Below are 72089 nucleotides of genomic sequence, written 5' to 3'. Positions count from 1 at the left end.
TATAATCTTAAAACATGAATTTGCAACGTATATAACTTAGAATATAAATTTGTACCACCACGGTTGCCACAGTTGGTAGAATTCTACCCAAATTAGTAATCTTTTGTGTTAAATCTCTATAAAAATAAAATTTTGGAAAAGTTTCTATAAACAAATTTTGTGAGAAATTTTTCTATAGAAATAAAATTTTGAGAAAAAATTCCACAGAAATAAAATTTTGAGAAAATTTTTTATAGAAATTATATTTTGAAAAAAAAACTTCTATAGAAATAAAATGTTGACAAAATTCTCTACAGGAGTAAAGTTTACCACACATTGTTAAAGATCAAGCCTTGTCGGCTTCTAATTTCCTCCTATAGAGCCACCAAAATGTAAAAATTATTACAAATTTTGTTGAGTGAAAATGTCCCTACATTGTGGTCCTAGGTCCCTACAAGACGCTAAATATTAGAAAAACCCTACATATAGGGAATTTCCCGTACTGGCTGTGTTGATATTGCGCCTACGGAGTTAGTATGCCACTAATATTGAGCCCATTATTAAAAAAGAGAAAATCGTTAAATTAGTGTGGGTAATAAATACAAATTTGTAAAAATCGAGCAATATTCTTATGTAAGAACTACAAGTACGATCGGCTAGTACATCAAAATTTGAAATTTGAGCAACATTGGTTAATAAATAAGAGTACTATGGCCAAATTTGGGAAAATCGAGCGATGCATATATATGGAAGCTATATCTAAATCTGAACCAATTTGCATAATATTTTGCGGGTGTGATTAATACCACAAAAGGTTACCTTGTGCTAGATTTGAGTAAGATCAGTTACGAAATGAGGCCTGTATGGTCAAACATAAGATTATAAGGGCGAATTTTTCAAAATCGGGCGATACATATATGGGAGCTATATCTAAATGTGAACCGATTTCGATGAAATTTTGCACATATAGTTAGTACTATAGAGGACTGGATCTAGCCAACTTTTAGTAAGATCGGTTAATAAATAAGGGTTCTATGGCCAAATTTGGGAAAATCGGGCTATACATATAGGTGGGAGCTATATCTAAATCTGAACCGATTTCGACGATTTTTTGCACATATAGTTAGTGCTATAGAAGACTACATTTGGCCAAATTTGGGTAAGATCGGTCTATAAATAAGGGTTTTATTGGCAAATTTAGAAAAATCGGGCGGTACATATATATGGGAGCTATAGCTAAATCTGAACCGATTTCGATGATTTTTCGCACATATAGTTAGTGCTATAGAAGATTATATTTAGCCAACTTTGAGTAAGATCCGTTGAGAAATAAAGGTTTTGTGGCCAAATTTGGGAAAATCGGGCGATACATATATATGGGAGCTATATCTAAATCTGAACCGATTTGGATAAAATTTTGTAGACTTGAAGGGCGATGGAAAAGATTACCTTTTGGCAAATTTGGTGACGATCCGTTTGAAAAAACGCGCAAAGTAACCCCATTTGTCGAAATCGGGCGATACATATATATGGGAGCTATATCTAAATTTGATCCGATTTCTTCCAAATTCAATAGCGTTCGTCCTTGTGCCCAAAAAACTCCCTGTACCAAATTTCATCAAAATCGGTTAATAATTGCGACCGGAATGCTGTGAACAACAAATACATGGACAGACGGACGGACGGACGGACGGACGGACACCAAGCGCTAGATCGACTCAGGAGGTGATTCTGAGTCGATCGGTATATATTTTATGGGGTCTAAAATCAATATTTCTGGTAGGCACATTTTTTGGCCGATCAAACTTATTATACCCTGACCACTATGTGGTTTAGGGTATACATATTTACATTAATTTAGGAGTGAACTATGTTTTACTTGTCTGTCTTCCTGGCTGTATGTTGTACATGATCACGCTACGGCAATCAATAATAAAACTTTCGCACTGAAATTGTGCACAGACACGTTCTTGGTCTGCACACTGAAAAAAATATTGTCGTGAGATCAAAGATTTCATGTCTTTAAAATACGAATGCAAATTTTGATTAGCATAGAAGACGCATTTCTCTAATATAAAGTTTTTTTCCTTGTCCAAAAGTCGATAAACGTTTCAACGAAGTCGTATTGTCCTTATAATTAAGTGATTTGGCTTAAAAATGGGTATCATAACATGAAAGAAAAAATGTTTGGGCTAAGGTCAACTTGACTTTAATAATTCAGAAAAATTCTTTAAATTTAATGAAATTGTCTTTAAATTTGTTGTCTTTTTGCATCTTGACTACAAAGCAAAAAGTCGTTCAGATATAGGACATGTTTTTCAACACTTTATTTTAAAGAAGCTTTTTACTTGAAACATAGCATAGTTTCTACTGGAAGTCGAGTCTTAACTTGGAAAATAAAGTTGTCGTTAACTCGTTTTTAAAGGACTTTGATAGCATATGAAGAAAAAAGCTGTTAAAGCGAAAAATTAAAATTTGCTTCCTAGAAGCAAGTACACAAAACCCAAATTTAAAAAAGAATTGTGTCTTAAAAGTATCCTTACTTGTATTCTCCGCTTCTTTGGCTCGGAATCAATACCAACATTTTTAAAGTAAAGACAAAATCTTTGGATCCGGGCATGCTTTTTTTTCAGTGCAGGCAGGTCAAATTAGTTGATGGGCTATATCGGCCTATATATCCTCCGATGTAAATTATTATTATTTTAATTAATATCTCTTGAAGTGCTAATCAGGCCTGTGGAGTAAGAGTCGGAAGATTTTGCTGGAGTCGGAGTGGGAGTCGTATATATTTAACTCGACTCCGACTCCGGCCAAAACTATGTAAGTTTTAAAAGCACTTCATATTTTTGTAACAAAACAAGTATTTGACAAATTTGATTCCATTGCGTTATCCAATCGCTGCAATGTTGGTGATTAATTCGTGAGTCACACTGATGATAACGGCGTGAGTGTGTGAGCGCGATTAACTAACACAATGTTGTGCGAGAGTCACGAAAATAATCTCATCGTGAGTGTGCGCGAGTAAAAAATTTCGGAAAAATAAGCTCACGAAAATAATGCTACTCATGAGTTTACAATTTAAGTAACACCTAAAATGTTAAGAGTTTAATAACGCTATCGATTTTAATAATGCCCATGTTTTCAGTCAGGTCCACCATATAAATTACTTGTAAAAATATTCGTGACCTTTCACGTGACTCACGACATTTCTGATCGTGAGTGTCAGTTTTTAAAAAATGTTCGTGCGTGGATCTTTTTTTCTTGAGTGCGCGTGAGTCCTACCAAAAATATCGTGCGTGAGCGCTCGTGAGTAAGATCTTTCAATCGTGAGTGTGCGTGAGATTGAGTAAACTATTACACGCGTACATACCTCTACATTACACATATAAACCGATCTTCCGATGTGGTTAATTGAGAGTTTAGAATGGGTTAAGTTAGTGTGGTTGTGCCGTGAATGTCTATCATTTTTTACCATCCTGAAATTTGCAAAGATTTGCCAGAATTTGAGATCCCTAAAAAAACTACATCTGTTAATATTTTAATATAGCCTTACATAAACCCATTCTTGAGCGCATAACAGGTTGGCTGATAAGTCCCCGGTCTAACAAAGAAAAACACATTTCTATGTCAAAATTCGTTTTTATTATTCAACATAGTTCCCTTCAAGAGCGATACAACGATTATAACGACCTTCCAATTTTTTGATACCAGTTTGGTAGTACTCCTTCGGTTTTGCCTCAAAATAGGCCTCAGTTTCGGCGATCACCTTCAAACGCGATTTCGACCTTCAAACGCTCCAATTACGCCATATAATAGTCACTGTTGATGGTTTTTCCCTTCTCAAGATAATCGATAAAAATTATTCCATGCGCATCCCAAAAAACAGAGGCCATTACTTTGCCAGCGGACTTTTGAGTCTTTCCACGCTTCGGAGACGGTTCACCAGTCGCTGTCCACTCAGCCGACTGTCGATTGAACTCAGGAGTGTAGTGATGGAGCCGTGTTTCATCCATTGTCACATATCGACGGAAAAACTCGGGTATATTACGAGTTAACAGCTGCAAACACCGCCCAGAATCATCAACACATTGTTTTTTTGGTCAAATGTGAGCTCGCGCGGCACCCATTGTGCACAGAGCTTCCGCATATCCAAATATTGATGAATGATATGACCAACACGTTCCTTTGATATCTTTAAGGCCTCTGCTATCTCGAGCAACTTCATTTTACGGTCATTCAAAATCATTTTGTGGATTTTTTTTGATGTTTTCGTCGGTAACCACCTCTTTCGGGCGTCCACTGCGTTCGCCGTCCTTCGTGCTCATTTCACCACGCTTGAATTTTGCATACCAATCAATTATTGTTGATTTCCCTGGGGCAGAGTCTGGAAACTCATTATCAAGTCAAGTTTTTGCTTCCACCGTATTTTTTCCCTTCAGAAAACAGTATTTTATCAAAACAGGAAATTCCTTTTTTTCCATTTTTTTTCACAATAACAAATGTTGCTTCACAAAGACGCTCTATCTCACAAACTAATTGACTTACAGACGACAAATTTTGACACGAATCATTTGAAGGTTGGTACTTTATAAAAATAATATGCATTTAATACAAGCGACGCCATCTATGTGTCAGACCGGGGACTTATCAGCCAACCTGTTAGAAGCATCCACATTCAATCGATTTGACAAAAAATTGGATTGTAGATTTATTTTGAGGCTACAAATCAAATTAGTGTGTGTTTTACAGATATCGGCTAATGACACCCTTCGCCATTACTATGAAGGTTATAAGTAGCCTTAGTATTGGATAGTGCCATCAAAGGTGGCAAATATATCTTTCGTTCGATAACACTCATATGACCATAGAGGCCTAAGGTATACACCGATTTATGTGAAATTTAGCACAAAGAGTACGAAAAAAGTGAACTATTGTTTACGAAAAATGAACTAACCCATAGTAAGAATGAGCATGATTTGGCGCCAAAGATTATTATACCCTCCACCATAGGATGGCGGGTTTAATAACTTTGTCATTCCGTTTGTAACACATCGGAATATTGCTCTAAGACCCCATAAAGTATATATATTCTGAATCGGGGTGAAATTCTGAGTCGATCTAAGCATGTCCGTCCGACCGTCTGTTGAAATCACTCTAGCTTCCGAACGAAACAAGCTATCGACTTGAAACTTGGCATAAGTAGTTGTTATTCATGGTATTGCAAATTGACCATATCGGAACACTTTTACGTATAGACCCCATATAACCCGACCCCCAGATTTGGCTTGCGGGGCCTCTTGGAGGATCAAAATTCATCCGATCTGTTTGAAATTTGTTACGTGGAGTAAGTATATAGTCTCTAACAATCAAACAATAATTGGTCCATATCGGTTCATAATTATATATAGCCTCCATATAAACCGATACCCAGATTTGACTTCCAGAGTCTCTTGGAGGAACAAAATTCATCCGAACCGGTTGAAATTTGGAACGTGGAGTAAGTATATGGTCTCTAACAACCAGATTTGACCCAGATTTGACCTCCGGAGCCTCTTGTATTAAAATTTTGTCCAAAAAAAAATTTTATGGAAAATTTCGTAAAAATGTGTTCTATGGAAAATTTTGCCAAAATTTTCTTTATAAAGAAAGTTTCGTCAAGATTTTATTTCTATTGAAAATGTTGCCAAACTTTTATTTAAAAAAAAATTGCCAAAATTTTATTTCCATAGAAAATTTTACCAAAATTTTATTTTTGGTTTTGATCTTAGCTTAAAAACTATTGCGTTGACTAAACTACAAGAGTAGCTTCACCAACAGAAAAAAAGAATGTTTATCAAATTTATTTGGGCAAATCCCTATAGACTGCCAAATGGTTGAATGGACGCACGTTTCGGAATTATCACATTCCTCATCAACATCCTCTACTTGCTGCAAAACTATCAACCAATTATCAGAACAAATTCTGGTAGTTCGGAAGGTCCAAGTGTGGTTCACTTTGAGTTTGGTAAACTACCAGAATTTGTTCTGATAATTGGTTGACAAAAGTACCAACATCACAGAAGGAACATACCAGAAATTCATCCACACTGTCTCTAGAACGAGTCTTGCGCCAGCCGACTTCAATCAGGCTTTGGCTAGCCGCCGACGATATTTACGGGCCGTCGCTGCCGAGGTTTTGACGGCTGGAAACGGCTTAAAATAAGCCGCCGAACGAAATCACAAAGTCGCCGAAAATTTTCATAAAAATGTGTTTTTCGCAGTTTTAAAAAATGTAAAGTCTAAATTATTTTAAAAAATCGCAGGTACCTTTTTTATACCCTCCACCATAGGATGGGGGGTATATTAACTTTGTCATTCCGTTTGTAACACATCGAAATATTGATCTAAGACCCCATAAAGTATATATAATCTGGGTCGTGGTGAAATTCTGAGTCGATCTGGGCATGTCCGTCCGTCCGTCCGTCCGTCTGTTGAAATCACGCTAACTTCCGAACGAAACAAGCTATCGACTTGAAACTTGGCACAAGTAGTTGTTATTGATGTAGGTCGGATGGTATTGCCAATGGGCTATATCGGTCCACTTTTACGTATAGCCCCCATATAAACGGACCCCCAAATTTGGCTTGCGAGGCCTCTAAGAGAAGCAAATTTCATCCGATCAGGCTGAAATTTGGTACATGGTGTTAGTATATGGTCTCTAACAACTATGCAAAAATTGGTCCATATCGGTCCATAATTATATATAGCCCCCATATAAACCGATCCCCCGATTTGGCTTGCAGAGCTTCTAAGAGAAGCAAATTTTATCCGATCCGGCTGAAATTTGGTACATGGTGTTAGTGTATGGTCTCTAACAATCATGCAAAAATTGGTTCACATCGGTCCATAATTATATATAGCTCCCATATAAACGGATCCCCCGATTTGGTTTGCGGAGCCTCTAAGAGAAACAAATTTCATCCGATCCGGCTGAAATTTGGTACATGATGTTAGTATATGGTCACTAATGACCGTGCAAGAATTGGTCCATATCGGTCCATAATTATATATAGCTCCCTTATAAACCGATCACCAGATTTGACCTCCGGAGCATCAAAGAGAAGCAAATTTCATCCGATCCGCCTGAAATTTGGTACATGGTGTTAGTATATGGTCTCTAACAACTATGAAAAATTGGTCCACATCGGTCCATAATTAAAGGGTGATTTGTTAAGAGCTTGATAACTTTAAAAAAAAAAAAAACGCATAAAATTTGCAAAATCTCATCGGTTCTTTATTTGAAACGTTAGATTGGTCCATGACATTTACTTTTTGAAGATAATTTCATTTAAATGTTGACCGCGGCTGCGTCTTAGGTGGTCCATTCGGAAAGTCCAATTTTGGGCAACTTTTTCGAGCATTTCGGCCGGAATAGCCCGAATTTCTTCGGAAATGTTGTCTTCCAAAGCTGGAATAGTTGCTGGTTTATTTCTGTAGACTTTAGACTTGACGTAGCCCCACAAAAAATAGTCTAAAGGCGTCAAATCGCATGATCTTGGTGGCCAACTTACCGGTCCATTTCTTGAGATGAATTGTTCTCCGAAGTTTCCCCTTAAAATGGCCATAGAATCGCGAGCTGTGTGGCATGTAGCGCCATCTTGTTGAAACCACATGTCAACCAAGTTCAGTTCTTCCATTTTTGGCAACAAAAAGTTTGTTAGCATCGAACGATAGCGATCGCCATTCACCGTAACGTTGCGTCCAACAGCATCTTTGAAAAAATACGGTCCAATGATTCCACCAGCGTACAAACCACACCAAACAGTGCATTTTTCGGGATGCATGGGCAGTTCTTGAACGGCTTCTGGTTGCTCTTCACTCCAAATGCGGCAATTTTGCTTATTTACGTAGCCATTCAACCAGAAATGAGCCTCATCGCTGAACAAAATTTGTCGATAAAAAAAGCGGATTTTCTGCCACTGATTTTGGTAATAAAATTCAATGATTTGCAAGCGTTGCTCGTTAGTAAGTCTATTCATGATGAAATGTCAAAGCATACTGAGCATCTTTCTCTTTGACACCATGTCTGAAATCCCACGTGATCTGTCAAATACTAATGCATGAAAATCCTAACCTCAAAAGAATCACCCTTTATATATAGCTCCCTTATAAACCGATCGCCAGATTTGACCTCCGGAGCCTCTTGGAAGACCAAAATTCATCTGATTCAGTTGAAATTTGGTACGTGATGTTAATATATGTCCTCAAACACCCATGCAAAAATTGGTCGAAATCGGTCCATAATTATATGTAGGCGCCATATAAACCGATCCCCAGATTTGACCTCCGGAGTATCTTGGAAGAGAAAAATTCTTCCCATTCGGTTGAAATTTGGTACGTGATGTTAGTATATGGTATCCAACAACCATGCATGAATTGGTTCCTATCAGTCCATAATTATATATAGCTCCCATATAAACCGATCGCCAGATTTGACCTCCGGTGCCTTTTAAGAAGCAAAATTCATCCGATCTGGTTGAAATTTGGTACGTGGTGGTAGTATATGATATTTAACAACCATGCCAAAAGTGGTCCATATCAGTCCATAATCATTTATAGCCCCCATATAAACCGATCCCGAGATTTGGTTTTGGAGCCTCTTGGAGGAGCAAATTTCATCCGAGTGAGTTGAAATTTGTGGATGACAGTCTTTAGTAGAAGTTTCTACGCCATCCGTGGTGGAGGGTACATAAGATTCGGCCTGGCCGAACTTACAGCCGTATATACTTGTTTAATTATTTACTGTCCAGTTTCAATGCACATTTTGTTCATTTGCTGTGGAAAAGTACCATATTTGTAGAGTAATTATACTATTTACGTAGAGCACGCTCTTACGCACTACTTCAGGTTCGATGTATGTATTGTAAAGTGAAAAGTAAACAATTGGTGACGCAAATATTGGTAAATAGATAGATAGATATTCTAAAGCGTAAACGAACATTTTGAAATCGTGTGAAAAAGAAATTACAGAAAAATCAAAAATTACACAATTTATTCCTGTAACACTTTTTTAAGGGTTGTCCAAGATGAAATTTGGTTTTGTCCGATCCACGATTCCAAATGAGACCCTAGTTTTCAATGGGGTTGGTGCCTGGACTTTTCGGTGGCGTTTTGAGGTATTTGGTGTTGTGGAGGAGCCACATTTTCACATCCCAGGCCGTGTGTTTGGTAGTTGCATTGTTGGAACATGAAGTCTTTATCTCGGAATACCATTTTAGCAGCTCTGGAGTGAAGATTTTCTTTCAAAATGTTTAAATATGTTAAAATACATTTTGGCGTTCATTGTCCCATCAATAAAAACTATGTTCCAACTCCACTTACACTTGTTTTTAGATTTTTTATTTTCCAGGCGGAAGCCTGGTGAAACCTTGAAAATAAAAATATCGATTTCCGAAATATCGATTTCCGACTATATAAAGTATATATATATTTGTGATTAGGGAGGAATTCTAAGACGATATAACCATGTCCGTCTGTCTGTTGTAATCACGCTTCCGTCTTCAATAATAAAGCAATCGTGCTGAAATTTTGCACAAACTCGTCTTTTGTCTGAAGGCAGGTCAAGTACGAAGATGGGCTATATCGGTCCAGGTTTTAATATAGTCCCCATATAAACCGACCTCCCGATTTGGGGACTTGGACTTATAGAAACCGTAGTTTTTATACAAATTATAAACCTAAAGGTATCTTTGAACCATAAAGAGGTGTACTGAAAATGGTGAGTATCGGTCCATGTTTTGGTATAGCCCCCATATAGACCGATCTCCCGATTTTACTTTTTGGGCTTATAGAAACCGTAGTTTTTATCCAATTTGCCTGAAATTGGAAATCTATAAGTAATTTGGGACCATAAAAAGGTGCTCCAAAAATTGTGAGTATCGGCCCATGTTTTGGTATAGCCCCTGTTTTACTTCTTGGGCTTCTACAATCCGAAGTTCTTATCCAATGTGCATGAAATTGGAAATCTAGAGGTATTTTCGGGCCATAAAGAGGTGTGCCGAAAACGGTGAGTATCAGTCCATATTTTAGTATATCCCCCATATGAACGATCTCCCGATTTAATTCCTTGGGTTTCTAGAAACCGGAGTTTTCATCCGATTTGCCTGAAATTGTAAACATTCTGGTATTTTAGGCTCTCAAAAACGTGCATCGGATTAAGTTTTTATCGGTCCATTTGTAAGGCCTCCATATAGACCGATTTCAATTAGAAGGCGCACTGATCATGAAAATTGCTTGAAACTCAATGTAAAATTTCCAGATTTTACTCCTCGGGAGCCACCGTGGTGCAATGGTTAGCATGCCCGCCTTGCATACACAAGGTCGTGGGTTCGATTCCTGCTACGACCGAACACCAAAAAGTTTTTCAGCGGTGGATTATCCCACCTCAGTAATGCTGGTGACATTTCTGAGGGTTTCAAAGCTTCTCTAAGTGGTTTCACTGGAATGTGGAACGCCGTTCGGACTCGGCTATAAAAAGGAGGTCCCTTGTCATTGAGCTTAACATGGAATCGGGCAGCACTCAGTGATAAGAGAGAAGTTCACCACTGTGGTATCACAATGGACTGAATAGTCTAAGTGAGCTTGATACATCGGGCTGCCACATAACCTAACCTAACCTAATCTACTCCTCGGGTTAAAGTCTACAGATTTAAGATTTCAAATCAAGACGTTATTTTATAAGTTTCTTGCACAGTCACAAGAGATGTTAATGATTCCTCTAAAACTCAAACAAAATGGTTCTTATAAATTCAGAATCTGATATAGTCTTCATACACGCAAAAAAATAATTCTTTCCTCCCAAACGAAATTTTGGACAAACAAAGTTCGTTTCTCATTTACTTTTCGCTGTAAGTAAGTGTATTTGGAAGAAAAATATATACTTTTTGTGATAAACGTTTATTCTTTTCCAGGATGTAAAAACAATTTCATAAAGACAAACTCAAAAACAAAAATATTGTTTTCTTGCTAATTGCATTTTCCCTCACTCCCTGTAATACCAACAATGTAGAAGAAATTATACGATTTTATAAATTTTTAAAATTTGTTTACCTTTCGCCTGGACGGAGAATCGAACCGCGGACCATGCACTTTGTAAGCCAACACACTAACCAATGAGCTATGTATCTGTTATGGTCATCAATAGATAAATATCCATATAAGTTATATTTATATAGCATAGCTTGCGGCGCCCACGAACCGAATAAACAAAGTTTATTAAACAGAAACAAACATTTAGTTTGGCCCGTGGAGCAGTGGTTGCGACGTCCGACGTGCATGCCAAGGGTCGTGTAGGTGAAATCTATAAATTTATTTTCGGGATGTGTACTGGTTGAACTGCTCTGCTTGATCTGTCCTCAAACCCCCTGAAATTTCAAAGGAAACCCTTTTATTTGATTCATGGTGGTGAGTATTTAAGATTCGGCCCGGCCGAACACACTGCTGTATGTACTTGTTTGTTACAAAATGGTTATTTTTGCAATAAAAAATAATATTTTATCCAAAAGCTCAGTCCATTTCATTTATATCATGCACTGTTCTTAGCTGACTATAAATCTTTAATAACACGCTTTTCGAAGCTTCATTGCAAAAATTTAATTTAGTAATATACAAATATATAAATTGAAAAAAAAAATTGGTGTTCAGTCCGAGCAGGACCAAGGACCATTTGCATGCAAGGCGGATATGCTACACATGGCCAATAAATGTATGTATCTGTTGAATAATGTTTTGTTTGCATCGGCTCGTGGGCGCTGCAAATTATGCTACATAAATGTAACTTATAATGATAATTGTCTATTGGTGACTATAACAGCTGCGTAGCCCAGTGGAATATCGTGGAAGTAAGAAAGATGCAATTAGGCAGAAATAATTTTTTTTTTGAGCACAATCTTCTTTGGGAGAAAATTATTCCAAGCCTATAATATTTTTGAGTCAAAATGCTCCCAAACATATAATATGTTCACATAAAACAAACATAATAATGTTTCGGCTATATCCAATAATATATGTGCTTCATGTAAAATATGTTTGCAACATATGTTAGAGAAGGTTTTTTGAAGGTGTAGAATAATCTCCATCAATGGAAGTTGCAGTCATACCGTTTATTGATCAATGGAATAAAATTTGCGTAAATATTTGTTTAGTTACAAAAATATGAAGTGTTTCTAAAATTTTTGTTTGGCGGGAGTTGGAGTCGAGCAAAAATTTTATGACTCAGACTCCAGCAAAATCTTCAGACTCCGACTCCACAACTCTGATAATAAGTATGTCTTATGGCGATTTCGATTGGTAAAAAAGGTGCAACCTTCTCGAAATTGTTTGCGAAATATGAAGGGCACTGTTATAGCTTTTGGATCCTGTATCCCTCACAATATTATGAAATTACAATAATTTTGGAATGACACTATCATTTGAGTGAAAATATAATGATGAACAAGTATATACGGCCGTAAGTTCGGCCAGGCCGAAGCTTATGTACCCTCCATCATGGATTGCGTAGAAACATCTTCTAAACACTGCCATCCACAATCGAATTACTTAAGTTGCGGTAACGCTTGCCGATTGCAAGGTATCTTAAAACCTCATAACACCATCTTCTAAATTGTATGTAAGTCCATACGTGGTATATATTAAATAAAAAAAAGATCGATCCAATACGTATATAATTCAGTTTGACAAAGTAGACATAAGATTTTGACAACATTTTCTACAGAAATAAAATTTTAACAAAATTTTCTATAGAAATAAAATTTTCACAAAATTTTCTATAGAAATAAACTTTTGACAAAATTTTCTATAGAAATAAAATCTTGGTAGATTATTTTTGGCTCAAGTAGCAACCATGATTATGAACCGAATAAAATTTGAACAAAATTTTCTATAGAAATAAAATTTTGACAATGATGAAAATTTTATTATGAACCGAATAAAATGTTAACAAAATTTTCTCTAGAAATAAAATTTTGACAAAATTTTCAATAGAAATAAAATTTTGACAAAATTTTCTATAGAAATAAAATTTTGGTAGACTATTTTTGGCTCTAGTGGCAACCATGATTGTGAACCGATATGGACCAATTTTTGTGTGATTGGTATGGTTGTTAGCGACCATATACTAACACAACGTTCTTAATTTGAACCGGATCGGATAAATTTTGCTCCTCCAAGAGGCTCCGGAGGTCAAATCTGGAGAACGTTTTATATGGGGGCTATATATAATTATGGACCGATATGGACCAATTCTGGCACGGTTGTTAAAGATCATATACTAACACCATGTTCCAAATTACAACCGGATTGGATGAAATTTGCTTCTCTTGGAGACTTCGCAAGCCAAATCTGGGGATCGGTTTATATGGGGGCTATATATAATTATGAACCGATGTGGACCAATTTTTGCATGGTTGTTAGAGACCATATACCAATATCATGTACCAAATTTAAGACGGATCGGATGAAATTTGCTTCTCTTTGAGGCTCCGGAACCCAAATCTGGGGATGGGTTTATATGGGCGCTATATATAATTATGGACCGATGTGGACCAATTTTTGCATAGTTGTTAGAGACCATATACCAACACTATATACCAAATTTCAGCCGGATCGGATGCAATTTGCTTTTTTTTTTGAGGCTTCGGAAGCCAAATCTGGAGATCGGTTTATATGGGGTCTATATATAATTATGGACCGATGTGGACCAATTTTTGCATGGCTGTTAGAGACCATATACCAACATCATGTACCGAATTTCAGCCGGATCGGATGAAATTTGCTTCTCTTTTAGGCTCCGCAAGCCAAATCTGGGGATCGGTTTATATGGGGGCTATATATAATTATGGACCGATGTGGACCAATTTTTGCATGGTTGTTAGGGACCATATACCAACACCATTTCAGCGGGATCGGATGAAATATGCTTCTGTTAGAGGCTCCACAAGTCAAATCTGAGGGTCCCTTTATATGGGGGCTATACGTAAAAGTGGACCGATATGGCCCATTTTCAATACCATCCGACCTACATCGATAACAACTACTTGTGCCAAGTTTCAAGTCGATAGCTTGTTTCGTTCGGAAGTTAGCGTGATTTCAACAGACGGACGGACGGACATGCTTAGATCGACTCAGAATTTCACCACGACCCAGAATATATATACTTTATGGGGTCTTAGAGCAATATTTCGATGTGTTACAAACGGAATGACAAAGTTAATATACCCCCATCCTATGATGGAGGGTATAAAAAAGTAGTGTAACATATTTTTTGCGAAACGAAAACGCCCTTAATTTTAACTTTAGAATAATTTTGCGCGTTTTCACCGCCTACTTTCATACTAATAAAGAGGTTTTAAAAGGTAAAACTAAATGAGAAAAGTAATAAATAAATAAATAAATTATATAAACAATAATGGAATAACTTAAAAAAATAAAAATCTGTCCTTCTAAAAATAGTCATAATGAACATTTTAAATAAGGATATATTTATAGGATACACTCCAGTTTCCAAATCCACATGGGAATCTGAAATGTATTCTCCTAAATTATTCCTGCTGCGTTTGATAAGTCCAGTAATACGCTTATAAATCACTTTTTGTTTGTTGTAACCGAAAACCCATTACAATGCTGTATTCATGCTAAATAAGCCCACTTAAAACGATTCACGAGCAAAAAATTCAAATGAAAAAATTAAACATTTTAAAATTGTCCTTGAGCTTTTATTTGCTCATTCTCGTCAATAATCACAAAGAAAAACTTTTAAACGTTTCCAAGAAAGCACCTGCGACTGTCAGAATGACAGAATGAGTACACCACAGTGCCACAGCTCATGCCGTCGACCAGACCAACGACAGTCAAGGACTCTGGAAATATCTTCCATCCTAAATAATCGTGTGTATATCTCATGCCTGTGGTTGAGTGTGAGAGAGAGACAATGGGTTTTAAATATCTAAAAATATCCTTCATATATTTTTTTATTTGTTTATTTTTTTTTATTGTTGTTTTTTTCTCCAAGAAACCACTAAAGTGACGAATGGATAGCATAGACAACATAGGGGACTTCCTTTGGGCGCCATATGCCAAGTGTTATCGACCGCCCCGGGCCAGTTGATGCTTTGTCAGTTTTTTGTAAGAATCACAGCTTTCTCTCGCTCTCGTGCTCACCTCATCGGTGTGGCTGGTTTCGATGTCATGGACAATTTAAATCCCCATTAATATTTAAAGGCCATTCTAATTCTTGTAGCCATTTAAGTTATTGTCATGTGCAAATTCATGCGACCATAGTGGTGTTGTTGTTAATTTTATGACTGAAACCAGGAGCCAAAGAACCCATAGACCTAGCCACTTACTGACAGCGGCCTCATTGAGTCTATTAATAGGAGTACGAGGGTATGCAGGGATTTGTCGAAGGATATAAGCATGTGGATGTGTTGCCTTGTCTATGGGTACATGTGTTGTGCTATTCCAAGGGGTATTCCAATCGATTTCTCGTACTTTTGAATTTGGGGTGCCAAGTAATGCCATCCGTGCTGGTTGGCAATCATTTTACGTGTTTTAAGTGATACACTTTAATGTTCCAGCGCAAAAATATGCAAATTCCTAATTTCTCCTATTAAGTTTTTGTTCGTTTCGTCGTTCCTTTGCTACCATCCCATTTCTCATTTAATCCCAGACGGATACGCCTTACACCTACAGTATTTCGAACATGAGCTCAATTGCCTAGCCAAGTAATCGTCCACGAACCATTCATACACAACGATGGATGGTGGTGTCTACAAACAGGGATGTCATGTGAGAACTAAATTCGCTAGATGTTGATGTTGAAAGTCTTTGAAATTTTTCCAAAATTCTAAACGCCAAGTTGGCTCTAAGAGGAATAATGTTCAACCTAAATTATCTTTGAAATCTTAAGTCTATAACATACGATGCATGCTAAGAAAAACTGCTAATCTTTGTTCTGATGACCATTAGCGTAGCTAGACAATATCCACTAGCTAAAAATATACTGAACTTATAGATTCAATTAATGTTTTATTTAAAGGGTGATTTGTTAAGAGCTTGATAACTTTTTTTTAAAAAAAAATGCATAAAATTTGCAAAATCTCATCGGTTCTTTATTTGAAACGTTAGATTGGTCCATGACATGTACTTTTTGAAGATAATTTCATTTAAATGTTGACCGCGGCTGCGTCTTAGGTGGTCCATTCGGAAAGTCCAATTTTGGGCAACTTTTTCGAGCATTTCGGCCGGAATAGCCCGAATTTCTTCGGAAATGTTGTCTTCCAAAGCTGGAATAGTTGCTGGCTTATTTCTGTAGACTTTAGACTTGACGTAGCCCCACAAAAAATAGTCTAAAGGCGTCAAATCGCATGATCTTGGTGGCCAACTTACCGGTCCATTTCTTGAGATGAATTGTTCTCCGAAGTTTTCCCTCAAAATGGCCATAGAATCGCGAGCTGTGTGGCATGTAGCGCCATCTTGTTGAAACCACATGTCAACCAAGTTCAGTTCTTCCATTTTTGGCAACAAAAAGTTTGTTAGCATCGAACGATAGCGATCGCCATTCACCGTAACGTTGCGTCCAACAGCATCTTTGAAAAAATACGGTCCAATGATTCCACCAGCGTACAAACCACACCAAACAGTGCATTTTTCGGGATGCATGGGCAGTTCTTGAACGGCTTCTGGTTGCTCTTCACTCCAAATGCGGCAATTTTGCTTATTTACGTAGCCATTCAACCAGAAATGAGCCTCATCGCTGAACAAAATTTGTCGATAAAAAAGCGGATTTTCTGCCAACTTTTCTAGGGCCCATTCACTGAAAATTCGACGTTGTGGCAGATCGTAAGTCTATTCATGATGAAATGTCAAAGCATACTGAGCATCTTTCTCTTTGACACCATGTCTGAAATCCCACGTGATCTGTCAAATACTAATGCATGAAAATCCTAACCTCAAAAGAATCACCCTTTATATAAAAATTAATAAAAACAAGTAAGTAAAGTGGAAAGTCGGGCGGGGCCGACTATATCATACCCTAAACCACCCTTACTGAATTAGTAAACATAAGCATTTGTGGGGTAACATTGATATAGGTCTGGGAGATAAACCGCAGTTGCATATTTAAGACAATTAAGGGGTACATGTTTATGGGTGCTTTGTATCAATCTGACTATAGCTCATAGTCAGTGTTGTCAGGGAAAATGTTCGGTTTACCCTACAAGGACAAAAAAAGTTCCCTACTTTCCCATACATTCCCAAACAATTTTCCCTACAATATGTTAAAAAACAAAACTTGTTTTAAGTACTTTATTATCTTAAAACATGAATACGCAACGTATATAACAGTTGGTAGAATTCTACCCAAAATAGTATTTTTTTTTTTTGTTAAACCTAAAAATAAAATTTTGGAAAAAGTTTCTATAAACAAATTTTTGTGAGAAAATTCTCTATAGAAATAAAATTTTGACAATAAGTTCAATAGAAATAAAATTTTGAGAAAAAATTCCATAGAAATAAAATTTTGAGAATTTTTTTATAGAAATAATATTTAAAAAAAAAAAATCTATATAAATACAATTTTGACAAAATTTTCTATAGAAATAAAATGTTGACAAAATTTTCTACAGGAATAAAGTTTTGACAAAAATTTCTATAGAAATATTTGTTTGGTAGATTTGCGGTAATCTGTTGTTACCACACATTGTTAAAGATCAAGCCTTGTCAGCTTCTAATTTCCTCCTCTAGAGCCACCAAAATGTAAAAATTATTACAAATTGTGTTGAGTGAAAATGTCCCTACATAGTGGCCCTACGTCCCTACAAGCCGCTAAATATTAGAAAAACCCTACATATAGGAAATTTCCCCTACTTCTAGCAACAATGGCTGTAGTTGATATTGCACCTAAGGAGTTAGTATGCCACTAATATTGAGCTAGTACATCAAAATTTGAAATTTGAGTAACATTGGTTAATAAATAAGAGTACAATGGCCAAATTTGGGAAAATCGACCGATGTATATAGATGGAAGCTACACCCAGAAAAAAGTGACCCCTTCTTTAAGTTAAAATGAACTCATTGTGAAGAAAGTTGAACTTCGTATAGCGCCAAAGACATTTTTATTTGTTTGAACGATGTGATTTTCGTAGAAATTAGGTATAATGCATTCCATATATTAGTTAACATTGTCCTATATTTATATACCACTATACTACAGAATGAAAAAATTTAACTAATTTGAATTCATATATGGAATGATTTTATTGAAATTTTTTCATTCATTTCGACAAATCTTACACATTTGTGGTAAAACTTTTACTTCATAATTAGAACTGCTTACCTTCGTTTTTAAATACAATTTTATTTATTTCTATAAGCAATTTTATCTTCAATAAAAGACATGTTTTATTAATATATTGAATATATTTATTAAGAATCAACAGCATCGAATCTCTTTGAAATATTAGTTTATTATTCCACTATTTCCAATTTCCGTGTGATATTATCAACTGTAAAACGCACTTTTTCTTCTTCTTGTACTTTTCACTTTTAATAAGTTGCTGCCTAACGATTTTGTCCTCCTTTTACAATTTCAATACCTACAAATATAAAAAATCATAAAACATTTTTGTTGCAAAAGGTTAGCGTCACTGAATATTACTTGATAATTGAAGATTCCAAAATGAAGACAAATGAAAGGGTTGTTATTCTGCTGGTGTTTTCTTTCTTTATACACTATCACGAACATTGATAGATTTATTTAAAAAAAACGAAAATTTTTCTCACTAATTTAAAATAACAAATATTTTATATATTTTATTTGTTATTTATTATATTATTTTACCATATTATTTTTTAACAATCTCTCCGTATACCAAAACAACGCGATTCAAACTAAAAAAACAACCGACGCGCAAATATATCGATTACACCCACGCGCAAACACATCGATTACGATGACAGGTATCGATTACAGGTAGACAATAGAAATTTAGGAAAATTTCCTATATTCTAACAAGTGTGTTTCCTTAAGTTTTGAAAGGATTGCATACTTCTTAGTACGAATGAACTAAAATATTTTTCTATGCCAAGTGTTGTTCATATGTTTGAAAAACTTTATATTATAAAGGAAGTCGCAATTATCATTTTATAAGAAATTTTACTAATTTTGAGGAAACTTGGTTTTAGTTCGGTTTTTGTTTATTTTTACGAATGCTTTGTTATCGGTGAATAAAATTTTCTTTTTCAGTAGTAAATTCTTATACCCAGCGAAGAAATTAGTATGAGTAAAATTCCATGCCTTATTCTAGTTAATGAACTATTCCTAACTGCTTACAGTTTAGGATTTTTTTACTGAAACGAGTAAATTTTATTATTTTTCACAAAAATTTACCTTAATGGAAATAAAATGGATAAACTATATTGATGAAAATTTTTTCCTTTAGTTTCGAAGGCACTTTTTTCTGGGTGTATATCGAACTCTGTACCAATTTGCATAATATTTTGCTGGTTTGATTAATACCACAATAGATTACCTTGTGCAAAATTTGAGTAAAATCAGTTAAGAAATGAGGCCTGTATGGTCAAACATAACGTTATTAGGGGCTAATTTTTCAAAATCGGGCCATACATATATGGAAGCTATATCTACATCTGAACCGATTTCGATGAAATTTTGCACATATATTTAGTACTATAGAGGACTAGATCTAGCCAATTTTGAGTAAGATCGGTTAATAAATAAGGGTTCTATGGCCAAATTTGGGAAAATCGGGCTAAAAATATATATATAGGAGTTAAATCTAAATGTGATCCGAATTCGATCATTTTTTGCACATATAGTTAGTGCTATAGAAGATTACATTTAGCTAAATTTGGGTAAGATCGGTTGATAAATAAGGGTTTTATGGCCAAATTTAGAAAAATCGGGCGGTACATATATATGGGAGCTATTTGGATGGAATTGGATGGAATTGTGCAGACTTGAAGGGCGATGAAAAAGATTACATTTTGCCAAATTTGGTGATGATCCGTTTGAAAAAAGCGCAATGTGACTCCATTTGTCGTGACTCCCTGTACCAAATTTCATCCAAATCGGTTAATAATTGCGACCGGAATCCTGTGAACAACAAATACATGGACAGACGGACGGACAACAAGCGCTAAATCAACTCAGGAGGTGATTCTGAGTCGATCGGTATATATTTTATGGGGTCTAAAATCAATATGGTAGGCACATTTTTTGGCAGATCAAACTTATTATACCCTTATTATATGTGGTTTAGGGTATAAAAATCAGACATCAATGTAACTAGACAATTAATTTATAATAAAGCAACTAAATTTTTGTCTCTAGGTTTTTCATTAAAACACTCCTGATGAAGTTGGAAAAAACGAACGAAAAGTTGAGTAAAATATGAAATAAATTAGTTGTATTTAATTCATACGAAAACTAACTGAACAAAAAGCCCAGTTTGAACAACTATAATACGACGGCAGTTCGGAAACTTCTTAGCCTAGCACAAAAAGTGGGGTATAAACAGAAAAAAGTTAAGTGTTTTGGAAACGTCCATCTTTGTTATGAACACATGTTAAATTTTGTTTCGACTAGCAACTCCTTCGTATAGAAACAGGTGTTCAAAAAAGACGCATCCGCAATTTTTTTACAATGGAAAAATTAGAAATGCGTGCTGTCATTAAATATCTACATAAAAAAGGTTTATCGGGACCAGAAATTCATAATGATATGGTGAATGTGCTCCTTCATATGCAACAGTAAGAAAATGGGTTGCTGAATTTAAACGTGGTCGTACAAGCATTGAAGATGAACCACGTAGTGGACGTCCAAAAACAGCAACAACAACAAAAATTGTAGCCAAAGTGCATGATATGGTATTAAATGATCGACAAATAAAAGTGCGTGAAATTGCTAATATCATGGGCATCTCAAATGATCGAGTCCATTTAATTTTGCATGCAGAACTGCAGATGAAAAAGATGGGTGCCGCAGTCGATGAAAACGCATAAGAATGAACATTTGTCAAGCTTGTTTGGATCGTTTTAAGCGAAATAAAATGGATTTTAAGCGTCGTTTCATAACTGTTGATGAGACATGGATCCACCACTATACTCCAGAGACAAAAGAGCAATCCAAACAATGGACTGAAGCTGGAGGAAGTGCCCCAAAGAAGGTACAAACAATTCAAGCGGCTGGTATGGTTATGGCAACGGTTTTTTGGGACTTCAAAGTTATTTTATTGATTGACTATCTGCAGAAGGGTAAAAAATAAATTCAGAGTACTATTGCAACCCTTTGGATCAATTACATGTACAAATTCGAGAAAAACGTCCTGGTTTACAACACACAAAAAAAATAATTTGTCCGCCCACCATATTCTCCTGATTTAACTACCAGTGACTTTCACTTGTTCCAAAATCTAAAAAAAATGCCTTGCTGGCAAGCGTTTTACCTCAAATGAAGATGCAATTACAGTTGTAAGACCTTAAGGAAAACTATTTTAATCAAGGGATAGAATTGATAGAAAAGCGTTGGACTAAGTGTAGTTTCAGGAGATTATATTGAAAAATAAAAATGTTTTTGAAAAACAAACTATTCTCTTTCATTGATAGGCTAAGAAGTTTCCGAACTGCCCTCGTAGCAGTTAAAAGTAGTTCCGCACTTTTTCCCAGGAAAAAAATTGGGAGTAGTTATAAAGGCACAACTTTAAAAGCGCTTCCAAAAATGTCCTCACAAAGAAGTTAATCATTTTAACTACACACGATGTTTTTTTATTGTTCTTTTTTTAATAGGTTACAAAAGTAAGAATTAATAAAATGATATAAATTTTATCGCAATATGCTAAATCCATTCTAGAAAAAATCGATAATTTTTGAAAATATTTCGGCAAACGTTTCAGACAAGCGTTAGAATGCATTGAAAATCATAAAAAAACATAAAAATTATTTATTTGGGAAAATATTACAAAGTTTTTGAATTCACATTCAAAACAGAACTCGGATCGCACATTAATAATTGATGCAAATTTCGTGCAGCGGCTGTTGAAATCGTGGACATCCGTCTTATGACAAGTTCATATTACATACAAAAAGAACATTTTCACTACTTTTTTTGCGACAATAGCAAATCGAAATAGGTTTTAAAATTCTGGGGGAGGGGCTAAAAATTTTTCTAGAGCAGTTTAAGCCCCCTCTCCAGACTCCATAAAATATCTACCGATCTCTGAATCACCTTCTGAGTCGATCTAGCCCTTGGTGTCCGTCTGGCCATGTCGTTGGTGCTCGCAGGATTCCGGTTGCAATTATTGCACTAAAAAAAAAGCATGCCCGGTTCCAAAGATTTTGTCTTTACTCTAAAAATTTTGGTATTGATTCCGAGCCAAAGAAGCGGAGAATACAAGTAAGGACACTTTTAAGACACAATTCTCTTTTAAATTTGGGTTTTATGTACATGCTTCTAGGAAGCAAATTTGAATTTTTCGTTTTTTCAGCTTTTTTTCTTCATATGCTAACAAAGTCCTTTAAAAACGAGTAAACGACCACTTTATTTTCCAAATTCAGACACGAGTTCCAGTAGAATTATGCTATGTTTCAAGTAAAAACTTCTTTAAAATGAAGTGTTGAAAAACATGTCCTTTATTTGGAAACTTTATATTAGAGAAATGCGTCATCTATGCTAAGCAAAATTTGCATTCATATTTTAAAGACATGAAATCTTTGACGTCACGACAATATTTTTTTCAGTGTAACTGATTTCGATGAAATTTGGTACATTGCGTTATTCTGTCACAGGAACAAACGCTATTGAATTTGGAAAAAAATGAATCATATTTAGATATAGCTTCCATATACGTCTATCACCCTGTTTCGATTGCTCTTCTTTACTATCCAATTTGTCACAACGCGATCTAATTCCAATTAGTTTTAATCAAATGCGACGGTATTTTCTATTTATTTCGTTTTTTCTGCTACAAATTTTGCACAAGGAATATAATTGATAGTGTGGTAATGTGGCCAAATTTGGCCGAAATCGGTTCGAATTTAGATATAGCTCCCATATATCTTTTGACCGATTTACATGGAAATAAAAATAAATAATAAATATAAGTGCACTCGTAGGACCACAGAGGCCCTAGTTTTACTCTGATTTTCATGAATTTAGATATATTTCCGATTTCCTCTCTTATAACCACAGAGACCAAAATTTTTACTCCGATATACGTGAAATGTTACATAGATAGTAGAATTGTTATTCTTAATATGTATGGTCAAAATTCTTTAATATTTAGATATAGCTCCCATCTTTCGCCCGATTTAAATTCATATGACAACGGAGGTCAAAGTTTCACTCATAATATCCTGCAATTTCACTACGAATACAATTAATATTTTATCAATGTGTGCCAAATTTGGTCAAAATCGGTTAGATAGGGGAAATATGGATAACCAAAGTTTACCCCCGAGATTTAACGAGATTTAATCCAATTGGCTTGATATTTCACATAGGAAGTAGATTTAACATTTTGTTGCCGAGCCAAAATCGACTCCGATTTAGATAATGCATATTCCCATATATATGATTTGGCATATACGATTTGGGAAAATAGGGTCGGAATACCCACATGTTATACATAATTTCTATGATGATTTACCCATATTAAAGTCATATTCTACACACAGAATCGGTTAAGATTAAATTAAGCCTCCGAATTCTAAAAATATATCCAAATATTGTCCAAAAACCCACCCGCTATCTTGGCGAGATCTATCCCATTTTCTTATAAAATCGGAAATTTTGCAAAAATTACTCAAATTTACCTATACCTCTAATTCAAATATATCCCCCGATAAATCATGTATGCGCTTTTACAAAACTGCATAAAAAGGCTTTAGATTTCCCATATTTAAACTCTGCGTCACACTGTGGTTAGTGCATATATTTGCAATACACAAAAGGAGACGAGATATAAAGCTCAGGGCCGGCCCCTGAGTCGATCTAGCCATGTCCGTCTGTCCAGCCGTCCATCTGTTTGCGAACACAGTTTTGTCATCAAAGACTTGGTCGAAAATTTAGTCTAATCGACATCAAATTTGGGACAAGTATGTGTTTTGGGTCAGAATAGAACCCAATTGATTTTGGAAGAAAGAAAGAAAGATATAGCTCCCATATCTTTCGCCCGACATCCACTTATAGGGCCCCAGAAGCCAGAGTTTTAGAATGATTTGCTTTACAATTTGCACAAGGAGTGAAATTGACACTGCCGTAAAATGTACCAAATTTGGTTGAAATCCGTTCAGGTTTAGATACAGTTTCCATATATATCTTTCGCCCGATTAAGATTCATATGACCACGGAGACCAAAGTTTCACTCCGAACATTTTGAAGTTGTGCACAGAGAGTACAATTAAAATTTTAGCAAAGTGTCAAAGTTGGTAAAAATCGGGATTGATTGAGACAAACCTCCAATCAACAGGTTGGCTGATAAGTCCCCGGTCTAACAAAGAAAATCACATTTTTTGTCAAAATTCGTTTTTATTATTCAACATAGTTCCCTTCAAGAGCGATACAACGATTATAACGACCTTCCAATTTGTTGATACCATTTTGGTAGTACTCCTTCGGTTTTGCCTCGAAATAGGCCTAAGTTTCGGCGATCACCTCTTCATTGCAGCCAAATTTTTTCCCTGCGAGCATCCTTTTGAGGTCTGAGAACAAGAAAAAGTCGCTGGGAGCCAGATCTAGATAATACGGTGGGTGGGGCAGCAATTCAGCCCAATTCATGAATTTTTGCCATCGTTCTCAATGACTTGTGGCACGGTGCGTTGTCTTGGTGGAATCACACTTTTTATACCCTTCACCACTACTGTGGTACAGGGTATAATAAGTTTGTGCATTCGTATGTAACGCCAAGAAGGAGTAATCATAGACCAACCTTTTAGTATACGGATCGACTTAGAATTAAATTCTGAGTCGTCCGTATGTCTGTCTGTCTGTCTGTCCGTCTGTCTGTCTGTTGATGTATTTTTGTGTGCAAAGTACAGCTCGCACTTTTAGTCCGATTGTCCTAAAATTTGGTATAGGGTCCTGTTTCGGCTCAAAGACGATCCCTATTGATTTTGGAAAAAATCGGTTCAGATTTAGATATAGCCGCCATATATATTTTTCACCGATCTGGTCATAATTGGCGTGTATATCAACCGATCTTCCTGAAATTCCGTACATCCGAATATTTTATGGGTCTCGAAAAACTTGCAAAATATCAGCCAAATCGGTCCAGATTTAGATATAGCTCCTATCAAGGCCGTAGCCAGGATTTTAATTCGGGGGGTTCAACTTTAAAAAAAATATATTCATATAACCTCATGTGTAGAAAATCTTATTTATGCATAAGTATGTATACAATATTTTTATACCCACCACCATAAAATGGTGACGGGGGTATAATAAGTTTGTCATCCCGTTTGTAACACATCGAAATATCGATTTCCGACTATATAAAGTATATATATTCTTGATCAGTGAGAAATTCTAAGACGATATAAGCATGTCCGTCTGTCCGTCTGTCTGTCTGTCTGTCTGTCTGTCTGTTGTAATCACGCTACAGCCTTCAATAATGGCGCTATCGTCCCGAAATTTGGCACAGATTAGTTTTTTGTTTGCAGGCAGGTCAAGTTCGAAGATGGGCTATATCGGTCCAAGTTTTGATATAGTCCCCATATAAACCGACCTCCCGATTTGGGGTCTTGGGCCTATAAAAACCGTAGTTTTTATCAGATTTGCCTGAAATTGGAAATCCAGAGGTATTTTGGTACCATAAAGAGGTGTGTCGAAAATGGTCCGTTTCGGTCCATGTTTTGGTATAGCCCCCATATAGACGGATCTCCCGAGTTTGCTTCTTGGGCGTCTAGAAACTATATTTACCATCCGATTTGCCTGAAATTGGAAATCTAGAGGTATTGTGAGACTATAGAGAGGTGTGTCGAAAATGGTCCGAATCGGTCCATGTTTTGGTATAGCCCCCATATAGACCGATATCCCGATTTTGCTTCTTACGCGTCTAGAAACAGTATTTTCTGTCCGATTTGTATGAAATTGAAAATCTAGAGGTATTTTGGGACCATAAAGAGGTGTGTCGAAAATGGTGTCCATCGGTCCATGTTTTGATATAGCCCCCATATAAACCAACCTCCCGATTTGGAGTCTTGGGCCTATAAAAACCGTAGTTTTTATCCAATTTGCCTGAAATTGGAAGTATAGAGGTATTTGAGGACCATAAAAAGGTGTGCCGAAAATGGTGCCCATCGGTCCATGTTTTGGTATAGCCCCCATATAGACCGATATCCCGATTTTGCTTCTAGGGCTTCTAGAAACTATATTTACCATCCGATTTGCCTGAAATTGGAAATCTAGAGGTAGTTGAGGACCATGAAAAGGTGTGCCGAAAATAGTGCTCATCGGTCGATGTTTTGATATAGCCCCCATAGAGACTGATCTCCCGATTTTGCTTCTTGGGCTTCTAGAAACTATATTTTCTATCCGATTTTCCTGAAATTGAAAAATCTAGAGTTCTTTTGGGACCATAAAAAGGAGTGCCGAAAATGTGTGCCGAAAACGGTGCCCATTTTTTGGTATAGCCCCCATATAGACTGATCTCTCGATTTTTACTTCTTGGGCGTCTGGAGACTATATTTTCTAGCCGATTTGTTTGAAATTGAAAATCTGGGGGTATTTTAAGATCGCAAATATGTGAGTAGCAAATGGTGCCTATCGGTCCATGTTTTGGTGTAGCCCCCATGTACACCGATCTCCCGGCTTTATTTCTTGGGCTTCTAGAATCCGTAGTTTTTATCCGATTTGCTGGAAATTAGTAATCTATTATTCAACGATTGTCTCTAAAATTTGGGCCAAAAGAAAACTTTGCTTGTCTAAAATTACGTTTCTCAAAAAAGAAAACACTTCTTTCAGGGTATAGCAGGCGCACTGATCATGAAAATTGCTTCAAACTGAAAGTAAAATTTCCAGATTTTACTCATCGTATTTAACTAATGGTCGAAAAATCTACATATTTAAGATTTTAAATCAAGGCGTAATTTCATCATATACACGATAAAATTGGTTCTCATAAATCCAGAATCTGATCTGGTCTTCATAGGTAGAATCTTTAAAGTTTGTCTTCGGGAACTGACTTGCTTGGGAGAAGATTTGTCATCAAACCCCCTACAATTCTATATATTATCAAGTAACCCACTACGACGAAGAGTTTTCAAAGTAAACTACCATATTTGATTCATGGTGGTGGGTATTTAAAATTCGGCCCGGCCGAATTTACTGCTTTGTATACTTGTTATAATATTAAATTGAGCCGACGGGCTTTTTGGGCAGCAAATAAATCAATGACTTCTTCAGTCGGCACATTTATTCGGCGATGAACCGACATTAATGCCAATCCATTGAGTCTACTCTCGCTAGTCGAATTTCTAAGATACGTCTTTAATCTCTTCATTGTTGAAAATGAACGTTCGGATGAGCACGTAGTAAATGCAGGGATAGAAAATGCAGTACTATAGTACTTTTTTCAATACTTTTTCACCCCGGTCAGTACCGTAGTACCCCCGCGAATGATTTAGTACCTTTTGTGTAGACATTTTTGAAATTTATGGTACAATAGCTTTGACAAAATATTTTAATATTTTGAGAAAGTCTTTATCAACCTTATATGCTAATAGTCTTTTACAAATATGGCAAAACAGACATGTTCATGTGGGAAGAAAATCTCGATTTTGTAAAAGACATAGTCAAAAACAGGATTTTATTGAACTTCAAGAATGTTTTAGTCGAAAAAAGAATGCGATTCTATATTATCGATTTTTTATTTTGGTAGAAAATGTTGTCAAAATTTTATTTCTATATAGAACTAGCGTAACCCGGCCCGCTTCGCTGCGCCTTCCGAAGCGTATTTGTACAAACATTTTTCGTTAACTTAGTCAACCATATCCTTCGTGCTGAAAACAAATTCGAAAAGATTTGAATTCTTTCAAACAAGTAGTCCGATTTGCCTTTTCGTTTATAGGTACAAATACGGCGGATATGCATATGTAAAACGGTTCGTCTTAAAAAATGTCGGGGAGAGGGTGTACCCTTTCCTCCAAATTTTTTTAAATAATGTTCTGTATTCAAGTAGTTGGACAATCTTCTATATTTCTTCAACATATCTGAAAATTAAGCACTACATTATAATGAAATACAAAGAATTACTGTTTCCCATCCAATAAATCGGAAAAAGCAAAAGTAGTAAAAAATTTTACCACATTAACATTTGCTAAAATGTTGGAAAATGATGCACCCTCTACGTTGGCTACCAATTTCATGTAAATTTAAGTTCTTTACTAAAAAGAAGTCTGTCAGAAGCCTGTGCAAAAATCATAAAATTATGTACCGAGTTCCCATTTACGGACAACCATCTACTTTCAATTTAAGAATTGAAAGTATATTAATTTCACAACTACTCAATGGTCCCTATAAATTCTATCGAAGTAAATAGACAAAGTTTATTTCAATTTTCCCCTTCCCCAACCAGATATCGAAAAATCATATACTAATTTAAAAATCATGTTTAAATTTAATCACCTCCTACCACGTTCCCTGTAAATTTCAAGTAGATCGGAGATGTTTAAATTTTGCTCTATTGTTTTAAAGGAACGTCACTTTCCTCGAGACAATATCGACAAACACCGTAGTGAATAGAACCCCTAACCTTCCCTGAAAATTCTTGAAATTCAAGTGTGGGGCAAGGAAGGTTGCCTCTTCGTTCATAACCTTCCCCCACTGCTTTTGCAAATTTCAAGAAAACTTAAGAATTGTGTTTTTTTTCAGTTTTAAAGGAGGAACCCCGACCAAATATCGAAAAGTGATGTAGCGTATCTTTTGTAAACGTCCCAGAAAATGTCAAGCAAATTATAAGCCTAAAGAGGCGGATTCTCTTCCTCCAAATATCACAAAATCAGGTATCAACTATTAATATCGTAACCTCTCCCCAGTCCTCTGTAAATTTCAAGTAACTCGGTAAAGTTTAATTGTTTCTCTGTATGTACTTAAGAGAAGCGGATGTCTCCATATGCCCTTTTATTTTTATTAAAAAATCAGGAACCTGATATAAATTTTATAACCTCACCCATTTTTTCCGTAAAATTTCAGTCGGGGAGTTTAGTTTTGTTTTCATTGTACTTAAAAAAAGTCGGGCAAAGGGGTGGTCCCCCTCCCCGACCAAATATCGAAAAATAATGTAGCGGATTTTTGTCTAGATGCCAACACCAACATTCTATGAAAATTTCAAGCAAATCGCATAATTTTGTTCCAAGTTTCAAAAAGTAGGGCAAGGGGGAGGTCCCCCTCCCCGTCCACATATGAAATCATCAGGTAGCCCATATTATTCCATAACCTCACCGCTTGTTCTCTGTAAATCTCAGATAATTTAGAGAATTTTAGTTTTTTCACTGTACTTTAAAAAAAGTCGAACAAAGGGGAGGTCTCCCTCCGCCACCAACCCCAACCTTCAATGCCAACCCCAACCTTCAATGAAAATTTAAAGCAAATAGGTCAACTTTGGTCCAATTTTCAAAAAGGCCGACAAAGGGGAGGTCCCCCTCCGCGACCAGGTGTCAAAAAACGAGGTACCCTATTTTCACCACATGAACGCCACCTACGATCTCTGAAAGTTTCAAGTAAATTGGTTCAGCCGTTTCGGAGCCAACTCGGAACATACAAACAAACAAACAAATAAACAAACATAGATTGAATTTTATAAAAAATTTTGTCAAAATTTTATTTCAATTGAACATTTTGTAAACATTTTATTTCTATAGGAAATTTTTGCAAAATTTTATTTCTATAGAAAAAATTTTGCAAATTTTTTTTCTGTAGATTTTTTTTGCAAAATTTTATTTCTATAGAAAATTTTTGCAAAATTTTATTTCTATAGAAAATTTTTGCAAAATTTTATTTATATAGAAAATTTTGTCAAAATTTTATTTTCTTTAAAATTCAGTCTCTTGACAATAATCTTCCAATGAAATTTTTGTTGAAATTTAGTAAAAAGTATCTTTCCGCTCAAAAAAATACCTTTTTGTACTTCCTTAACATTTGTATTTTCCATCCCTGAGTAACTGGCAAAGTGACCAAAGTTTTTAAAAGAATATGCACGCTGAATTAGGCAGGTTCTTTTCGCAGTTTTGCGCCATTTCATTTGCACATGTGTGTTTGGCTGTTTCATTGTTGTTGCTATGGCCAAACAAAGCGAGTCATGTTCACAAAAAGAACAACGAACGCACATAAAAAGCAGAAAGACATTTTCCCAAAATGAAATTTGTGGTACGAGAACAAAAACAATTTGTTTTTTTCGACCGTCGTTTGACGGGCTTTTCAACTAGTATTCTAGGATTTGTGCAAGTTTTATAGGTAAGCGTTTTTCAAAATAAAACCTTCAGCTTTTCTTCAACATCTTCGATAAGATTTTTCTATGCAGCTGAAAATATATCTATATATCTTATCTAAAAACATTCATTCATTTCGGGGGGGGGGGGGGGGGGGGTTTGATCCCCCTCATCCACCCCCCCTGAATACGGCCTTGGCTCCCATATATAGCTTTCGCCCGATTTACACTCATTTGCCCACAGAGGCCAATTTTTAACTCCGATTTAGTTGAAATTTTGCACAGGGAGTAGAATTAGCATTGTAACTATGCGTGTCAAATTTGTGTGAAATCGGTTCAGATTTGGATATATCTCCCATATATAGCTTTCGCCCGATTTACACTCATATGACCACAGAGGCCAATTTTTTGCTCCGATTTAGTTGAAATTTTGCACAGAGAGTAGAATTAGCATTGTTGCTATTCGTGCCAAATTTGGTTGAAATCGGTTCAGATTTAGATATAGCTCCCATATATATGTTTTTCTGATTTCGACAAAAATGGTCAAAATACCAACATTTTCCTTGTAAAATCGCCACTGCTTAGTCGAAAAGTTGTAAAAATGACTCTAATTTTCCTAAACTTCTAATACATATATATCGAGCGATAAATCATAAATAAACTTTTGCAAAGTTTCCTTAAAATTGCTTCAGATTTAAATGTTTCCCATATTTTTTACTAACATTGTGTTCCACCCTAGTGCATTAGCCGACTTAAATTTTGAGTCTATAGATTTTGTAGAAGTCTATCTAATACGGTCCAGATCGAGTGATATTTAAATGTATGTATTTGGGACAAACCTTTATATATAGCCCCCAACACATTTGACGGATGTGATATGGTATCGAAAATTTAGATCTACAAAGTGGTGCAGGGTATAATATAGTCGGCCCCGCCCGACTTTAGACTTTCCTTACTTGTTTCTTCTTAATATGGGGCCGTTTTGCCGCGATTTCGACCTTCAAACGCTCCAATAACGCCATAAATAGTCACTGTTGATGGTTTTTACCTTCTCAAGATAATCGATAAAAATTATTCCATGCGCATCCCAAAAAACAGAGGCCATTACTTTGCCAGCGGACTTTTGAGTCTTTCCACGCTTCGTAGACGGTTCACGGGTCACTGTATACTGAGCCGACTGTCGATTGGACTCAGGAGTGTAGTGATGGAGCCATGTTTCATTCATTGTCACATATCGACGGAAAAACTCGGGTGTATTACGAGTTAACAGCTGCAAACACCGCTCAGAATCATCAACACGTTGTTGTTTTTGGTCAAATGTGAGCTCGCGCGGCACCTATTTGGCACAGAGCTTCCGCATATCCAAATATTGATGAATGATATGACCTTTGATATCTTTAAAGCCTCTGCTATCTCGATCAACTTCATTTTACGGTCATTCTAAATCATTTTGTGATTTTTTTTTTGATGTTTTCGTCGGTAACCACCTCTTTCGGGCGTACACTGTGTTCACCGTCCTCCGTGCTCATTTCACCACGCTTGAATTTTTCATACCAACCAATTATTGTTGATTCCCCTGGGGCAGAGTCCGGAAACTCATTATCAAGCCAAGATTTTGCTTCTACTGTATTTTTCCCCTTCAGAAAACAGTATTTTATCAAAACACGAAATTTCGTTTTTTCCATTTTTTTACAATAACAAAAGTTTTACAATTCACAAAAGACGCTCTATCTCACAAACTAATTGACTTACAGACTTCAAATTTTGACACGAATCATTTGAAGGTTGGTACTATATAAAAATAATATGCATTTAATAATAGCGACGCCATCTATGTGTCAGACCGGGGACTTATCAACCTGTTATATGTTCTTCCGGTTTGGGCAAATATGGTTAAAATGCACCCATTTTCATTTTAAAATCGACGGTAAGTCCAAATTTGCAAACATTACTCATATTTCCACATTTTTCTACTACATATCGATCGACCGATAAGTCATAATTGCATAGATATGGATGGCTTTAGATTTAAATATTTCCCTTTTTTATTAAAATTGTGTTCCGTCCTATGACGGGGGATACTTCCGCCTTCAATCACATAGTATAAAATTTGTTATAGAAAGTGTAAAAGCGGTATACAATAGGACTTATATGCAATATTTACGTATTTATTTGGGCTCAATCGCTTGCTCACATCATAGCTTTATATGTTATAGCCAATTTCCCATACCCAAGACGACGCTTCCATTCGACTAAAACTCCAAAATAGCTGTACATCCTGGTCGAACGAAAATATTCGTTTCCGATATGAGAAATTGACGATTAATAACAAAGTTGAGAAAGGCCCAATTCATATTACTGCTGTCTCTTAAAAAAATTTTTAATGACCATGACAGTTTTCATTTCATTTCACTTTCAAACGAAAGAAAATTAATTTGGGTTCCATAGTCACTTCATATTTTGTTACCGAGTAGATAACGAACGTATACAATATGCCCCCTATTCTGGTTTAGGAATTCGCAAAACGCAAAATTTTGTTTTTCCAAGAACTCGTAAAGCTATCAATGCTTTACCGTAGATTTGTTTTACAACTAAACTTCTCGACAGTCAAAATAGCATCTGAATCTTTTGAATTATAATTCTTTGTAGTTTGAATTCTATGGGGAGACGAAAATTTGACGAATTCGTAAACCAGAACAAGTCAAGAAAAAAACAAGTATGTACGGCCGTAAGTTCGGCCAGGCCGAAGCTTATGTACCCTCCATCATGGATTGCGTAGAGACTTCTTCTAAACACTGCCATCCACAATCGAATTACTTGAGTTGCGGTAACGCTTGCCGATGGCAAGGTATCTTAAAACCTCCTAACACCGTCTTCTAAATTGTACACACAAAGAAAATTTCATTAAAACTCAGCCAACGAAAAATTTTCATTGATATAACGAAACATTTTCGTTAATACAATGAAAATATTCGTTAATATAACGAAACGCTACGTTGATTGACAGAAAATTCGTTATAACAACGAAAAATTTCGTTGTATTAACGAATTTGTTTCATTGGCTGACTTTTAACGACACATTTCGTTAATATAACGAAACTTTTTCTATTAGTGTATGTAAGTCCATACGTGGTATATATTAAATCAAAAAAAAAGATCGATCCAATACGTATATAATTCAGTTTGACAAAGTAGACATAAAATTTTGACAAAATTTTCTACAGAAATAAAATTTTAACAAAATTTTTCATAGAAATAAAATTTTCACAAAATTTTCTATAGAAATAAAAATTTTCACAAAATTTTCTATAGAAAGAAAATTTTGACAAAAATGTCTACAGATATAAAATTTTAACAAAATTTTCTATAGAAATAAACTTTTGACAAATTTTTCTATAAAAATAAAATCTTGGTACATTATTTTTGGCTCCAGTGGCAACCATAATTATGAACCGAATAAAATTTGAACAAAATTTTCTATAGAAATAAAATTTTGACAATGATGAAAATTTTATTATGAACCGAATAAAATTTTAACAAAATTTTCTCTAGAAATAAAATTTTGACAAAATTTTCTATAGAAATAAAATTTTGGTAGATTATTTTTGGCTCAGTGGCAAACATGATTATGAACCGATATGGACCAATTTTTGTGTGATTGGACCAATTTTGGTATGTTTGTTAGCGACCATATACTAACACCACGTTCCTAATTTGAACCGGATCGGATGAATTGTGCTCCTCCAAGAGGCTCCGGAGGTCAAATCTGGAGAACGTTTTATATGGGGGCTATATATAATTATGGACCGATATGGACCAATTTTTGCACGGTTGCTAGAGACCATATACCAATACCATGTACCAAATTTCAGCCGGATCGAATGAAATTTGCTTCTCTTAGAGGCTCCGCAACCCAAATCTGGGGATCGGTTTATATGTGCGCTATATATAATTATGGACCGATGTGGACCAATTTTTGCACGGTTGCTAGAGACCATATACCAATACCATGTACCAAATTTCAGCCGGATCGGATGCAATTTGCTTCTCTTTGAGGATTCGCAAGCCAAATGTGGAGATCGGTTTATATAGGGGCTATATATAATTATGGACCGATGTGGACCACTTTTTGCATGATTGTTAGAGACCATATACCAACACCATGTACCAAATTTCAGCCGGATCGGATGACATATGCTTCTCTTAGAGGCTCCACAAGCCAAATCTGGGGATCGGTTTATATGGGGGCTATATATAATTAAGGACCGATATGGACCAATTTTTGCACGGTTGTTAGAGACCATATACCAACACCATGTAGCAAATTTCAGCCGGATCGGATGAAATATGCTTCTCTTAGAGGCTCCACAAGCCAAATCTGGGGATCGGTTTATATGGGGGCTATATATAATTATGGACCGATGTGGACCAATTTTTGCATGGTTGTTAGAGACCATATACCAACATCATGTACCAAATTTCAGCGGGATCGGATGAAATTTGCTTATCTTTGAGGCTCCGCAAGCCAAATCTGGGGATCGGTTTATATGGGGGCTATATATAATTATGGACCGATGTGGACCAATTTTTGCATGTTTGTTAGAGACCATATACCAACACCATGTACCAAATTTCAGCCGGATCGGATGAAATATGCTTCTCTTAGAGGCTCCACAAGCCAAATCTGGGGATCGGTTTATATGGGGGCTATATATAATTATGGACCGATGTGGACCAATTTTTGCATGATTGTTAGAGACCATATACCAACACCACGTACCAAATTTCAGCCGGAGCGGATGAAATGTGCTTCTGTTAGAGGCTCCACAAGCCAAATCTGAGGGTCCCTTTATATGGGGGCTATACGTAAAAGTGGACCGATATGGCCCATTTTCAATACCATCCGACCTACATCGATAACAACTACTTGTGCCAAGTTTCAAGCCGATAGCTTGTTTCGTTCGGAAGTTAGCGTGATTTCAACAGACGGACGGACGGACGGACGGACGGACGGACGGACGGACATGCTTAGATCGACTCAGAATTTCACCACGACCCAGAATATATATACTTTATGGGGTCTTGGAGCAATATTTCGATGTGTTACAAACGGAATGACAAAGTTAATATACCCCCATCCTATGATGGAGGGTATAAAAAAAGATCGATCCAATACGTATATAATTCAGTTTGACAAAGTAGACATAAAATTTTGACAAAATTTTCTACAGAAATAAAATTTTAACAAAATTTTTCATAGAAATAAAATTTTCACAAAATTTTCTATAGAAATAAAAATTTTCACAAAATTTTCTATAGAAAGAAAATTTTGACAAAAATGTCTACAGATATAAAATTTTAACAAAATTTTCTATAGAAATAAACTTTTGACAAATTTTTCTATAAAAATAAAATCTTGGTACATTATTTTTGGCTCCAGTGGCAACCATAATTATGAACCGAATAAAATTTGAACAAAATTTTCTATAGAAATAAAATTTTGACAATGATGAAAATTTTATTATGAACCGAATAAAATTTTAACAAAATTTTCTCTAGAAATAAAATTTTGACAAAATTTTCTATAGAAATAAAATTTTGGTAGATTATTTTTGGCTCAGTGGCAAACATGATTATGAACCGATATGGACCAATTTTTGTGTGATTGGACCAATTTTGGTATGTTTGTTAGCGACCATATACTAACACCACGTTCCTAATTTGAACCGGATCGGATGAATTGTGCTCCTCCAAGAGGCTCCGGAGGTCAAATCTGGAGAACGTTTTATATGGGGGCTATATATAATTATGGACCGATATGGACCAATTTTTGCACGGTTGCTAGAGACCATATACCAATACCATGTACCAAATTTCAGCCGGATCGAATGAAATTTGCTTCTCTTAGAGGCTCCGCAACCCAAATCTGGGGATCGGTTTATATGTGCGCTATATATAATTATGGACCGATGTGGACCAATTTTTGCACGGTTGCTAGAGACCATATACCAATACCATGTACCAAATTTCAGCCGGATCGGATGCAATTTGCTTCTCTTTGAGGATTCGCAAGCCAAATGTGGAGATCGGTTTATATAGGGGCTATATATAATTATGGACCGATGTGGACCACTTTTTGCATGATTGTTAGAGACCATATACCAACACCATGTACCAAATTTCAGCCGGATCGGATGACATATGCTTCTCTTAGAGGCTCCACAAGCCAAATCTGGGGATCGGTTTATATGGGGGCTATATATAATTAAGGACCGATATGGACCAATTTTTGCACGGTTGTTAGAGACCATATACCAACACCATGTAGCAAATTTCAGCCGGATCGGATGAAATATGCTTCTCTTAGAGGCTCCACAAGCCAAATCTGGGGATCGGTTTATATGGGGGCTATATATAATTATGGACCGATGTGGACCAATTTTTGCATGGTTGTTAGAGACCATATACCAACATCATGTACCAAATTTCTGCCGGATCGGATGAAATTTGCTTCTCCTAGAGGCTCCGCAAGCCAAATCTGGGGATCGGTTTATATGGGGGCTATATATAATTATGGACCGATGTGGACCAATTTTTGCATGTTTGTTAGAGACCATATACCAACACCATGTACCAAATTTCAGCCGGATCGGATGAAATATGCTTCTCTTAGAGGCTCCACAAGCCAAATCTGGGGATCGGTTTATATGGGGGCTATATATAATTATGGACCGATGTGGACCAATTTTTGCATGATTGTTAGAGACCATATACCAACACCACGTACCAAATTTCAGCCGGAGCGGATGAAATGTGCTTCTGTTAGAGGCTCCACAAGCCAAATCTGAGGGTCCCTTTATATGGGGGCTATACGTAAAAGTGGACCGATATGGCCCATTTTCAATACCATCCGACCTACATCGATAACAACTACTTGTGCCAAGTTTCAAGTCGATAGCTTGTTTCGTTCGGAAGTTAGCGTGATTTCAACAGACGGACGGACGGACGGACGGACGGACGGACGGACGGACAGGCTTAGATCGACTCAGAATTTCACCACGACCCAGAATATATATACTTTATGGGGTCTTGGAGCAATATTTCGATGTGTTACAAACGGAATGACAAAGTTAATATACCCCCATCCTATGATGGAGGGTATAAAAATAAACATTGTTAACATTTAATTGAATTCTCAGGCCAAACATATAAAAATACTAATTTTGATAATCAATGTATTCTCATAGAAACGAACTTTCATAAACACAAAAACCCAAATTGTCCATAAGATTCATGCAAATAAAATCATTTTTTCATTGGGGATTTTTCGTGGAGAAAAATATTTCGGATGGAGATCTCTTACGAAAAGATCTCGCAACCGTGGTTTCGACTACGCATGAGATCTTTTTATCGTAGTCAGATTGCCACCGCCTGTTCGTCGTTTCATACCATATGTGAAATCCATGAACGGATCGTTTTGAGACGTTAACGGTTTTTCCCTATGGGTGTGTAGTTCATATATGACTGTACCTGCGGCTCCCTTCGCCCCTCTCTGCCACCGTTCGCACCTATCAGTACAATTTGTGGCATGGTCTTAAGTCTATGGATTTTCAATATTGCTTTCTATTGATTCTGCTATCAGAGTTAAGTCCTTGTATTTGAGTTCCTATCTCGCAATTTTTCTTTTTTCTCTGACCCGGTTTATCTTGATCATTTGGATGCACTTCCTTCTGGCCAAGCTTCAACCTCTGAAAAAGTTCATCATGTGATGATACCGATTGAAAGGTTATTTCAGTTTGACCAGTGCTGAGAGTTCAATATGTTAGCCTTTATTTTCTTCTGAATTGTGATTTTGTGCAATTTCTTCGCATCCTTTAAACCATTAAAGAATTCAATTTTCAATGATCTGCATAGTGTATTTTTGCAGGCTTCAGCAAAACGTTTTCTTCCAATTAAGTGTTTTTTGACATTGCAAAGGTTTCTCCTTAAATGTTTCTCGCGGGTTTTCAACAACACTTGAAATTCAAGAGTGCTTCACTTGGTGTCGATACACTTTCAAAGATTTCGTTTATCAGAGAATTTCTCTTGAACGCTTTTCTCAAAATCCTGCGGTATCTCAATTGCCATCCCTATGTGGTTGGTGTACATGGCTTTTGCATGAATGAATGTTTGTATGCTAATTTAATGGCGATGATATACATTGGAAAGTTTTTCTTATTTTGTTTAATGGTAAACAAACAATATCCTTAAGCTTTTCATGTTTTTGTTTTTCTTACAGGGCCATGTACCAGACAATTTCGTTGGTAGTGCAAATAGCATTTAAGAGGATGTGTACTTTGATAATATTATACATGGCGAAAAAAAGTTGTTTCTTGGTTTTCCTAATGAAACCTGGGATATTTTAAGGACACTGTTAATTTAATTCTCTTGCTGGGCACTGTGGTTAACCAAAGCAAGGAATCCATGTACTTGAGCAGTATGGGAAAATCCAGCCCCATGGAGTTTCATAAGGTAAATTCCATAAAAGCTTGGCAAGGGCTTTGGGACATTGGCAAGAATTATTTCAACGATTATTCCAATAAATTATGAAGTTTCTTACCAAATTCTTATGCAACTTCATAAAAATAAAGCCACTACCGGGCTTTCTCTTAATGAAATTTATTAAATCTACTCCAGCTACACCGGAAAAAAAAATTAAATGTTTTATTGGGAGATGGAAATAACTCGTGCGAACTTAATTGCACTCCACATTTTGAGATTTCCACAAAGCGTTATTAAAACCAGGAAAATGCAATGCCATGTTGTACTTCTTAACTGCAGTCCACGAAGTTACACCCTCTGATAGATGAAAGTATAGAACGAAATCATTGGTGCCAAATCATGACCATTTTAACCATACTGTAGTTCATTTTCACTATTTTTGGGAATTGTAAGAACATTTTCTTTTGGTTTAGTTCATATGGAACTTATGTGTACGCTCATTCAACTATATACCCACGTTTAGTTCATAAAATGTTTGAGACATACTCGATAAAAGTAAGATTTCATTAAGCTATGGGAAATTTCGAAAAGAATAATAAAATTTAACTACCAAAATTTTTTTTTTTTTTTTGCAATGAAAACATTACAACATTTGAATAGAGGTTTCGACGCTTCGTGTTCAAGGAAGTTTGTGGCCGAATGTGCTAAAGCGTTCTGTTATGGTACCAACAGACCCAGGTTCAACCCCTGTTGGTAGCGAAAATGTTTTTCAAATTTTAAAACTTAGATAAAAGGAATCTAAAAGTATAATAAAAAATATTGATAACAATAACAAGTATAAATATACAGCAGTAAGTTCCGCCGGACCGAATCATAAATTCCCACCACCATGAATCAAATATAATAGTTTCCTTTGAAAACTCTTCGTCGTAGCGGGTTACTTGATAATATATAGAATTTCAGGAGGGTTTAATGACAGCTATTCTCCCAAGCAGATCAGTTCCACCAGTACGCTTCACGAAGAAAAATATAAAGATTTTATCTATGAAGACTAGATCAAATTCTGGATTAATAAGAACCAATTGTGCAAGAAAATGATGAAGTAACGCCTTGATTTGAAATCTAAAATCTGTTGATGTCATTATTTAAATGGTCACGAGAAGTAAAATCTGGAAATTTTAATTGCGGTTTCCAGCAATTTTCATGACCAGTCCGCTTGCTATACCCTCTAGAATTGAAATCGGTCTACGAGTATATGGAGTCCTTACCATATGGACCGATAAAAACTAAATATTGCTCTAAGACCCCATAAAGTATATATATTCTGGGTCGTGGTGAAATTCTGAGTCGATCTGAGCATGTCCGTCCGTCCGTCTGTTGAAATCACGCTAACTTCCGAACGAAACAAGCTATCGACTTGAAACTTGGCACAAGTAGTTATTATTGATGTAGGTCGGATGGTATTGCAAATGGGCCATATCGGTCCACTTTTACGTATAGCCCCCATATAAACGGACCTCCAAATTTGGCTTGCGAGGCCTCTAAGGAAGCAAATTTCATCCGATCCGGCTGAAACATGGTGTTAGTATATGGTCCCTAACAACAATGCAAACATTGGTCCACATCGTTCCATAATTATATATAGCCCCCATATAAACCGATCCCAAGATTTGGCTTGCGGAGCCTCTAAGAGAAGAAAATTTTATCCGATCCGGCTGAAATTTGGTACATGGTGTTAGTATATGGTCTCTAACAACCATGCAAAAATTGGTTCACATTGGTCCATAATTATATATAGCCCCCATATAAACCGATCCCCCGATTTGGCTTGCGGAGCCTCTAGGAGAAGCAAATTTCATCCGATCCAGCTGAAATTTGGTATATGGTGTTAGTATATGGTCTCTAATGACCATGCAATTGGTCCACATCGGTCCATAATTTTATATAGCCCCCATATAAACCGATTACCAGATTTGTCCTCCGGAGCCTCTTGGAAGACCAAAATTCATCTGATTCAGTTGAAATTTGGTACGTGGTGTTAATATATGGCCTCAAACACCCATGCAAAAATTGGTCGAAATCGGTCAATACTTATATACAAGCCCGATATAAACCGATTTGACCACCGGAGCCCCTTGGAAGAGCAAAATTTATCCGATTCGGTTGAATTTTGATACGTGATGCAAGTATATGTTCTCTAACAACCATGCCAAAATTGTTCCACATCGGTCCATAATCATATATAGCCCCCATATGAACCGATCCCCTGATTTGACCTCCGGTGCCTTTTGGAGAAGCAAAATTCATCCGATCTGGTTGAAATTTGGTACGTGGTGGTAGTATATGATATTTAACAACCATGCCAAAAGTGGTCCATATCAGTCCATAATCATATATAGCCCCCATATGAACCGATCCCCTGATTTGGTTTTGGAGCCTCTTGGAGGAGCAAATTTCATCCGAGTCAGTTGAAATTTGGTACATAGTGCCAGTATATGGCCGTTAACAACCATGCCTAACTAGGTCCATATCGGTCTATAGTTATATATAGCCCTCAGATAATTCGATCCCCAATCACACAAAAATTGGTCCATATCAAGTTTATAATTCTATATAACCGCCATATAAGCGACCCCCATATTTCAATTCTGGCTCTCTGCGTACCGTGCAAAAGTCCATGTCGGTTCGTAATTATTTGTAGACTTACCTATACATATCTTTTTTCTCTGATATATACCACGTATGGACTAACTCATAGTTTAGAAAACGATGTTAAGAAGTTTTAAGATACCACAACCCAAGTAGTTCGATTGTGGATGACAGTCTTTCGTAGAAGTTTCTACGCAATCCATGGTGGAGGGTACATAAGATTCGGCCTGGCCGAACTTACGGCCGTATATACTTGTTTTATATAACATGGACTCCATATGGACTTGCTTACTATTTAGAAGTCAATACGCAATATATGGTGGAGGGTGCATAAGATTCGGCCTGGCCGAACTTTATGCTGTATATACTTTAGGCTGTATATAGTGTTCTATTGTATCAATAAATAAATAAAAATATGCTATTATTTCGTTACGAAAGCATGGATTTAATATTTGCCACACGATCAAGGTTGGGTTTGTGAAGATTTATTTCTCAGATGTAATTGTATTCTCAATACAATTTGTTTTTTACTTGTTAAAATTAGGTTAACTAAGTTGTGTTTTAATATTTGATTACAATTTTTTGATATCTTTAATTGATGGCTCATTTACTTGTACGTTAGACTAATATATTATTTAACTTCTTGACCCAATACAACTGAAATGTGATAAAATATTAAAAATTACAAGGTGTATCTTATTACCGGCTCATTTTTCATTTTTAATGTGATTTACAGCACATTCGAATATGTCTGGAACTATGGGATTTATTTGTTTGGCACATGGCTAAGTGGGTGTCTCAGGTACATGACCTTGAAAGTTGGAAAATCCTATTTATATCGGACAAAACTTTAAATCTGGCTAACCACCACTTGTGCTGCACCCATTCTTTATTAAAGAAATTTTAGTTATATGTGCGTTCAATTTAAATAGGATTTGTATCCGAGCTCAATAAAATTAAGGATCATCGACCTGTAATTATGAACTGAACACGTAGAAAAAACTATTTGAGCAGACTGATGGATATCGCTAAATCGACTATCAATTCGATGCAAACAAATGATTTAGTAGTGAATTTTAATTTATCCGCAGAACTTATTCGAACAATAATAATTATTATAAATTGCATGCAGTCATAATTCATGCAAATAACAAAGAACTTATCAGCATTACAGCTGACGAATAACTACCAAACCATAAAATGTTAATTTTCTCTTATGCTTTGGCATCAAATTGCTGGTATGTATAAAGGGCCGCTTTCATGAATGTTCAAGAACAAAAATACTTTGTTCGAAATCATGTTTTAAAAAGTTTTGATAATCCATTTCAAATCTCCATTTAAATGGCAAATTTGTTATGCTTTTTATGAAGCAAGCAAGCAACTACAGATTTACAGTGCTGGGTAATACAATAGCAGCCCATAAAGGTAGCAATTTATAGAATTTCAACTAGAGAATAGACAATTTCGTTTTTAGTGTGTGTCGTAAAAATATGGCATGTTATATATCGATGCCCTCATTCCAGAGTACGCTAAGTCGACTTAGAATGTTTTGATGGAGTTCGCTGTTCAGATTTAGATATAGCTCCCATATATATCTCTCGTCCGATTTAGACTCATATGACCACAGAGGCCAAAGTTTACTACCGATTTACGTGAAATTTTGCATAAAGAGTAGAATTGACATTCTACCAATGCTTGGTAAATTTGATTGAAATCGGTTCAGATTTTGATATAGCTCCCATATATATCTTTCGTCCGATTTGCACTTATATGGCCTCAAAAGCCAGAGTTTTATCCGTGATTTAGTTCAAATTTTGCACAAGGAGTACGTTTAATAGTATCGATAAGTGTACCAAATTTGGTTGAAATCGGTTCAAATTTAGATATAGCTCCCATATATATCTTTCGTCCGATTTGAACTTATATGGTCTCAAAAGCCAGAATTTTGCCGTGATTTGGTTCAAAATTTGCACAAGGAGTACGTTTAACAGTATCGGTAAGTGTGCCAAATTTGGTTGAAATCGGTTCAGATTTAGATATAGCTCCCACATATATATGTTTCGCCCGATTTATACGCAAATGACTACGGGGGCCAAAATTAAACTCCCATTTACGTGAAATTTTGCACAGATAACAGAATTATTATTCTAACTATGCATATCAAATTTAGTCGAAATCGGTTCAGATTATATATAGCTCCCGTTATATGTACACCAGAGTTGGGGAAATATGGTAGACTGTTTCATATTTTAGACCCATTTTCAATGAGATTTTCCTCCAATTGACTGGATAGTTTCCACAGAGAATATATTTAATATGATATTTAAGTGTGTCAAGTTTGATTTAATTTGGTTCAGATTTAGATAAAGCCTCCATATATTCGTTTTTCCGGTTTATACAAATATGGCCAAAATTCCCACACTTGACACAAAATTCTGTGATGATTTCCCCATATCTTAGTCATATCCTAAACACTGTAATGTCAGAATTTCCACAGAACGGTTGAGTTTTAAATAAGGCTCCAAGTCGCCCGACTTGACCAAATAATATATCACAACCCATACTTGACTATATATCTTGGCGGGATCTAACCAATATCCCTGTAAAGTCGCCACTGCTAAGTATCAAAAATTGTAAATATTACTAAAATTGCCCTATATCTCGAATACATATGTATCACCTGATCAATCATAAAAGCTCTTTTGTATAATTGCATTAAAATTTCTCTCGCTTCATATTTCCATGGTGGTGAAGGGTATAATATAGTCGGCCCAGCCCGACTTTAGACTTTACTTACTTGTTATACCCTCCATCATAGGATGGGGGTATATTAACTTTGTCATTCCGTTTGTAACACATCGAAATATTGCTCCAAGACCCCATAAAGTATATATATTCTGGGTCGTGGTGAAATTCTGAGTCGATCTAAGCATGTCCGTCCGTCCGTCCGTCCGTCCGTCCGTCCGTCCGTCCGTCCGTCCGTCCGTCTGTTGAAATCACGCTAACTTCCGAACGAAACAAGCTATCGACTTGAAACTTGGCACAAGTAGTTGTTATCGATGTAGGTCGGATGGTATTGAAAATGGGCCATATCGGTCCACTTTTACGTATAGCCCCCATATAAAGGGACCCTCAGATTTGGCTTGTGGAGCCTCTAACAGAAGCACATTTCATCCGCTCCGGCTGAAATTTGGTACGTGGTGTTGGTATATGGTCTCTAACAATCGTGCAAAAATTGGTCCACATCGGTCCATAATTATATATAGCCCCCATATAAACCGATCCCCAGATTTGGCTTGTGGAGCCTCTAAGAGAAGCATATTTCATCCGATCCGGCTGAAATTTGGTACATGGTGTTGGTATATGGTATCTAACAAACATGCAAAAATTGGTCCACATCGGTCCATAATTATATATAGCCCCCATATAAACCGATCCCCAGATTTGGCTTGCGGAGCCTCAAAGATAAGCAAATTTAATCCGATCCGGCTGAAATTTGGTACATGATGTTGGTATATGGTCTCTAACAACCATGCAAAAATTGGTCCACATCGGTCCATAATTATATATAGCACCCATATAAACCGATCCCCAGATTTGGCTTGTGGAGCCTCTAAGAGAAGCATATTTCATCCGATCCGGCTGAAATTTGCTACATGGTGTTGGTATATGGTCTCTAACAACCGTGCAAAAATTGGTCCATATCGGTCCTTAATTATATATAGCCCCCATATAAACCGATCCCCAGATTTGGCTTGTGGAGCCTCTAAGAGAAGCATATGTCATCCGATCCGGCTGAAATTTGGTACATGGTGTTGGTATATGGTCTCTAACAATCATGCAAAAAGTGGTCCACATCGGTCCATAATTATATATAGCCCCTATATAAACCGATCTCCACATTTGGCTTGCGAATCCTCAAAGAGAAGCAAATTCATCCGATCCGGCTGAAATTTGGTACATGGTATTGGTATATGGTCTCTAGCAACCGTGCAAAAATTGGTCCACATCGGTCCATAATTATATATAGCGCACATATAAACCGATCCCCAGATTTGGGTTGCGGAGCCTCTAAGAGAAGCAAATTTCATTCGATCCGGCTGAAATTTGGTACATGGTATTGGTATATGGTCTCTAGCAACCGTGCAAAAATTGGTCCATATCGGTCCATAATTATATATAGCCCCCATATAAAACGTTCTCCAGATTTGACCTCCGGAGCCTCTTGGAGGAGCACAATTCATCCGATCCGGTTCAAATTAGGAACGTGGTGTTAGTATATGGTCGCTAACAAACATACCAAAATTGGTCCAATCACACAAAAATTGGTCCATATCGGTTCATAATCATGTTTGCCACTGAGCCAAAAATAATCTACCAAAATTTTATTTCTATAGAAAATTTTGTCAAAATTTTATTTCTAGAGAAAATTTTGTTAAAATTTTATTCGGTTCATAATAAAATTTTCATCATTGTCAAAATTTTATTTCTATAGAAAATTTTGTTCAAATTTTATTCGGTTCATAATTATGGTTGCCACTGGAGCCAAAAATAATGTACCAAGATTTTATTTTTATAGAAAAATTTGTCAAAAGTTTATTTCTATAGAAAATTTTGTTAAAATTTTATATCTGTAGACATTTTTGTCAAAATTTTCTTTCTATAGAAAATTTTGTGAAAATTTTTATTTCTATAGAAAATTTTGTGAAAATTTTATTTCTATGAAAAATTTTGTTAAAATTTTATTTCTGTAGAAAATTTTGTCAAAATTTTATGTCTACTTTGTCAAACTGAATTATATACGTATTGGATCGATCTTTTTTTTTGATTTAATATATACCACGTATGGACTTACATACACTAATAGAAAAAGTTTCGTTATATTAACGAAATGTGTCGTTAAAAGTCAGCCAGTGAAACAAATTCGTTAATACAACGAAATTTTTCGTTGTTATAACGAATTTTCTGTCAATCAACGTAGCGTTTCGTTATATTAACGAATATTTTCATTGTATTAACGAAAATGTTTCGTTATATCAATGAAAATTTTTCGTTGGCTGAGTTTTAATGAAATTTTCTTTGTGTGTACAATTTAGAAGACGGTGTTAGGAGGTTTTAAGATACCTTGCCATCGGCAAGCGTTACCGCAACTCAAGTAATTCGATTGTGGATGGCAGTGTTTAGAAGAAGTCTCTACGCAATCCATGATGGAGGGTACATAAGCTTCGGCCTGGCCGAACTTACGGCCGTACATACTTAATTTTGTACTTAGCCCGTGTCTAAAGTTTTAAAAAAGTGTTCAATCCAAAAAGGGCAAAAAGCTTTGTTCGGTCTAAGTCATTTTTAGCCATGTTCTGTTTTCACTATTTTGAGATCGTACATACTAAAAAAAAAAAAATATAAAAAATATGATTTTAAGACCGAAAATAAGGGAATTTCTATCTTATACGCGGTTTGAGAAATTTCAAACAACAAAACTTGTTTCGTGTTTCCTGTAAAATTCACTTTTTAGACTTAGTGCACTTTGGAATGTAGACATCGATAAAAAAAAACCATGATTTACCAAATTACCACGTCAAAATGGAATATTTATAAGATACATCCATATTTTCAATTCATAAATGTATAAATTTCTATATAAAATTTAATTTCGGTATAAAAGTAGAGTGAACAGCCAGCTGCAACAATGACTGTAGGCTTGTGTGAGCTATCGTTGTGGTCGGAAAAAAAAACACGGTTACAGTGCCATTCTCAAAATAATGCCACATATGCCAAACATTTGGTTACACTTAGGCGAAACCCCTAGTCACTAAGAAAGTTGAAACAATTATTCGCAACTGATTGGTGTGGTGGACACAGACCACGGGGAATAAAAGTTACATAGATTTCTATACCGGTGGCCCCAAATTGGATGAGCAAGTGTGTTTTGGTTTGATACTCAAAGGACCTGAAATTCCGAAGCTATTACCTAATCAGTGTAGTGTTTTTCAGTTTTAAATATTAGCAATGAAAACTCATGTTGCGAGAGAAGCCTGTTATGCTGGCAAAGAAAAAGTGCGATTTTGAAAATATTTGTGGCCAAAAATTTCAGACAAGCGTTTGAATGCATTAAAAATCATAAAAATTATTTATTTGGTAAAATATTGGAGAAGTGATGCAGATTCAGTACAATGCCTGTTGCAATGGTGGACATCCGTTCTATGACAAGCCCATGTTAAATTCATCTCTACTTCGTTAATTTTGCTCCACTTCCGGATCCAAAAAGAAAATTTTCACCACTTTTTTGGCCACGCTTTTTGGTTTGGCAACTACTTGTGCCAAGTTTGAAATCAATAGCTTGTTTCGTTCGAAAATTTGCGTTATTTCAATAGACGGATGGACGAACACCGCTAGATCGACTCAAAATATCACCACGATCCAGAATATACACAATTTATGGGGTCTAAGGCCAATACTTCGATGTGTTATGCCTATGGTGGAGGGTATAAAATAATTGGCGCAAATTCATTATCATATTAACCAATATATTTTTTTGTTTTGTCAAATGAAAATAATTTAATAACAACAACCCAGTATTTTGACTCTCCGAATGATCCGAAAATTTCGTGTGCTAAAGTCCTTCTCAATAGTGTACCGAAACTCAAAGCACATTAAGTTGAAAATGCTTACTATAATCGTTGGTATTTATGTGGAAGATATGGCAGTTTGAACGTATAGAAGACTGTCTGTCTGTGGGTGGTACTTTTTCGATGTGTCTTCCTTATCAAGCATACTCCATGGAATAGTTTTGCAAAGTCAACAAAAAAAAAATTGTTCATCTCTATCGGTAGTTGAATATTTACGAACAAAAATTTGAAAATGGAAATTGCGGACTTTTTTAATATCGTCAACTTTGTCATCTGTGTCATTATAAAATAATCTTTATGTATCGTCATTTTAAGAATTTGCCAGCAATATTGAAAGCGGATGAATTTTCAAAATCCGCAAGATTATTAAATATTTAGTTTACTTACTTTCGAAGAAGCTCAATAAAAGCTTTCAGTTGGACGATTAGAAATGGAAAATTATTTTCATGCTCAGATTTTTATCCTGAATCGTGATATCTGTGACTCTTTGTTATTGATCAGATAGATGTTGCAATGGAGAATGAATGTGTTTGAGTATGGAAAAGACGTAAGAAAAATCTCTTGTCAGACAGAACCGAATATGTTATAATCACTACTCGATCCAACACCGAAAAAAAGTAAGAATGGAAGAATGAACTATCGCGCACGAAAATTGAACTAAATTATACTCCACATTTTGAGATTTCCACAAAGCGTTGTTAAAATCAGGAAATTTTAATGCCCTGTTGTACTTTTTAACTACAGTTCACGAAATTACATCATCTCATAGAAGAACCAATTAACTAAGAGTCCAGAAGAAAATCATTGGCGCCAAATCATGACCATTTTAACCATACAGTAGTTCATTCTTACTATTTTTGGGAATCGTACGGAAATTTTCATTTGTTTTAGTTCATATTGAGCTTATGTTTACGGTCATTGAGCTTTATACTCACGTGTAGTTCATAAAATTTTTGAGACATACTTAAAAGAAAGTAAGATTTCATTAAGCTGTGGAAAATTTCGATAAAAATAATAAAATTCAATTACAAGCAAATATTTTTTTTCCAATAAAAATAAGTTAAATTTAGCGTTAGTTTTAAATTTAGTTAGTTAGTTTCTGTGAAGTGATCGTCATTATCTCCGGACGTTATCATCGTCGTTAACTCCGGAAGCTTTTCCGTGCTTGATATAAACGAAATGGGTTGATATATTGCAACAAATATTATTTTTTATTGCAAAAACAAAACTTTTGTAAGTAAAACTTTTATACATATTTATATATGGGAGCTATTGCTAAATCTGAACCGATTTCGATGATTTTTTTGCACATATTTTTAGTACTATAAAAGATTATACTAAGCCAAGTTTGAGTAAGATCGGTTTTACGATCAAATTTGGGAAAATCGGTATATACATTTATATGAGAGCTATATCTAAATCTGAACCGATTTCGATAAAATTTTGCAGACTTGAAGGTTTGTGCCAAATTTGACGACGATCGGTTAGAAAAAAATGCAACATCACTCCATTTATCGAAATCGAGCTAAAAATATATATGGGAGCTATATCTAAATTTGATCCGATTTCTTCCAAACATCCTTTCCCACCATGTACCAAATTTCATCAAAATCGGTTAGTATTTGCGACCGGAATCGGACGGACGGACACCAAGCGCTAGATCGACTCAGGAGGTGATTCTAAGTCGATCGGTATATATTTTATGGGGTCTATAATCAATACTTCTGGTAGGCAAATTTTTGATAGATCAAAGTTATTATACCCTGGCCACTATGTTGTTTAGGGTATAAATAGGATAACGCGCCTTACCTTTGAAAAAAAGTACCTTAAATTATCAGAGCAGCAGTGGGAATGTGTTCTATATTCCGATGAATCCAAGATTAAAATGCATGGTTTGGATGATAGTTGTTTGGTACGAAGTCACAAAGTTCAACCTCTAATCCCAAGATACACAAGTTCCGTCAAACATGACGTTTTTCTGGATTTCTGGTATTGGATTGATTCATGGAATCGAGGGTATTATGCTATCTGAGGACTACAAAAACATTTTGACTGATGCGATATTGCCATTAGAATAGAATTCCGATGAATAATTGCGTGCGCTTGACTGGGCTGTACAGACGTCTGATAAAACTTCATAGAGAACTTTTGAGAAACTGTAAAACAAACATTTTTAAATATTTTTTAAGTCTGATGGCCATGTGAGCCTGATCGAAGGGATATCATTGACCATTTAATCAATGCCAGGAAGATGCACACAAGTCGTCAAACGCATGGCTATACTATCAACTATTAATACTTCACGTTTAAAGTAAAACAGGTGAGTAAAGTGGAAAGTCGGGCAGGGCCGACTATATCATACCCTAAACCACCCCTACTGAATTAGTACACGCAGAGAAGGAATATGATCACCTCAAACATGTTTCAAGAGCAAAATGTTATTTTTGTATGGTGACCATAAAACATGTTTGTCACTAAAATGTTATTTTCTCGTCAAATATAACCTGCTTGCCGAAATCAGATACATGATTTCCGAGAATATGACATGTTATATGGTCACCACCCAAAAGTAAAATTTTGCTCTTAAAACATGTTTGAGGTGATCATATTCCTTCTCTGGGTGTAAACATAAGCATTGGTGGGGTATCTTTGGTATAGGTTTTGGAGAACATAAAGGGGGGTACATGTTTATGGGTGTCTTGTCACAATCTGAGCAGAAATGTCTAATATTAGGAGCTATAGTTTATTTTGCACCAAAAGAGTTAGTATGCCAATAATATTGAGTCCATTATTAAACAAGTAAGTAAAGTAGAAAGTCGGGCGGGGCCGACTATATCATACCCTAAACCACATTTACAGAATTAGTAATCATAAGCATTTGTGGGGTAACATATAGGTCTGGGAGATAAACCGCAGTTGCATATTTAAGAAAATTAAGGGGTACATGTCTATGGGTGCTTTGTGTCAATCTGACTATAGCTCATGGTCAATGTTGCCAGGGAAAATGTTCGGTTTACACTACAAGGACAAAAAAAGTGCCCTACTTTCCTATACATTCCCAAACAATTTTCAATACTATATTTTTCGTTAAATTTAAAAAATTGTACAAAACAAAAATGGTTCTAAGTACTTTATTATCATAAAACATGAATATGCAACGTATATAACTAAGAATATAAATTTGTATTACCACCACGGTTGCCACAGTTGGTAGAATTCCACCCAAATTAGTAATCTTTTTTGTTAAATCTCTATAAAAATAAAATTTTGGAAAAAGTTTCTATAAACAAATTTTTGTGAGAAATTTTTCTATAGAAATAAAATTTTGACAATAAATTCTATAGAAATAAAATTTTGAGACAAAATTCCACAGAAGTAAAATTTTGAGAAAAATTTTTATAGAAATAATATCTTGAAAAATATTCTATAGAAATACAATTTTGACAAAATTTTCTATAGAAATAAAATGTTGAAAAATTTTTCTACAGGAATACAGTTTACCACACATTGTTAAAGACCAAGCCTTGCCGGCTTCTAATTTCCTCCTCTAGAGCCACCAAAATGTAAAAATTATTATTTTTATAGAAATAATATTTTGAAAAATATTCTATAGAAATACAATTTTGACAAAATGTTCTATAGAAATAAAATGTTGAAAAAGTTTTCTACAGGAATAAAGTTTACCACACATTGTTAAAGATCAAGCCTTGCCGGCTTCTAATTTCCTCCTCTAGAGCCACCAAAATGTAAAAATTATTACAAATTGTGTTGAGTGAAAATGTCCTATATTGTGGCCCTACGTCCCTTCAAGACGCTAAATATTAGAAAAGCCGTACATATAGGGAATTTCCCCTACTTCTAGCAACACTGGCTGTGTTGATATTGCACCTACGGAGTTAGTATACCACTAATATTGAGCCCATTATTAAAAAAGAGAAAATCGTTAAATTAGTGTGGGTAATCAATACAAATTTGTAAAAATCGAGCAATATTCTTATGTAAGACTTACAAGTAAAGGGTGATTCTTTTGAGGTTAGGATTTTCATGCATTAGTATTTGACAGATCACGTGGGATTTCAGACATGGTGTCAAAGAGAAAGATGCTCAGTATGCTTTGACATTACATCATGAATAGACGAACGATCTGCCACAACGTCGAATTTTCAGTGAATGGGCCCTAGAAAAGTTGGCAGAAAATCCGCTTTTTTATCGACAAATTTTGTTCAGCGATGAGGCTCATTTCTGGTTGAATGGCTACGTAAATAAGCAAAATTGCCGCATTTGGAGTGAAGAGCAACCAGAAGCCGTTCAAGAACTGCCCATGCATCCCGAAAAATGCACTGTTTGGTGTGGTTTGTACGCTGGTGGAATCACTGGACCGTATTTTTTCAAAGATGCTGTTGGACGCAACGTTACGGTGAATGGCGATCGCTATCGTTCGATGCTAACAAACTTTTTGTTGCCAAAAATGGAAGAACTGAACTTGGTTGACATGTGGTTTCAACAAGATGGCGCTACATGCCACACAGCTCGCGATTCTATGGCCATTTTGAGGGAAAACTTCGGAGAACAATTCATCTCAAGAAATGGACCGGTAAGTTGGCCACCAAGATCATGCGATTTGACGCCTTTAGACTATTTTTTGTGGGGCTACGTCAAGTCTAAAGTCTACAGAAATAAGCCAGCAACTATTCCAGCTTTGGAAGACAACATTTCCGAAGAAATTCGGGCTATTCCGGCCGAAATGCTCGAAAAAGTTGCCCAAAATTGGACTTTCCGAATGGACCACCTACGACGCAGCCGCGGTCAACATTTAAATGAAATTATCTTCAAAAAGTAAATGTCATGGACCAATCTAACGTTTCAAATAAAGAACCGATGAGATTTTGCAAATTTTATGCATTTTTTTTTTTTTTAAAGTTATCAAGCTCTTAACAAATCACCCTTTACATATAAGAAAGATCGACTAGTACATAAAAATTTGAAATTTGAGTAACATTAGTTAATAAATAAGAGTACTATGGCCAAATTTGGGAAAATCGAGCAATGCATATATATGGAAGCTATATCTAAATCTGAACCAATTTGCATAATATGTTGCTGATTTGATTAATACCACAAAAGGATACCTTGTGTAAGATTTGAGTAAGATCAGTTAAGAAATGAGGCCTTTATGGTCAAACATAAGGTTATTAGGGGCGAATTTTTCAAAATCGGGTGATACATATATGGGAGCTATATCTACATCTGAACCGATTTCGATGAAATTTTGCACATATAGTAAGTACTATGGATGACTGGATCTAGCCAACTTTGAGTACTATCGGTTGATAAATAAGGGTTTAACGGCGAAATCGGGCGATACATATATATGGGAGTAATATCTAAATCTGAACCGATTTCGATGATTTTTTGCACATATAGTTAGTGCTATAGAAGATTACTTTGAGTAAGATCGGTTGATAAATAAGGGTTTTGTGGCCAAATTTGGGAAAATCGGGCGATATATATATATATATATATATATATATATATATATATATATATATATATATATATATATATATATATATATATATATATATATATATATATATATATATATATATATATATATATATATATATATATATATATATATATATATATATATATATATATATATATATATATATAAGAGCTATATCTAAATCTGAACCGATTAGGATGAAATTTTGCAGATTTGAAGGGCGATGGAAAATATTGCCTTTTGCCAAATTTGGTGACGATCCGTTTGAAAAAAAGCGCAACGTGACCCCGTTTGTCGAAATCGGGCGATGCATATATATGGGAGCTATATCTAAATTTGATCCGATTTCTTCCAAATTCAATAGCGTTCGTCCTTGTGCCCAAAAAACACCCTGTACCAAATTTCATCCAAATCGGTTAATAATTGCGACCGGAATCCTGTGAACAACAAATACATGGACAGACGATCGGACGAACACCACGCGCTAGATCGACTCAGAAGGTGATTCTGAGTCGATCGGTATATATTTTACAGGGTCTAAAATCAATATTTCTGGTAGGCACATTTTTTGGCCATCAAACTTATTATACCCTGACCACTATGTGGTTTAGGGTAGCTCCCATATATGTATCGCCCGATTTTGAAAAATTCGCCCCTAATAACCTTATGTTTGACCATACAGGCCTCATTGCTTAACTGATCTTACTCAAATCTTGCACAAGGTAACCTTTTGTGGTATTAATCAAACCCGCAAAATATTATGCAAATTGTTTCAGATTTAGATATAGCTTCCATACATATGCATCGCTCGATTTTCCCAAATTTGGCCATAGTACTCTTATTTATTAACCAATGTTACTCAAATTTCAAATTTTGATGTACTAGACGGCCGTACTTATACGTACTTGTAGCTCTTACATAATAATATTGCTCGATTTTTACAAATTTGGATTTATTTAATAATGGGCTCAATATTAGTGCAATATTAGGTGCAATATCAACTACAATCAGTGTTGCTATATGTATGGTTTTTCTAATATTTAGCGTCTTGTAGGGACATAGGGCCACAATGTAGGGAAATTTTCACTCAACACAATATGTAATAATTTTTACATTTTGGTGGCCCTAGAGGAGCAAATTATAAGGCGGCAAGGCTTGATTTAACAATGTGTGGTAACAACAGTTACCACTCGAGCCAAAAAAAAATCTAACAGAATTTGAAGATTACCACAAATTATGTTACCAGAAATCTACCAAACATTTCAATAGAAATTTTTGTCTATAGAAATTTTTATTAAAATTTTATTCCTATAGAAAATTTTGTCAGCATTTTATTTCTATAGAAAATTTTGTCAAAATTGTATTTCTATACACCGAAAGAATTCTCTTCGTTAATTTTACGAAGAATTCTTCATTAACTATTCTTCCTGAATTCTTCATTAAAATAACGAAATTTTCATTCATTTTCGTAAATTTTACGAAAAACATTTTACGAATATACGAAACTTCTACGAAACATTCTACATTAACTATTCTTCGTAAAAAGTTCGTACTTTTAACGAAACTTTCTTCACATTTCATGAATTTTGTGAAGAAGTTTTTACGAATATTTTACGAAACATTCTGCGTTAAAATTTCTTCATAAAAAGTACGAAACATTTTCTTTGAAATAACGAAGAAGTTTCATTGAAGTTGTAAAATTTCCGTTCGCGGCATTAAATTGTCTTTTATAATGTGCTTGAGTGTATTCCTTTATTCTATTTTTTTATGCAAGTCTATGCTACTTCTCATTTGGGTGATAGCGCGCTATGAATAAAAGTGAAGCAATAAAACTCAAAATTATTCAAAAACTTAAGATGTAAAGTAGTGATGTCATTTTTCACACATGCAACTACAACCAAATGCACTTTCGACTATAATTTTTTTTATAAAAGTTCGAACATTTTTCAGAAAAAAGTACGAAATTTTTTCATAAAAAGTACGAACATTTTTCATAAAAACTACGAAAATTTTTCATAAAAAGTACGAAACATTTTCATAAAAAGAACGAAATTGTTTCATAAAAAGTACGAAGATTTTTCATAAAAAGTACGAAGATTCTTCATAAAAAGTACGAATTTTTTTCTTACAAACTACGAAAATTTTGGAAGAACTTTTCTTCGTAAAAAGTACGAAATATTTCGTACTTTTAATGAAAAGTTTCTTTGGTTGTAAAACAATGACAAATTTCGTACTTTTAACGAAATTTTTCGTTCTTTTTACGAAGAAAATTCTTTCGGTGTAGAAATTGTTTTCAAAATATTATTTCTATAAAACATTTTCTCAAAAATTTTATTTCTATAGTATTTATTATCAATATTTTATATCTATAGAAACATTTCTCAAAAAAATTGGTTTATAGAAACTTTTTCCAAAATTTTATTTCTATAGAGATTTAAAAAAAAAAAATAGTATTTTTGGTAGAATTCTACGAACTGTGGCAACCGTGGTGGTAATACAAATTTATTTTCTAGGGAAAGGGAAAATTGTTTGGGAATGTATGGGAAAATAGGGAAGGTTTTTTGTCCTTGTAGGGTAAACTGGACATTTTCCCTGGCAACACTGACTATGATTGAGACAAAGCACCCATAAACATGTACCCCTCAATTTTCTGAAATATGCAACTGCGGTTTATCTCCCAGACCTATATCAATGTTACCCCACAAATGCCCATTATTACTAATTCAGTAAGGGTGGTTTAGGGTATGATATATTCGGCCCCGACCGACTTTCTACTTTACTTACTTGTTCTTTTTAACGATGTTTATCACCCGCTTTGCTATGATTATCATTAGCGATTTTGTCGCTAGACACCAATTCGATGTACCGTTATGTGAAATTTCTAATGAAAGTTTGAAATTCAATAGAAAATAATTATACGAGTATGTGCACTGTACATCATTTACATCTTTTTCGCTGAAGAGTGCACAGGCTCGTTACAGTTTCGTTGTGAATAATAAATATAGATTGTGGGTGAGTTACATTAATGTTCTTTTTATGTATTCAGAGGAAATCTATTGCAATTTTTTAATCTTTAGTGGAAAATGCCTCGAGGAAGTGAACTTTCAGAGGAAGAACGCGGAAAAATTATCGGAATGGACCTGGATGGCAAAAAAAAAATGGAGAAATTGCACCGGCGCTAAATCGACACCGCCATACGATTAGCAATTAAAAAAAATCCCACAAACTAAGGTTGTGCTAAACCATACCAGTGGGCGCATTCCAACCGTTGACCAAAGGACAAAGCGACATATTCAACAATTTGCTGCTAATGAAAATATGAGCCGCAGAGAAATAAAAGTAGAATTGAGTCTGAATGTGACTAGACAACGAATTCAGCAAATTATCAAGCACGATATAGGACTAAAATACGAAAATAATATTCCCAAAACCCGGTTAACACACCACCATAAAAATGCTCGTATTTCTGTTGGTTAAAAATACAGGTTTTGGGACGAAGAGTTCGAAACGGTTATATTTAGCGACGAAAAGAAATTCAATTTGGATGGTTTTGATGGCCATCACAAATATTGGCGATATTCTCGGTACCCTCGTCAAACTTGCTATAAACGCACCTTGTGGTAGGGGCAGCTTTTGGAGCACGAGGAAATAAATCTAAAATATGTTTTGTTCCCACTAAAATGAACGCAGAGATATATGTCGATTTATTGGAGAACAATTTAATAGATTTTGCAGATGAGTTATAGGGTTAAGTTTGGACTTCCCAACAAGATAATGCTTCCATCCATGTTGCACGCCTCACAAAAAAACTATTTTAAGTCTCGTGATATACCTTTACTGGACTGGCCAGCGCTAAGTCCCGATCTAAATCCTATAGAATATCTCTGGGGCATATTATCCGCTAAGGTATTTGCGAAGTCCAAGCAATATACAACACCCAGCCACTTTAACCAACAACCAAATGCACTTTGGACTATAAATTTTTTTCTAAAAGTTCGAACATTTTTCACAAAAACTACGAAACTTTTTCATAAAAATTACGAAATTGTTTAATTAAAAGTACGTAATAATTTCATAAAAAAGTTTGAAAATTTTATGGAAAAAGTACGAAACAATTTCATAACAAGTATATACGGCCGTATGTTCGGACAGGACGAATCTTATGTACCCTTCACCATGGATTGCGTAGAAACTTCTACGAAAGACTGTCATCCACAATCGAAGTACTTGGGTTGTGGTATCTTAAAACTTCTTAACATCGTTTTCTAAATTGTGAGTTAGTCCATACGTTGACTAACTTATTAGACAAACAAGTATATACGGCCGCAAGTTCGGCCAGGCCGAATCTTATGTACCCACCACCATGGATTGCGTAGAAACTTTTACGAAAGACTGTCATCCACAATCGAATTACTTGGGTTGTGGTATCTTAAAACTTCTTAACATCATTTTCTAAATTGTGATTTAGTCCATACATGGTATATATTAGACAAAAAAGTTATGTATAGTTAAGTCTACAAATAATTACGAATCGATATGGACTTTTTGTACGCAGAGAGCCAGAACTGAAATATGGGGGTCGCTTATATGGGGGCTATATACAATTATGAACTTGATATGGACCAATTTTTGTGTGATTGGGGATCGATTTATCTGAGGGCCATATATAACTATAGACCGATATGGACCTAGTTAGGCATGGTTGTTAACGACCATATACTAGCACAATGTACCAAATTTCAACTCAATCGGATGAAATTTGCTCCTCCAAGAGGTTCCAAAACCAAATCTCGGGATCGGTTTATATGGGGCTGTACGATTATGGACTGATATGGACCACTTTTGGCATGGTTGTTAAATATCATATACTACCACCACGTACCAAATTTCAAGCAGATCGGATGAATTTTGCTTCTCCAAAAGGCACCGGAGGTCAAATCTGGGGATCGATTTATATGGAAACTATATATAATTATGGACTGATAGGAACCAATTCCTGCATGGTTGTTGGATACCATATACTAACATCACGTACCAAATTTCAACCGAATGGGAAGAATTTTGCTCTTCCAAGGGGCTCTGGAGGTCAAATCTGGGGATCGGTTTATATGGGGCCTATATATAATTATGGACCGATATCGACCAATTTTTGCATGGTTGTTAGAGACCATATACTGACACCATGTACCAAATTTCAGCCGGATCGGATGAAATTTGCTTCTCTTAGGGGCCTCGCAAGCCAAATCGGGAAATCGGTTTATATGGGGGCTATATATAATTATGGACCGATGTGGACCAATTTGTGCATGGATGTTACAGACCATATACTAACACCATGTACCAAATTTCAGCCGGATCGGATGAAATTTGATTCTCTTAGAGGCCTCGCAAGCCAAATCGGGGGATCGGTTTATATGGGGGCTATATATAATTATGGACCGATGTGGACCAATTTTTGCATGGTTGTTAGAGACCATATACTAACTTCATGTACCAAAATTCAGCCGGATCGGATGAAATTTGCTTCTCTTAGGGGCCTCGCAAGCCAAATTTTGGGGTCCGTTTATATGGGGGCTATACGTAAAAGTGGACCGATATGGCCCATTTGCAATACCATCCGACCTACATCAATAACAACTACTTGTGCCAAGTTTCAAGCCGATAGCTTGTTTCGTTCGGAAGTTAGCGTGATTTCAACAGACGGACGGACGGACGGACGGACGGACGGACGGACATGCTCAGATCGACTCAGAATTTCACCACGACCCAGAATATATATACTTTATGGGGTCTTAGAGCAATATTTCGATGTGTTACAAACGGAATGACAAAGTTAATATACCCCCCATCCTATGGTGGTGGGTATAAAAATATTAGACAAAAAAGTTATGTATAGTTAAGTCTACAAATAATTACGAATCGATATGGACTTTTTGCACGGTACGTAGAGAGCCAGAATTGAAATATGGGGGTCGCTTATATGGGGGCTATATACAATTATGAACTTGATATGGACCAATTTTTGTGTGATTGGAAATCGATTTATCTGAGGGATATATATAACTATAGACCGATATGGACCTAGGTAGGCATGGTTGTTAATGACCATATACTAGCACAATGTACCAAATTTCAACTCACTCGGATGAAATTTGCTCCTCCAAGAGGCTCCAAAACCAAACTCGAGATCGGTTTATTTGAGGCTATATATGATTATGGGCTGATATGGACCACTTTTGGCATGGTTGTTAAATATCATATACGTTAAATATCATCAACGTTCCAAATTTCAAGCAGATCGGATGAATTTTGCTTCTCCAAAAGGCACCGGAGGTCAAATCTGGGGATCGGTTTATATATAATTATGGGCTGATAGGAACCAATTCCTGCATGGTTGTTGGATACCATATACTAACATCACGTACTAAATTTCAACCGAATGGGAAGAATTTTGCTCTTCGAAGGGGCTCTGGAGGTCAAATCTGGGGATCGGTTTATATGGGGCCTATATATGATTATGGACCGATTTCGACCAATTTTTGCATGGGAGTTTGAGGCCATATATTAACACCACGTACCAAATTTCAACTGAATCAGATGAATTTTGGTCTTCCAAGAGGCTCCGGAGGTCAAATCTGGTGATCGGTTTATATGGGGGCTATATATAATTATGGACCGATGTGAACCAATTTTTGCATGGTTGTTAAAGACCATATACGAACACCATGTACCAAATTTCAGGCGGATCGGATGAAATTTGCTTCTCTTAGAGGCCTCGCAAACCAAATCTGGGGATCGGTTTATATGGGGGCTATATATAATTATGGACCGATATGGACCAATTTTTGCATGGTTGTTAGAGACCATATATTTACACCACATACCAAATTTCAGCCGGATCGGATGAAATTTCCATCTCTTAGAGCAATCGCAAGCCAAATTTGGGGGTCCGTTTATATGGGGGCTATACGTAAAAGTGGACCGATATGGCCCATTTGCAATACCATCCGACCTACATCAATAACAACTATTTGTGCCAAGTTTCGAGTCGATAGCTTGTTTCGTTCGGAAGTTAGCGTGATTTCAACAGACGGACGGACGGACATGCTCAGATCGACTCAGAATTTCACCACGACCCAGAATATATATACTTTATGGGGTCTTAGAGCAATATTTTGATGTGTTACAAACGGAATGACAAAGTTAATATACCCTCCATCCTGTGGTGGAGGGTATAAAAATAAAAATATTTTCCAGATAAGAATGGTTTAAAATGGTATGCTGCAATTTTTGGTGTTCAATTTATACATCTTCTAGAATTCATGTACATACATACTTCATATAATCTGAAGAAACCATCAGAAAGTATATAAAACAAAATGGCATGAAAATGATATCTTCTAAAAACGGATCGCTAAAGTAAAAGGCTTTAAATACAAGTGTAAATGCATAGTTTATAGCAAACAGATGAACTGTGGTAAATCAGAACCTGAAACAAGTATGTACGGCCGTAAGTTCGGCCAGGCCGAATCTTATGTACCCTCCACCATGGATTGCGTAGGAACTTCTACTAAAGGCTGTCATCCACAAACGAATTACTTGGGTTGCGATAACACTTGCTGATGGCAAGGTATCGTAAAACTTTTTAACACTGTCTGATAAATTGTAAGTTAGTCCATAAGGGGTATATATTAAACAAAAAAAAAGGCCGATTAAATACTTATATAATTCAGTTTGACAAAATTTTCTATAGAAATAAAATATTGACAAAATTTTCTATGGAAGTAAAATGTTGACAAAATTTTCTATAGAAATAAAATGTTGACAAAATTTTCTATAGAAATAAAATGTTGACAAAATGTTCTATAGAAATAAAATGTTGACAAAATTGTCTATAGATATAAAATGTTGACAAAATTTTCTACAGAAATAATTTTTTTACAAAATTTTCTATAGAAATAAAATTTTGACAAAATTTTCTATGGAAATAAAATGTTGACAAACATTGCTATAGAAATAAACTTTTTACAAAACTTTCTATAGAAATGAAATTTTGACAAAACTTTCTATAGTAATAAAATTTGACAATTTTTACATGGCTGTTAGAGGCCATATACTAACGAAATGTACCAAATTTCAACCGCATCGGATGACTTTTGCTCCTCCAAGAGGCTCCGGAGGTCAAATCCGGGGATCGGTTTATATGGGAGCTATATATAATTATGGACCGATATGGACCAATTTTTGCATGGTTGTTAGAGACCATATACTAACACCACGTACTAAATTTCAATTGGATCGGATGAATTTTGCTCATCCAAGAGGCTCCAGAGTTCAAATCCTGGGATCGGTTTATATGGGAGCTATATATAATTATGGACCGATATGGACCAATTTTTGCATGCTTGTTAGAGACCGTATACTAACATCAGGTACCCAATTTCAAACGAATCGGATGAATTTTGCCCCTCCAAGAGGCTCCGGAGGTCAAATCTGGGGATCGGTTTATATGGGAGCTATATATAATTATGGACCGATATGGACCAGTTTTGCATGGTTGTTAGAGACCATATACTAACACCACGTACCAAATTTCAATCGGGTAGGATGAAGTTTGCTCCTCCAAGAGGCTCCGGAGGTCAAATCTGGGGATCGGTTTATATGGGAGCTATATATATTTATGGACCGATATGGACCAATTTTTGCATGGTTGTTAGAGACCGTATACTAACATCAGGTACCAAATTTCAACCGGATCGGATGAATTTTGCCCCTCCAAGAGGCTCCGGAGGTCAAATCTGGGGATCGGTTTATATGGGGGCTATATATAATTATGTACCGATATGAACCAATTTTTGCATGGTTGTTAGAGACCGTATACTTAGACCACGTACCAAATTTCAACCGAATCGGATGAATTTTGCTGCTCCGGAAGGCTCCGCAAGCCAAATTTGGGGATCGGTTTATATGGGGGCTATACGTAAACATGGGCCGATATGGCCCATTTTCAATACCATCCGACCTACATCAATAACAACTACTTGTGCCAAGTTTCAAGTCGATAGCTAGTTTCGTTCGGAAGTTAGCGTGATTTCCACAGACGGACGGACAACCGGACAGACGGACAGACGGACGGACGGACGGACATGCTTAGATCGACTCAGAATTTTACCACGACCCAGAATATATATACTTTATGGGGTCTTAGAGCAATATTTCGATGTGTTACAAACGGAATGACAAAGTTAATATACCCCCATCCTATGGTGGAGGGTATAAAAACATGGTAAATTGGAGCCTCACATAAAAAATACTTCGCCAGAAAAATATCGAAATCGCTTCTTTTTTTTTTGCTAAAAAAAAGTGATAATACAAATATGGAGGCCTAATTTGGAGTAGGTCTTAAGATGCCGAAATTAATGTTGCATTACATACAACAAACCACCAATAGAGACTTTGTGGGTTTCATATGCGAGAAATCGTATCTAAAATACTTAATTCACCTAAGGAGCCTGATGAATTTTTAAATGACTGAATTCAAAGAACAAATTTAATTTTACGTAATATTCATTGCATTTTGATATATTTATGATAATAAAACATCTTCTTTTGTAATTTATTTTTTAATTTAACGAAAAATATTGTTAGGAAAATTGTAGGGGACAATTTTGGGGTGTGTAGGGGAAAGTAGGGATTTTTTTTAAGCTTTGTAGGGTAAACCGAAAATATTCCCCGGCAACACTGACTCTGTGGCTGAAGTGAAACTAATTTATCAATTGGCTTATTCTTATTGTTCGACATTTCTATGTAACATTTGTTTGAATTGAAGTATACGTACGTCTATATTGTCGTATTCGCTTTTCATATTTTGTAATAAAGAACTCGAAAGAATTACACAAACAATTGCCACAGCAGAAACTCAATAAAATACACCTTATGAACAGTGCGTGTTAATGTCACACAAGCAAGCAGCACCTGGCATCTAATGCCTTTCCCAGGTGAATGTGCATCCTAACTGTGGGTGCGGCAGTCATTCACATTTATTACAATTTTCTTTCATAAACCACAGTCATGAAGTTGAATAATCGTCCTTCTTTTGGCTAAACAATAGTTTTTCCTCTTCTATGGTTTGCATACTCCTCTATTGGCACTTCCGTTCGATGAGTTTTCTTTCTTTCGAGTCGGACTATTGTGGTCTGCAGCTTGAGGTAGCTCCGATATGGTGTTCAGAGTAAATTCAGTTGAAAATACGGTTATTAGAAAGCGAAGACATTAATTTTCACCTGTATGGCAAAAACGAAGCCATAATTTATGTAAGACAAAAAAGTGAAAGGAATTCTATGAAATATTTCACATAGATTTGCAAGTGAATGCAATCTAACCGATTATCATAATGCTTCACAAAAAGTTAAAAGGGAATTAAACTTTGTAGTTTCCCAAATTTATGTGCTAGGATGTACTCAAAAAGAGCTATTGATTTTTTGGGGATTTATAAAGTTGTACAGTCAAGAATATATGTTTGTGTAGTAATACACAAAAGTGCTTCGCTTATTTTAGTGAGCTGCATAAAAGTCCACATTGTTCATATGTATGTACACAGAAAAAATATCAATCGCATTAACAATCAACTAATTCTACATCAACATTTTCATAAATGCAGAAAATGGAATTTACCTGAATTCCGCTCTAAAATATTCTCAAGTTAGGAACAAATAATTGGTCAATAAAAAAAATTAGGACCATACTCGAATTCATTCAAGGCTGGGTGAAAAGATTAGAGGCAAATTCTTGTCTCGGAAAGAGCACTGTCGAGCCTTCTTTTATGAAACACTATAGAGAACTAGTTTATTTTCTTATCTCTACATATATAAAATTGAAAACGGCCTTTCTAAGTCCAAAATACTGAGCCCACTTTGTAAGAATTTTGGAAAAAATAAATTGTAATGGCCATATCTCGCGAACTACTAGAGATATTTGTACATACACGAGTTCTTTTTTGTAGGGGCTTACAAGTAGATTTTTACAGGGTATGGTTATTGATCGAAATGGAAAATTTTAACAAATCTATGTGGGAGCTATATCAAAATAAAAATCAAAATATATATAATTAGCTTTTGATTTCTACTTTGATGTAGCCAAAAGTTAGGCTTGCCAAATCCAATTTGTCAAAAAGCTTTACATTGACCAAAAATCTTGATTAAAAAAAAACTTGACAAATATAAGTACTCATATTATTGGGTTTAATTTAATTTTTTATTAATGTTTTCATAAAAATTATTAGAATAAAATCAAATAGACCATAAAAAGTAGAAATAACAGAAACAATGTAAAAGTAAGCTACTCTTGTAAATTAGACAATGCAATGGTTTTAAGCTGAGATCAAAACAACAAATATAACATATATAAATGTAACTTATAACGATAATTGTCTATTGGTGACTATAACAGCTACGTAGCCCAGTGGTAGTGTGTCGGCTTACAAACTGTATGGTCCTCGGTTCGATTCTCCCTCCAGGCGAAATGTAAAATTAAAAAAAAAAAAAACAAGTATATACGGCCGTAAGTTCGGCCAGGCCGAAGCTTATGTACCCTCCATCATGGATTGCTTAGAAACTTCTTCTAAACACTGCCATCCACAATCGAATGACCTAAGTTGCGGTAACACTTGCCGATGGCAAGGTATCTTAAAACCTCCTAACACCATCTTCTAAATTGTATGTAAGTCCATACGTGGTATATATTAAATCAAAAAAGATCGATCCAATACGTATATAATTCAGTTTGAAAAAGTAGAAATAAAATTTTAACAAAATTTTCTATAGAAATAAAATTTTCACAAAATTTTCTATAGAAATAAAAACTTTGACAAAATTTTTTATAGAAAGAAAATTTTGACAAAATTTTTTATAGAAAGAAAATTTTGACAAAAATTTCTACAGAAATAAAATTTTAAAACAAATTTCTATAGAAATAAAATATTGGTAGATTATTTTTGGCTCGAGTGGCAACCATGATTATGAACCGAATAAAATTTGAACAAAATTTTCTATAGAAATAAAATTTTGACAAAATTTTCTATAGAAATAAAATTCTGACAATGATGAAAATTTTATTATGAACCGAATAAAATTTTAACAAAATTTTCTCTAGAAATAAAATTTTGACAAAATTTTCTATAGAAATAAAATTCTGACAATGATGAAAATTTTATTATGAACCGAATAAAATTTTAACAAAATCTTCTCTAGAAATAAAATTTTGACAAAATTTTCTATAGAAATAAAATTTTGGTAGATTATTTTTGGCTCTAGTGGCAACCATGATTATGAACCGATATGGACCAATTTTTGTGTGATTGGACCAATTTTGGTATGGTTGTTAGCGACCATATACTAACACCACGTTCCTAATTTGAACCGGATCGGATGAATTTTGTTCCTCCAAGAGGCTCCGGAGGTCAAATCTGGAGAACGTTTTATATGGCGGCTATATATAATTATGGACCGATATGGACCAATTCTGCCACGGATGTTAACGATCATATACTAACACCATGTTCCAAATTACAACCGGATTAGATGAAATTTGCTTCTCTTGGAGTCTTCGCAAGCCAAATCTGGGGATCGGTTTATATGGGGGCTATATATAATTATGAACCGAAGTGGACCAATTTTTGCATGGTTGTTAGAGACCATATACCAATATAATGTACCAAATTTCAGGCGGATCGGATGAAATTTGCTTCTCTTTGAGGCTCCGCAACCCAAATCTGGGGATCGGTTTATATGGGCGCTATATAAAATTATGGACCGATGTGGACCAATTTTTGCATGGTTGTTAGAGGCCATATACCAACATCATGTACCAAATTTCAGCCGGATCGGATGAAATTTGCTTCTCTTTGAGGCTCCGCAAGCCAAATCTGGGGATCGGTTTATATGGGGGCTATTTATAATTATGGACCGATGTGAACCAATTTTTGCACGGTTGTTAGCGACCATATACCAACACCATGCACCAAATTTCAACCGGATCGGATGAAATTTGCTTCTCTTTTAGGCTCCGCAAGCCAAATCTGGGGATCGGTTTATATGGTGGCTATATATAATTATGGACCGATGTGGACCAGTTTTCGCATGCTTGTTAGAGACCATATACCAACACCATATACCAAATTTCAGCCGGATCGGATGAAATATGCTTCTTTTAGAGGCTCCACAAGCCAAATCTGAGGGTCCCTTTATATGGGAGCTATACGTAAAAGTGGACCGATATGGCCCATTTTCAATACCATCCGACCTACATCGATAGCAACTACTTGTGCCAAGTTTCAAGTCGATAGCTTGTTTCGTTCGGAAGTTAGCGTGATTTCAACAGACGGACGGACGGACGGACGGACATGCTTAGATCGACTCAGAATTTAACCACGACCCAGAATATATATACTTTATGGGGTCTTAGAGCAATATTTCGATGTGTTACAAACGGAATGACAAAGTTAATATACCCCCATCCTATGATGGAGGGTATAATAATAATTTCTTCAACATTATTTGTATTACACAAAAATGTGCCAAGAACTAAAAAATTTCGTGGAAGTGAAATCAACCCCAAAGGTGTTCTTGTTCATTTTAACTACACAGGAAGCTCTTTTAATAGGTTAAAAAAAGAGTAAGAATTAATAAAATGGTATAAATAAATTAAATTTTGTTGAAAAATATGCTAAATACAGTCTAGAAAAATTGCGCATTTTTGAAAATATTTGAGGTCAAACGTTTCAGACAAGCGTTATAAAGCATTAAATATTATAAAAAAATATAAAAAATATTAGCAAAATATCACAATTTTTTTTATAATTTACATCCAAATCACCACTGTGGTATCACAATGGACTGAATAGTCTAAGTGAGCCTGATACATCGGGCTGCCATATAACCTAACCTAACCTAACCTACATCCAAATCATTGTATTCGTTATGCAAATTCAGTGCATCGGCTGTTGAAATGGTAGACATTCGCCCTATGACAAGCTCATTTTAAAATCGTCACTTCTGTGCCAGTTTTGCAACAGTTCCGGATCCATAAAGAACATTTTTGCTACTTTCTGGCTACGCCTTTTTTATGGGAACCCAAATGAGGTCTGTATATCGCCTGTATATTTTGCTAAATTTAGACACAACTTTCTCGGGCTTCCACACACATCCTGAATTGTGTCTTTCAATATCTTACGAAGTATCCTAGAATATATTTAATAATTATACTATGTTACACCCCAAACATGTCAACGTTTGAAATAAAGGGGAGGATTAACTTGTTCCAGTACATAACAGTTATAAGTCAAAAAGTCACAGAAATATGTCTTCTATTCTAAAAATAAGAGCAACTGAAATGTAAGGGCAAAAAATATTTGACCTTATGACTATTTATTTTTTCGGTGGAAGATTAAAATCAAGTTGTTGTTGTTGTGTTATTATCGAGGAAGACGAAGCAATAATAATGGATGAGTAGCGAAAAATATCAAAACAAAATTCAGACAAATTATAAGTACAAACCATTAAGACTCATTAAAAACGATAAATGTTTGCAGTAGCGGATTATGTATTTTCAAATCAAACAGGAAGTTAAATTGACGACATTAATAAAAGATACACAAATAATAAAAAAGTAGAACACTAAAACTTGTTAAATCTTTGTTTTCAAATAAAAACAAGTATATACGGCCGTAAGATCGGACAGGCCGAAGTTTATGTACCCTCCACCATGGATTGCATAGAAAATTCTACTGAAGACTGTCATCCAATATCGAATCACTTGGGTTGCGGTAACACTTGCCGATGGCAAGGTATCTTAAAAATTCCTAATACCACATAGTCCATACGAGGTATAAATTAAACTAAAAAAGGCCATTTAAATACGTATATAATTAAGTTTAAAGTTTCTATAGAAATAAAATTTTGACAACATTTTCTATAGAAATAAAATTTGGAAAAAATTTTCTATAGAAATAAAATTTGGAAAAAAAATTCTATAGAAATAAAATTTTGACAAAATTTTCTATAGAAATAAAATTTTGACCAAATTTTTTTAAAGAAATAAAATTTTGACAAAATTTTCTATAGAAATAAAATTTTGACAAAATTTTCTATAGAAATAACATTTTGACAACATTTTCTATAAAAATAAAATTTTGGTAGATTATTTTTGGCTCGAGTGGCAATCATGATTATGAACCGATATGGACCAATTTTTGTGTGATTGGGGATCGGCTATATATAACTATAGACAGATATGGACCAATTTTGGCATGGTTATTAGCGGCCTTATACTAAGATTTCAACCGGATCGGATGAATTTTGCTCCTCCAAGAGGCTCCGGAGGACAAATCTGGGGATCGATTTATATGGGGGCTATATATAATTATGGACCCATATGGACCAATTCTTGCATGGTTGTTAGAGACCATATACTAACACCACGTACCAAATTTCAACCGGATCGGATGAATTTTGCTCCTCTAAGAGGCTCCGGAGGTCAAATCTGGGGAACGGCTTATATGGGGGCTATATATAATTATGGGCCGATGTGGACCAATTTTTGCATGGTCATTAGAGAACATATACCAACACCATGTACCAAATTTCGGCCGGATCGGATGAAATTTGCTTCTCTTAGAGGCTCCGCAAGCCAAATCGGGGGATCGGTTTATATGGGGGCTATATATAATTATGGACCGATGTGCACCAATTTTTGCATGGTTGTTAGAGACCATATACGAACACCATGTACCAAATTTCAGCCGGATCGAATGAAATTTGGTTCTCTTAGAGGCTCCGCAAGCCAAATCGGGGGATCGGTTTATATGGGGGCTATATATAATTATGGACCGATGTGGACCAATTTTTGCATGGTCATTAGAAAACACATACCAACACCATCTACCAAATTTCAGCCGGATCGGATGAAATTTGCTTCTCTTAGAGGCTCCGCAATCCAAATCAGGGGATCGGTTTATATGAGGGCTATATATAATTATGGACCGATGTGGACCAATTTGTGCATGGTTGTTAGAGACCATATGCTAACACCATGTACCAAATTTCAGCCGGATCGAATGAAATTTGGTTCTCTTAGAGGCTCCGCAAGCCAAATCGGGGGATCGGTTTATATGGGGGCTATATGTAATTATGGACCGATATGGACCAATTTTTGCATGGTTATTAGATACCATATAGTAACACCATGTACCAAATTTCAGCCGGATCGGATGCAATTTGTTTCTCTTAGAGCAATTGCAAGCCAAATTTGGGGATCCGTTTATATGGGGGCTATACGTAAAAGTGGACCGATATGGACCAATTTTTGCGTGGTTGTTAGAGACCATATACTAACACCATGTACCAAATTTCAGCCGGATCGGATGAAATTTGCTTCTCTTAGAGCAATCGCAAGCCAAATTTGGGGGTCCGTTTATATGGGGGCTATACGTAAAAGTGGACCGATATGGCCCATTTGCAATACCATCCGACCTACATCAATAACAACTACTTGTGCCAAGTTTCAAGTCGATAGCTTGTTTCGTTCGTAAGTTAGCGTGATTTCAACAGACGGACGGACATGCTCAGATCGACTCAGAATTTCACCACGACCCAGAATATATATATACTTTATGGGGTCTTAGAGCAATATTTCGATGTGTTACAAACGGAATGACAAAGTTAATATACCCCCATCCTATGGTGGAGGGTATAATTTCTATAAATATGTTTATACATTTGATTTGAACTTTTTTTGTATTGGATCCAAATTTTGTGTTAGACACCCACACTGAAAAAAGCATTGACCTAATACGATTGTGAAACTCGAAATTTACACACAAAGAAAATTTCATTAAAATTGAGTCAACGAACATTTTTCATTGATACAACGAAACATTTTCATTAAGACAATGAAAATATTCGTTAATAGTACGAAACGTTTCGTTGACTTTTTACATTAAAGTATCTGTTACAATTTGGATTTTGAAACCCCGTGTAAAAATCGGCGGATCAGATCATATCTAATAATATCAAAGTATATATAATAATATCTCTTCAGATATGGTTGTAGGTATAAATAGATCTACGGAGATATGTTATGTATAGCGTTATATATGATTATATCTGATTCAAGATCTCATTATATATATTGTTATATCTAATTATATCGGTCATATCTGGTAAGATCTAATTGTATATCTTCATATATGACATCATATTTAATTATATATACTATATATAGCTCCATTTCTAATTATATGTAACACATTAAGTCATGAACCAGTACTGCTACACGTATAAAAATATATTTGTATATGTTTGGGTGTAAAAATAATATGTTTGTTACGAGAATGTTAATGTGATATATATTGCTACAAATGTGTATGTTTGGTCACAACACAACAAGTGGTGAACATAACCAAGCAATTTTTATATGTTGTGACAGTTCGAAGAAACCGTTTTCAATATCACAACTGTCTGTTTGTTTTCAAAAATATCACCACATAACAATCACCATTAGCACCGGTTGTTGTTATTAAATTTAAACAAGCATATACGGCCATAAGTTCGGCCAGGCCGAAGCTTATGTACCCTCCACCATGGATTGCGTAGAAACTTCTACTGAAGACTGTCGTCCACAATCGAATTACTTAGGTTGCGGTAACACTTGCCGATGGCAAGGTATCTTAAAACTTCCTAACACCGTAATATATACCACATAGTCCATACGTGGTACATATTAAACTAAAAAAGGTCGATTAAATAAATAAGTTTAAAGTTTCTATAGAAATAAAATTTTGACAACATTTTCTATAGAAGTAAAATTTGGAAAAAAAAATCTATAAAAATAAAATTTTGGTAGATTATTTTTGGCTCGAGTGGCAACCATGATTAGGAACCGATATGGACCAATTTTTGTGTGATTGGGTATCGGCTATATATAACTATAAACCGATATAGACAAATTTTGGCATGGAATTTCAACCGGATCGGATGAATTTTGCTCCTCCAAGAGGCTCGGAGATCAAATCTGGGGATCGGTTTATATGGGTGCTATATATAATTAGGGACCGATATGAACCAATTTTGGCATGGTTGTTAGAGATCATAACAGGTCCCCGGTCTGACACATAGATGGCGTCGCTAGTATTAAATGCATATTATTTTTATATAGTACCAACCTTCAAATGATTAGTGTCAAAATTTGACGTCTCTTTTTAGTTTGTGAGATAGAGCGTCTTTTGTGAAGCAACTTTTGTTATTGTGAAAAAATGGAAAAAAGGAATTTCGTGTTTTGATAAAATACTGTTTACTGAAGGGAAAAAATACGGTG

Source organism: Haematobia irritans, chromosome 1 (assembly GCF_050003625.1).
Source record: "Haematobia irritans isolate KBUSLIRL chromosome 1, ASM5000362v1, whole genome shotgun sequence".
Classification (NCBI taxonomy): domain Eukaryota; kingdom Metazoa; phylum Arthropoda; class Insecta; order Diptera; family Muscidae; genus Haematobia; species Haematobia irritans.
This window is presented reverse-complemented; position numbering follows the sequence as displayed.